Source organism: Arachis hypogaea, chromosome 16 (genome assembly GCF_003086295.3).
Source record: "Arachis hypogaea cultivar Tifrunner chromosome 16, arahy.Tifrunner.gnm2.J5K5, whole genome shotgun sequence".
Taxonomy (NCBI): Eukaryota; Viridiplantae; Streptophyta; class Magnoliopsida; order Fabales; family Fabaceae; genus Arachis; species Arachis hypogaea.
In genome coordinates, this window is record NC_092051.1 from 12397891 (window position 1) to 12458838 (window position 60948).

Below are 60948 nucleotides of genomic sequence, written 5' to 3' on the forward strand. Positions count from 1 at the left end.
AACAGCCTTCGGCATCTTGAACAAGCTCAAATAATATACTGGAAGACTATTTAAGACTGATTTAATGAGCACCAACTTCCCAGCTTTGGTTAGCACCTTAGCTTTCTACAGACTGAGTTTCTCTTCCACTTTGTCTATGATAGGCTTCCAGGTCTTCACCAACCTCGGATTTGCTCCTAGAGAGATTCCAAGGTATTTGACCGAAAGGGTGTCCCCCTTACAACCCAGTAAGTTGCACATACACTGGACCCACTGCTCATCACAATTAATTAGAATCAATCTGGACTTGTCAAAATTAATCCTGAGTCCTGACATCAGCTCAAAACATCGCAGAAGTCGCTTGTAATTCTTAATAGTCTCCTCTACAGGTGGGCATAATAGAATAGTATCATCAGCAAACTGCAGGTGGGACAATTCTATACTATCTCTTCCAACCAACAACGGTGATATACGTCCGTTCCTGATTGCCTCTCCAATCATTCGATGTAGCACATCGACAACCAGGACAAATAAAAAGAGAAAAAGTGGATCGCCTTGTCTCAAACCTCTTTCCATTTTGAATGGCTTAGATGACGAGCAATTTATCAGAATCGACATTGATGCAGTTGTCACACACTCCATAACCCACGCTCTCCATCTATGCCCAAAATCCATCTTTTGTAATACAGTTTCCACAAAACTCCATTTGACTCTATCGTATGCTTTCTGGAAATCTAACTTTATTATTGCTGCCTCCTTTTCTTCAATTTAAGCTAGTTTACTGTTTCATACGCAATAAGTGCCCCATCATGTATTTTCCTTCCCTTGACAAATGCACTCTGGGTCTCCCCTACTAACCCCGGCATCACTGCCCTCATCCTCCTAACTAGCACCTTCGAGATAACCTTGTAGACGCACCCCACCATACTAATAGGTCGTAAATCTTTGATCTCCTTCGCACAAACGAACTTGGGCGCTAGCGCCACCCAAGTGATGTTGGTATCTGTTGGTAATCTGCATGTCTGAAAGAAACCCAACACTGATGCCGTGAATTCAGACCCAATCTCACCCCAGTACCGCTTAATGAAATTCATGTTGTACCCATCACAACCCAGCGCTTTAGATGACTCGCAGTCCCACACCGCCTCTCTGATCTCGTCTGCCGACGACATCTCTTCTAAATTCATAGCATCTTCCTCATCTATCTTGCCTACCAAACCATCTCTGAATCCTATCATAGGAGAAGCTTCTTGATGATACAAATCCTTGTAGAAGTCTCTGATAGCTATCTTGGTTCTTGCTTGATTCCTGACCTGTCTGCCGTTTATTACCAGGACATCAATCCTATTATTCTGCCTTCTTGCTGAACTTATGTTGTAAAAATACCTTGTATTTTTGTCCATATCCTTCGCATGTCGTGACCGAGAGATCTGTTTCCAATGTACTTCCTTCCTCACATACCATCTCTTACAACAAGTAACCAACGCCTTTCTTCTAGCCTCCATCATTTCCTCATATACTCCATTGCTTACCAGATCATCAATCTTCTTGATTTCTTCCTCCAATCTTGTAATTCTGTTATCCATCTCACTAAAATTGGCCTTACGCCATCTTCCTAATGGAATTGTCAGCGCCTTCAGTTTATCTGTGAACTGTAAGTCCCCCAACCCTCTCCACTCCTCCTTAACCATACCAAGAAACTCTTCATGTGTAAACCACGAATCAAGGCTCTGAAATTATATTTTGTTTAAAAACGATATTAAAAAAATCATATATAACCGGTTAAAGATATAACATATCACTTTTTCTTTTTATCAACTTAAATTTTTAGAGAAGTAATTTTATGACATAATATTTATTCATACCTTGATTCAAAATACAAAAGTTAGGCTCATTAAGGATGAAAGACCCATCTAAGAGAGTGGCTTCTACCGCATACCTGACCTCTTTAAAGAGGTCGGACACGATGAAAAGGGACAACTTATACTTATCTAAGTAAGTAACTACTTTTCTGAATTACTCCAACTATCTCTATATTGTCATACGAGGAACTCGGACATGCGGCACCTCAGCACCATCAAATCAGACGCTACCATAAAAAGGGATCTGGACCTCACGTTCAGGCCCAAATCAACGTTTCAGGTAATCCTCAGAACATTGGCACCGTTGCCGGGGACCTGGAATTCACCTTTTGATCATGGCAGACCACCAGTATGAAGACAGCAACATGGCGTTTGAATCTGAAGCTGAGCCCCAACCAGAGGGCAACGTTATTATAATACTACCCTCACCACACCAGACACATGGTCCTCATGGGAAAGGGCCATCAGCAAACCCCCAACCAAGGCAAATTCATTTGGATGTCCGTCACTGATGCGTAAGCATCTTCTCTATCTTTTTCTAGTGAATTTGCAATCAAATTGTTGAGTTTAATCAAGATTTAATTACCTTTAGCCAATATGAATGCTACTTTGAGTTGTTTGCAATTTCTATTTATTTCAGGTAGCATTTGAATAGATTTGACGGAGTTTTGTAGCAGAAAAGGAAGAAAGCGAATGATGCTATCAACCCCGACCTCCTTGCACTCAAATAGAAATAACTTGTGCTATAGAGGTCCAATTGACGTGATTTTAGTGGCATTAGAAAGCTAACTTTTAGATCTTTCTAACGATATATAATAGTATACCCTTCTTTTCCATTTCATATGTACAATCCCACGTTGAACTTGAGGAACTCCAAGTTCAGCGTGGGATCAAAAGCACAAAGGAGGAATCACACATCACTCCACGCTGAACTTGGGATAATCCAAGTTCAGCGTGGACTTAAAGGGAAACAAGCAAAATGCTGCTGCCTCCTCCATGTTGAACTTGGGAATTTCCAAGTTCAGCGTGGATCCGAATGCCCCAAGTGGTCCCCAAGCACTCAGAACGCTGCGCATGAAGCTAAATTAATTTTGATTGAATTTGTATTTTATTTTAAAATAGGAAAATATATTATTTTATTTTAGGAAATATATTTTTTACATTAATTAGGATTAGATATAAAAGGGAAAAGAATAAGCCCTTCGGGGTCATATCTTCTCTTCTCTCGAACTTCATTCCACAATTTACAGTTTTTTAGGATCCTAGTTTTCTCTCTGAACCATGAGCAACTAAACCTCTACTGTTAAGGTTAGGAGCTCTATCTATTGTATGGATTGATACTATTATTTTTCTATTTTAATTTATGTACTGATTTATAATTCAAGAATTATTTTCGTTCTTTATTTTATGAATCTGGGTGGAACGGAAGTATGACCTTGGTTCTAATTGAGTTCTTGTATAACTTGGAAAAGCTCTTTACTTGAACAACAGCTTGAAAACATATTCTCCTAAATTTCTAATTATTTGGACTTAACGGGATACGTGATATATAATCCTCTTACATTTGGATAATTAGGATTTCTGTATCATGTAAACTAGAATTGAACTTAAGTGACCAAGGAATTGGCAGTTGATGAATTTTAGAGGAGACTAAAAAGGTCTAAGGAATTAGGGTTTAGTCACATGTAGTTTGCCATGAATTAAATCTTGCATGATTAAAATAGTTAGTAAGAAAAGTCAATCCAAAAAATAGATAACTCTGAAGCCTTAGCTATTTCTCCATATATTATTTACAACTTATTTACTGCTTGCTTTATGATATTCTGAATTTACTGTTAATTCTTTTGAATCTTCAAACACTCTTTTATATTTGTCTAACTAAGTAAATCACTTAACCATTGTTGCTGAATCGATCAATCCTCGTGGGATCGATCCTCACTCACCTGAGGTATTACTTGGTACGACCCGGTGTACTTGTCGGTTAGTTTGTGGTTGTAAATTCCGCACCAAGTTGTAAATTCCACACAAACGGCCGAGATATTGGGCCTATTTTGCGGCCAGCGAGAACGGTTAGAATAGCTGGAGTATGAGGTCGAGCGATAACATGAAGCGGAACGAGAGCTGTGTAGAGAGGTAAGATGACGAAGGGAGTTAGAAGAAAAGCTCCTAAAGTTAGAAGCCGACCTTTGCAATCAAAGTAACCGAGTAGATCGGGAAGACAACCCCCTAAGTGGAGAAAACCCGTTCATGGAAGAGATCATGCGAGCCAAAGTTTTCAAAAACCTCAAAACATCTGACGTGAATCTCTATGACGGGACGACCGACTCAAGGCACCATCTCAGCAACTTCAAAAGCAGGATGTACCTAGCCGACGCCTCTTACGCTACCCAATTCAAAGCCTTCCTAATAACCCTGACCAAAGCGGCAATGAAGTGGTTTGACAACTTGCCCCCTCCCCCAGGTCGGTAATTAGCTTTGACGACCTGGCAAGAAAGTTTCTAACCAGATTCTCCATCCAGAAGGATAAAACAAAGCATGCCCCGAGCCTGCTGGGAATCAAGCAAGTGGTCGGGAAAAACCTCCAAGACTAAATGGAAAGGTTCAACAAGGTATGCTTGGAGATTCAGAATCTCCCTACTAAAGCCGTGATCATGGGATTGGTCCATGGCCTTAGAGAAGGACCATTCTCCCAGTCAATATCTAAGCGGCATCCATCTTCTTTGAATGAAGTCCAAGAAAGGGCAGAGAAGTATATTAACATGGAAGAGAATTTCCGACTAAAGAAACCTTTTCCCCAGCCTGTCATATCCATCTCGGAAAAAAGAAAAAGAACCTAGAAAGAAGGAAGACCAAAACTCATAAAAGCCTCGAAAGTGCCACAACTACACCCCTCTAAGAGTTTTTCTAGTGGATGTTTACAGGGAGATATGTCACACGAAGAAGCTCACACCTTCTCGCCCAATTAAACATAAGACGGCAGGAAGTCGGACTGAATACTGTGAGTACCATAATCTCTATGGACATTCCACCAATGAATGCTATGACTTGAAGAATGTCATAAAAAAGTTGGCCAGAGAAGACCTGCTAGACAGATACTTGGCAAACAAGTCGGAGGACCCGAGGAAGAGAAGGAGGGAGGAAGAGGAGGAACGTCCAGAACGTCCACCTCAGACCCTAAAGCGACACAGACATATGATCAATGGGAGATTCACTGGAGGAGCAATGCGAAAATCATCACAAAAAAGGCACCTCAAAGAGGTATACCAAGTCACAGAGAAGATCAGGTTATCCAACTTGCCTACCATATCGTTCACTAAAGAAGACGTTGAAGGGATAATACTTGGGCATGATGATCCCGTAGTGATAACGATGATTCTCGTGAACGCTAACCTCCCTAAAACCTTGGTAGACCAGGACAGCTCGGCAAACATTCTATTCAAACCCGCTTTCGACAAGTTCGGGTTGGAAGAAAAAGGTTTAAAGGCCTACCCAGACAACCTATTCGGACTAGGGGATGCACCAATCTGATCGCTGGGGTACATCTTCTTATACACCACTTTTGGAAAGGGTGCAAGGTTAAAGATGCTAAGTATTGATTACATAGTGGTTGATGTAAATTCGGCGTACAATGCCTTAACAGGACGGATGATCTTGAACCGACTTGCAGCTGTCGTCTCAACACCTCACCTCTGTATGAAGTTCTCTATAGTGGAAGGGATTTCCACTATTAAGGGAGATCAAAAGCTATCACAAAAATGCTACAATGAAAACCTTAATTTAAAAAGGTAGTTTTGGGAGCAAAGAGGTCAATACGATTGAACTGGCTGGAGTCCGAACTCGAGAAGAACTACGCCTCCAACCTGGGGGTAAGGTAGAGAAAATACAAATTAGATACCACCTTAACAAGACAACAAGTATAAGGGCTAACTCGGAGGAAAACCTAAAAGAGAAGCTCATTGATCTACTCATGAAAAATTTCGACCTTTTCGCTTGGAAAGCTTTCGACATGCCTAGCATAGCTCCTGACCTGATGTCCCATAAACTCGTAATGTATCTGGACTCCCAACCTATTCAGCAAAGCCGTCGGAAACTCGGACCAGAAAGAGCATAGGTCATGGAGGAGCAAGTCCAAGCCTTGCTGGAAGCAGGGGTCATAAAGGAGGTCAAATACCCATTGTGTCTAGCTAACGTCGTTTTAATGAAAAAACAAAACGAAAAATGGAGAATGTGTGTTGATTACACTGACCTCAATAAAGCTTGCTCCAAGGATCCTTATCCTCTTTCCATCATTGATGCTCTGGTCAACTCAGCCTCAGGCTACCAGTATCTGTCTTTCATGGAAGCCTACTCGGGATACAACCGATTCTCGATGTAAAAGCTAGATCAAGAAAAGACGCCGTTCATAACTATCAAGGCAAACTATTATTACATAGTAATGTCCTTTGGGTTAAAGAACACGGGGACTACTTACCAACGCCTAATGAACAAAGTTTTTTCTTTTCACTTAGGAAAACTCATGGAGGTGTATGTAGATGACATGCTCGCAAAATAAAAGAAAACACGACCTTGTTGTCCGATCTCTCCTAGGTGTTCTCTATAATAAGGAAGCATGAAATGAGGCTAAACCCCTCAAAATGCACCTTCACGGTATAAGCTGGAAAGTTTTTGGGTTCATGTTAACCCAAAGAGGCATAGAAGCAAATCCAGACAAGTGTCAGACTATACTGAACATGAAAAGTCCGACTTGTGTTAAAGAGGTTCAGCAATTAAATGGTAGGTTGGCAGCTTTATCCATATTCCTAGCTGGATCACTCTGAAATCACTTCCCTTATATTAAGTCATAAAGAAAGGGAAGCAATTCGAGTGGACCCCAAAATGTGAGCATGTCTTTTAGGACTTCAAAGTATTTTTGGGACAGCCCCCATACTTACCCAACCTATCAAAGGGAAAGAGCTCATGCTATACTTGGCAGTAGAAAGTCGAGCCATAGCTTTAGCCCTAATCCGAGAAGATAAAAAGGGACAGCAACTTATCTATTTCGTCAACAAAGCCCTACAAGGTCAGAGTTGAATTATCAAAAGATAGAAATATTTGCTTAAGCCCTTATCCTCACATCTCGGAGACTCCGACCTTACTTCCAAGCTCATACCATCAAAGTACGCACTAACCAGTCAATGAAACACATTTTACAAAAGACGGACTTGGCAGGAAGGATGTTGCAATGGGCTATGGAGCTGTCCGAATTTGATCTAAGGTACGAAGCTCGACAGCAATTAAGTCACAATACCTGGCTGATTTAGTCGCCGAGTACACCGAAAGCCCAGGAGATCTAGCTACATGGAGCCTATACGTAGATGGGTCGTCATACACAGTTGGGAATGGGTCAGGCGTCATTTTAGAAAGCGACCAAGGAATTCGGATAGAACTCTCCCTAAGGTTCGAGTTCTCTGCTTCCAACAATCAAGCAAAATATGAGGCATTACTCGTTGGCTTGAAGCTGGCTAAAGAAATGGGGGCTGAAAAGTTGGTAGTGCTCAGTGATTCGCAAGTAATAACTTCACAAATCAATGGCACCTATCAAGCCAAAGACCACACTATGAAGAAGTACTTGGATGAAGCCCGGGAACAACTGGCACACTTTCCCAAAGGAGAGGTCTGACATATTGCCCGGGAGTCCAATGCCTGAGCTGATGCCCTCTCCAAGCTAGCCAGCACCAAGTCAGGGGACAATAACAGAAGTCTTATTCAAGAGATTTTGCAAGCACTGTCCATATCAAAAAAGGAGGACGATTTGGAAGCGATGACAATATCCAACCAAAATTGTAAGAATTCGGTTTTTGGTAAACAGACATTTCTAGCTATTTTAAAATTTATTTCGCAAATCCCGAACCATGGATCAATAAAAAATAATAAGGCTGGTCCAATGGTAAAAAAACAAAAATTAAAAGACAAAAAAGAAAAAAAATTAAATAGAAAAGGCCATTAATAAAGTTAAAATTGACTTTATGAGGGTAATTAATCTTTCTAAGTCAAGTTTGACTAGTAAATAATAAATATTAGATTACCATTGATTTATTTTTCTCACTAGAAACTTTTTGAGCCAAAAATTCACTTTTAGTGACGGTTTTGCGTGCACCAAGAAAAACTATTGTAACCAAAAACTTCGAAACCAGTGGTAAAAAAAAAATTTCATCTTGGTAATTGTGTCCCAAGATTAATATTATCCATCCATTCATGATTTATTTCTTTAAGTTTAAATCTTAGCCATTAATTATTATATAACGGTAAAATTTACTCCGAACTGAATTTCTGACTAGTATTCTGCAAACGACTCGTAAAGACCACAAATATTCTTACTTGCCACCCAAATAACTTGTCTCTCTTTCTCAGCCTCTGAGCCAAGACTATCTTAGCCTTTCATCCCTCTCTGTTGTGTTTTTAACCTCGAGTAATTAACTATGGTTAACTGTGGATAAGCACGACAAGCAAGCACTGACCAAGCTTCCTCGTTTTCACGTCCCTTATTCATTGAAGTCCAGCCCTTGAACACAAAAACTTCAGCCACTTTTACCATCATAAATTCAGTAAGACTTTGATTTTTTATTTACGGAAGCATTGGCCACAAAATTCACAAAATACTTTACATATTTTTACACTCTATTGACCGAATTCTTGAGAGAGAAAGAGAGAAAATTCTTGCACCTATTCTCTGCACCTCAGCCCATATTTCAACTCTTCTTCCATTATTCTTCGTGTGTTCTTCAAGGACTCAAACCATACAAGCACAAACTCTTGCCCGTTTTCGCTAATTCTTGCATTTATATCGAAATTTCGGCTAGGTAAACTCTTGTTCTTTCTCCTTTTCTTTTCTTTTCTTTTTTAAAAAAAGTAACCATGATGAATTCTTGCTCTCCTTCATGTATAGAGAACTCCTTTTGAATCACCCATAGAGCACGCCTAAGGAGTTAGAGAGATTCAAGCTCAAAGTGGTTGAATTTCAACGTTTTGCGACGCTTTAAGCCAAAAATGAAACTCACCACCACCAGCTGTGTTTCTGCCCTTATGTGCATATTTTTTAGTATGTGAAAGGTTTAATAACTAAATTACGTAAGAGGTAAGGGTTAGGATTAGTTAGAGTATGGTTGTACTTGTTTTCGATGCTTATATGAGTCACTTTATAGTGAATTTGTACTTGTTTTGAATTTCTAAAAATTTTGTGAGTTACTAATGTTTTGGCTAGCTAAATATGTGTAATATACTGTTATACTATCTCTGGATTTTGTGTGAAAGCAGCCGAAAATATGGAAGCACTTGGGGTTTAAGTTTCGAGCTTTAAACGTCATAAAAAGTGAAGAAAAATATAAAAGTTGTACTTCTGAAATTTTCAGTTACTAAGAGCACGAAAATTATGATGGAAATGAATTAAAAAGTAGTTAGAAAAATATTTTTAATCCTATGGAACAAAGGTGTAAAAGTAAAAAAGGTGTTATGGTCTTTTTTGGACAAAAAGAGAGTTAAAAATGTAATTTAAATGAAAAATAAGTAAAATTCTGAATTTAGTGTCATTAGGGGTAAAATATTAATTATGTAAATTATTTGGGTCGAGATTATAATTACAATAAAATTTCGGGCCTAAATAAAAGGTGTAGTAAAAATTAGAAGTAAAACGGTAAAAAGCGATAACTAGAATAAGTAAGTAAATTAATAAGGGGTAAAATGATCTTTTAGGTCCCCAAGGATAGAATTGGTATTAATTAAAAGTATTATGGATAATTTGGTCATAGAAAAGTATTAGGATTAACCTAGTAATATTTTGACAGTAAATTAGGTTAAATGGTAAAATTAGAGTACTTAGGGGTATATTAGTAATTTTAGGCATAAAATCAAAATTAAAAATCATTAATTAACTTAATAAAGGATAAAAAGGCCTTTTAGAAAAAATATGAGAGTAAAATGGTGAAGTATACTAGTGGTGAAAGCGTCACTGAAAGCCTAAAGAAAACTAGGAAAAAAAATGAAATTTTGTACAAAAAGGTAAAATTGGAAATGTACAAAATACCAAGGACAAAATGGTAAAATATGTAACAAGGATGAGATATTTTAAGAAAGGACCGGACACAAATTTTCAAAAAAAAAGGGCATAGAAGTTCCTCAGAGATAAATTTTATTGAGATGTGCTGCGGAAAAAGAACTATAAACCCCAAGGTGCTAGAGGTTGTTTGGAGGCGGGTATTACCCACTGACTGCTGAAACTATGTTTTTCCTTATGCGTATATTATGGCGTCAAGCTTTGCGACGATTGCCTACTGTCATGGACTAGTTGTATGCTTAACCACATCGACACGTATGCACGGACGGACGCAATTGGGAAACCATATCTAGGACTAGTTTTTAGGTAACGCCGGGTTGCGGATAGTCAACCGACACATGAGTTCATGGCCTGCATAGGACCAGGCATGCATCATACTTGGTTGTTGCATTCTCTATGTTGTGATTGCTTACTTGTACTTGTGATTGTATTTTGTCTCTACTTCTTGTATTCCGTACTTGATTACTATTCTGCTATATACTTGTGCTTGTACTTGTTTGTGTGACTTACCGACTTAAGTGCGTGAATTTTTAGACTTAGGCTGTGGAACCCTTTAATTTTTCCTGTGTAGTACCTTGCTGGGAACTTTAGGTTCTCACTCCTTACTTCCCCATTCCACAGATGCAAACCAGTGAGATCTTCTTTGAGTTTCCATCCTTGAGACTAGTGAGCGGCAGTAGCATTATCGGAGAGTCAGAGTGACTTCTTTTACTTCCACACCACACTTTCGTGTTTCTTCAACTGCCAGGGATCGATGACCAGCAGTAGTTATAATAATAGCAGTAGTAGTAGTCTTTACCCTCGCTTTGTATAGACTTTTAGAAGGCTAGGTGCTTTTGTAAATACCTATATAAACAAGTTAGAACGGGTCTCAGAATAGAGTGACTCTTGTGATTCGAGGCCTGCTAGTATAGATATGGAGTCTGTAAATATTTTCATGAATAAGCAACAACGTAACCTAATGTGAATTATTGTACTAAACGAGCCTTCGGGCTTATATGTATAATATTATTATGTTTTCTGTATTTTATATGCTTTATGTATATATTATCTATTTATCTATTACCTATTTACACACGATCTCGACTAGCGCTACAGGCTCATATGTATATATTTAATATATGGTCTAGAGTCTCTAAGAAAATCCGTGAAGTAGCGCCTGGTGGCTAGCATCGGTCATGATATGCTAGAAGTTAGGTCGTTACAAAAGTCTAGGGTGGATGACTCTTATAGTCAACTACCTCAAATTCGATGTCCTACTCCTCCCCACGGATGGAAGAGAAGCCAAAAGTCTTATCAAAGAAGTACAAAATTACACATTGGTCCACAATATCTAATACAAAAGAGGTATCTCAACACTCCTCTTGAAATGCATCCCGACCTCCAATACAAAGGAAGATTTAGAGGATGTACATAGTGTCATATGTGGAAATCACTTGGGAGCTCAGTCATTGGCAAAAAAGGTGATCCGAACTGGCTTCTTCTGGCCGATCTTGCAAAAGGAGGCGATCGAGTTCGTCAAGAAGTGTCCACCCTGTCAGAAGCATGCAAACTTCCATATTGCGCCACCTGAGGAGCTCATCATTGTTACATCACTATGACCATTTGTAAAATGGGGCCTCGACCTGCTCAGACCATTTCCACAAGCACCAGGACAAGTCAAATGTCTCATGGTAGGGATTGACTACTTTACTAAATGGATCGAGGTGGAGCCTTTAGCAACTATTACTACTCAAAGAAGTTGAAAATTCCTATATAAAAATATTGTCACAAGGTTTGGAGTTTCTTACTCCATCACCACGGACAATGGGACTCAATTTACCGACTCAACCTTCAGAAATTTGGTGGCCGACCTAAAAATAAAACACCAGTTCACATCGGTAGAACATCCCAGGCCAATGGACAGGCTGAAGCCGCCAACAAAGTCATACTGGCCGGGTTAAAACGCTGACTACATGACACGAAAGGGGCTTGGGCTGACGAGCTCCCTCAAGTCTTGTGGGCGTATCAAACGACCCCACACTCTACAATGTGGGAGTCACCTTTCTGACTTGCTTACGGAATGGAAGGAATGATCCCCATAGAGGTAGCTGAAAAATCACCTAGGGTCATATTCTACAATGAAAGAGTCAACGTCCAAGCACAAAAATAAGAGCTCGATTTTCTCCTTGAAACCCGAGAAAGAGCCCAGATTAAGGAGAAAGCCCTAAAACAAATTATTGCTCTAAGATAAAACCAAAAGGTGATCAAGAGGAACTTTTCCACCAACGACCTCATCCTGATCAAAAATGACATTGGAGTACAGAAATCAGGAGAAGGAAAGCTAGCTGCTAATGGGAAGGAACCTTATAAAATAGTTGAGGTCCTAAGCAAAGGCTACCACAAAGTGTCTGACCTCCAAGGGCAGAAGCTCCTGAGGTCTTGGCACGCTTGTAACCTAAAGAAGTACTACAGTTAAGTAGCAAACCTCGTGTATTGGTATACTTTTTTTCTTGACTATAAGGATTTTTTAACGAGGTACCAGCACGATAACTAGGGGTGCCCAATCCTCTAGTACGTAGAGTTGTAAAGGAATTTCTTTATTATTATTCCTATTTCTTTCTTCAAAAGTTTCCTATCCAAAACACATTAACTTAAACTCGATAAACCGTGAAACTCATTGTCCAACCTCAAATGGTCGGCAAGATGAAGCGACGAGGTACAAGTTAATGTAAGAAGTTATATAAACACATCGTATAAAGCGACCTCAATGAGATCGGATAAAAAACGAACTGTAAAAGTAACTTAATAAAGGCTGACCACTCGAAGTTGGAACTATGAAAGGGAACTCGTAACCTAACAAAAGTTGCTAAGACTCAAAGTCAAGCAAACTATGTCCGAGCAGAAGTCACAAAATGCTCGAGTCCGACCTATGAAAAGATCAGGACTCAAGCAGGAGCACTGTTCATACCCTGGCCCAAAATACAAAAGTCAGTCCCAATAAAGATGAAAGGCCCACCTAAGAGGGTGGCCTCTACCGCTTACTCGACCTCTTTAAAGAGGTTGGACATGATGAAAAGGGACAGCTTATACTTATCTAAGTAAGTAACTGCCTCCACGAATCTCTCCAACTATCTCTATCTTTCCTAAAAGATAGATTCTAACAAACTCACAAGATAAAAGAAACGATTATCCATCAATAAAAATGGAACTACTCCAACAAAGGTGGTTATCTACTCTACTATAAATACACTGACACCCCTCAGGTATATTCACGTTCTAATCTACTAGAAACCTGTCTAAAACCCTTGCTAACTTAAGTATCATAGTCTCTTACAGGTATCACCCCTACCTCCTCGCGAGGAACTCGGACATGCGGCACCTCGGCATCAACAAGTCGGACGCTGCCATACAAAGGGATCTGGACCTCACGCTCAAGCCCAAATTAACGTTTTAGATAACCCTCAGAATAATATCGTCGCTTTATAAATCTTTGATAAACCTAAAAAAAAAATAATGTAGAAATCAAACAAACCAAAAAAAAATTTTACTTAAAAAAAAATATTAGAGATATAATAAAAAAATCACTTTCCAAAAAGTTTCACAAACAAGAGTAAATAGGAATTCATTTTGGAAATGGTTTTCAGAAAAGCACTTCTACAACTCTTTCTCTCACAACATGGATTTGGAGGAAAAATCGGTTAAAATTAAAACAAAATAAAAAAAATGAGAAAAATGTTTATAATTAAAAAGAAAAACAAGATATAATTCGTAAATATTTAGAAACAAATTGTCACCAAAAAAAAAAAAAATTTCAGAAACAAATTGAGTGTGTATCAACTATAGAAGACTTCCTAATCCTCAGCCAAGTTTCATTAAATGCATTCATAATAAATGTAACAGCTTCTTTGCCTCAAATTTATGATGTGGCGCTTGCTGCTCGCATGTGATTCAGTGGTCAACAGTTAGAACTACCTAAACTCATGATTCGTGGATATGAATTTTTATTGGTTCATTTTGGTAACAATTAGGCTTTTCTATTCATTGCAGTTCATAAAGAAGATACCAAACTAATGCTTCGCGCTACCACTGGAACTATTATATTAGCTAATAATTAATAGAATTATAGAATACCTCATAAATTAACATGGTTTTATTATAAAACATTTTTATTAGAGCCTATATTCTACTGATTGATCCGATCGAAGTTGTTTTGGCGAGCTACTAGATGTGGAGAATGAATTTTAGAAGATTAATGATAAGCAACTAATTTTTTTCGTCAATATTAATTTATTTTTTAAAAATTTTATCTATTTTAAATTTTATATTTTAATTATATCTTTATAATTTTTTTTTTTAATAAAACAATGCTCGTAACGATTCCGTCCTTAGCTTGTAGTTGTAGTACCCGTATCGAGTGCGACAAATGTATAAAGCCAGATGAGGCGTGTTATACATAAATTAATAACTATATATCTCAATAGTTAAGTTTATTCTTAAATGAATTGAATATAATATATGTGCTCATAATTTAGAAAATCTTTTAATAAGAATGTAGTCATTATTAGGTTTTATATATTCATTAATTTACAGCTTATGATGTTAAATTTAACATAAAGAATGACAAGTGACAATTTGTTGGTTAAACAATATACATAGCATGTGGAAAATTAAATGACGAAACATGGAGTTTTGCTATTATTTGTATTGCATAGAATATTTATCATCGTTGTCCAAATTTGATGAAATTACATTTGATTGTATCAGTGATATAACTATTTATGTTATATTTTTTTATTAATTTAAGTTTTTGAAAGAAATAATTTTAGAGAGAAAGTATTTTTAAGACAGGATACAATTCAATTTTAATCCGATAGTTAATATTGATATATATGTAGTACTCTATTAGAGAAAATTTTTAAATATACTGGTATATCGATATTTCAGTAATTTTTAGTCGTTGTTATTAATTATATATATTATATATATTTTTTATAATTAAGATCAACGGTTAAAAATTACTAAAACAACAGTACAACGTACATTTGAAAATTTCTCACTTTTAGTGTAAAAGTTAAACAAACCTAACAATCTACATATACACACAGTACATATACTGACACATCTTTTACTAGGTCTATTTCTTGGGTAGGTCAGATGAATAATGTATGAGAACATATATAACTGATGCAGTAAAATAATATATAACAGAGAACAACGTACGTAACAGATATCGACATATAGTATTGATATAATAAGAGTAATATTATGGAAGGAAAAAAAAAAAATTGGCAAAGAGTTGAGAAGAGAATAGCTTCGAAATTATGAACATTGCTTGAGATAGATGGTATTGAAAGCAGGCATTAGATATCCATTTTCTAAAGCCGTTATTGGATTAGAGATGACGTATATATATATAGTTCTGGAAATGACTATGGACAAGTGATTTGAGATGGGAATTTGTGTGGTTCATGTCCCTGCTGCTGCGCCATGACCAAGGACTTGTAGATATGAACAATCATCTTCTCATCATACTCCTTCATGGGCTTAGAATTCACCACTCCGAGGGCCATGGACGTGGTTGCGCTTCTGCCGCCGTATCCGACGGCAGAACCGCTCATGCTCATGACCTTAGAGTTGGCCACCCCAAGCATCATTCTAACGTAAGAATCCCTGAGCCACAGCAAGAATTTCTTGGGCGAAGGGATTCTGGATATCCTGATCTTACGGGACACCTTGATCCTCCATGTCCTACGCCTTGTGTTGGTGGCGCCGGTGTCGGTGGTTCCAAGCTGCTCCACTTGCTTCTTGTGCCTCCTCCGCCACCAATTGGATCCATTTAGTCTATGGTATCCCCCTCTTCTCTTCCAGTACCTCCGCATGCTTTCCATTTCCTCTCTTCTTACAAAATTGAAGGAGAGGAGAAATGGCGTAGGCGTGGGTGGGTGAGAAAGTAAATGGGGTAGGCTCCCTAAAATTTTTTGTTGTATTCATTCATTTGAACACTATTAAATAATATTTTAATCCAGTTATATGAAAAAAGTTATATATAGTATTGGATTATAGGTGGGAGGTGTATTAAATGAATGACGGTGTGTATATGACTTAATTGGTGATTGCCATATATTCTTGTCATAATCTGATGCATGTCACTTTCCAGAAAGAAAGAAAGAGATCGAGTAGGCTGGGGCAGCAGTATCCCGTTGGACTCTAATGCTTTCTTTTATGGGTTTATGGCATCATAAATTCCATCATCCTCTTTATAACTATCCATCCATACATAACCTAAACTTTTTTCGGTTTAATAAATGTATGTCAACCCAAATTTCACTCTCTTACTCTCACTTATGTTATTCACAATTTTAAATTTCTTATACACCTTTCATAAAAAAATACAAGCCAATATTTTTTATAGAGAAAAGTAAAGGGTTAGTTAATATCAATTTAAATAGAAGATAAAAATAAGAAGAATATAATAGTCATCTAATACTTTTTTTTTTTTAAAGAAAATGCTAATAGAATATTACTAGTTAACAGAGAAAGAAAGAGAGATTGATTTGACAATGAGGGAAATTAATGGATTGATCTTTCCAATAAATTAAATGAAGGATTACATAATATTGAAATGAAAGCTATTCCATTATACAAGTGAACGACTTAGTGGTGAAAAAAATTGACAAACACACAAAATCATCCTTTTAACTTTTTTATTAGTACGTATGTATTAGTAATGTACAATTGTACATAGATGATAGTATGCACTGGTAATCTACATAAATGATATTGACTTATGAACAGGTCCTTTTTTTTATGCTCTGGTCCAGAGATATTAAAGTGAAAACCAGTACTATAAGTCCATAATCAGGAATATTACGGAGTAAAATAAGACATCACATCTTCTCTAATAATTAAGTGAAATTAAATTACACGAGTATGTATCGTTATATGTGTTTAATCTCTGTTCATGTGTAAAGTCTATGTCCGATTAAGTTAATTTGACGGTGCTGTTGATGAATTTATAATTTAGAAGCCAAGAATATATAATTGGAAGTGGTGGAGAAATTAATGAAGCAGCAGAGCATAGAGCAAGGTGGGGTAGCTAAGCTTAAAGAAAATGGACTTTTTGGAAAGATAAATATTGGATTAATGAAGTCCGCAGGAAATGCATGGACTCTTTGTTGCATCCTCCATTATTGATCCTTCGGTTGGAAGTTGAGGTGGTGGGATTCTGCCCTTACTTGAAGTCAACTTGTCCTTACACTTTTTAATATGTCCCAATCCATATCTAAACCCCTTTTTTTTAAGAACCTTCAAAGTAATAATTAACCACACTCCATCTACATATATGAGACTTTGAGAGACATTGACACCCCTCCCTTTATTTTATATTATTATTTTCCTTTTTGGTATTAAACGGAAGCATGCTTTTATTTTTGTTTTGGACTGAATGATTAAACTAGTAACGTGGTGCTTTGGGTTCTGTTGATGTGTGCCCGGCCCAAATTTAAGTCGTTGTTGCTGCCTATATGTTTATTCTATCGGCCCATTTACCACTTACTACTACTCAAGTATTTTTCTTCTTGGGCCTTCGTCCCCGTTACTTTACCAAAAAAAAAAAACACTTTTTTCTACTTTACGTTTCTGGTCCCAAATAAAGTAATAATAAAAAGCCAACAATTAAATCTCATTTTCTATATCCGACCAAGGTTGCTTTCTTTTTTTTCTGAAATTCTTGTCTGTCTGCAAACGCCGGCCATATGCGAGGCGGCTTCGTTAGGGGGGCTGCAGCACGTCCTCATAATCCACGAGAGGAAAATAGGCAGCAGGGAGACCTAAATCCCAGAGAAGTCAAAAAAGGAAGGAGGTCGGAAGTAGAGGTTGCCATTGTAGGGACAAGGAAGCTGGTACCAAGAGTAGAAGAATGGATGGAGGACGGCTCAGAGGCTGAACGGCAGCTAGATGGAGATCAACCAGACACATACATGGAAAGAGATCAAGACAAGATTTCTGGAGGATCTACATATCAAAAGACCTTTGCAGAAACTGTTAAAACAGGGACTAGGACTACCATAGTCACTCAAGAGAAGGAAACAAGAGAGGATATAGAAACTGAGAGAGAAGACCGTGATGAAGAAGACGTAGACGACATCATTCTAAAGAGGATGCCTGATGGACTTTACAATCTCGTCATAGGAGAGCGTGTGAAAAGAGAGCTTTGTAACGATTGGTGGGAGACACTCATAGTGAAGCTCCTAGGAAGGAGGATCACTTTGGCGGTCATGGAAAGGAGACTTGAAACAATGTGAGCTAAAAGAGGAAGCTTAGAAGTCATTGACTTGGGAAATGAATATTTTTTGGTGAAATTCTTCAATAGAGAAGATCTGGACTATACACTCACATAGAGGGGCCGTGGAAGATTTTCGATCACTACTTGACGGTAAGGCTTTGGAAGCCGGAGTTTGATTCCATGAAGGCATCCATTGATAATATCGCTGCTTGGGTACAGCTCCCGGGACTTCCCATTGAGTATTACAATCGCACTATCTTGGAGAAGATAGGAAACATCATTGGTTGCACTTTGAAAGTAGACTCAAACACTGCGGAGGTCTCAAGGGAAAAGTTTGCAAGAATTTGTGTGGAAGTAGATCTAGAAAAGCCCCTGACCACCAACTATATGATCAATGGAGTGAAACATGCTGTGGGATATGAAGGAGTGCACTTAGTGTATTTTGCTTGCGGAAGAGTAGGACATGATAAGGGAGTCTGCCCAAAATCACAAATAAAAAAAGATGGGACGGAGAATGGCGGTGGACCAGCAGGTGTTGAGGAAGAAGGTGAGGGCACTTTGGGGAATATAGTAAAAAATAAGGGTAAAAAAGTCATTATGGAGGAAGAAGGACAATATGGTCCGTGGATGCTTGTGCAAAGACAAACACGTGGCCAAAAATCCGTTAAAATTAGAGAGAATGGGAGTAGTGGTAGTGGTGCGCCAGGACAGGGAGTGGGTGCTGGAAGAGCAGGGAACATTTCACGCTTTGCAGTGTTGCAGTATGAGGAAATAGATCCCAAGGACGATGGTAATCAGGAGGGTCCACACAATCACACAGAAATAGACAAAAGCTTAATGGAGGTCACTCACAGGAGAAAGGATAGATTACAAGGCTCCAAGAACAACAATGACCCACATAAGACATTTACCCAGCCACAAAAAAAAAGCCCAACAAGAACCAATCTCTTTACAGCCTTTGATTAAAGCCCAAAACCTGTCAGGAAAAGAGTTGTCAAAATCTTTGAACCAAACATGATCTTACCCTTCAAACTATAATGGGAACCTTATTCCGACCCAGCACACCTCATCCATGACCCTTTTAGAGCCTAATCCAGAGCCAACTAATCCTAACAACCCTATGGAACTCAACTCAAACAGGCAACCTGTTGACCATCACCAAGAAAACTGGGTGAATGTATGCCCCTCATCGCAAAACAATGTTTCGCAAATGATACCAGCCACCATGGCTGGTAAGGAGGAAGAGAAACCCCCTGACCCTGGAAGGTTGGACTTTGGTTCCGGTTACTCCAGTCAGCTAGTGGAGGCAGTGTTGCAATGTGAGGAAGCCATGGACCTGAAAGGAATACAGGCAGAGAATGACACTCCACCTCAGGTGGAGGATATGCAGATTGTATAATTGGCCTCATGGCCTGTAGTAACTGGGACCGAAGCCCAATCTTGTTGAGTTGATTCTTTTTTTTAGTGGTCGAAACCATGATTGTGTTTGCTTGGAATGTGCGTGGAATTGCTAATAGAGCAACTGTTCGAGCTCTTAAGGAATATAGGAGAATGTATAGACCATACTGCTTCTTCCTGTTTGAAACCCGATGTAGTGGAGAAAAGGAAAGGGAGGTTATTCGAGAGTTGGGGTTTCAATTTGCTGTGGTAGAAGGTGCGGCATGGTTTAGCGGAGGTATATGGGTTCTTTTGGAAGATGCCAATCTGAATATAAGATTAAGAAAATTCCATCAACAGTATATCCACCCGAGTGTTGATAAAGCAGAGTGGGGGAGCTGTCTATTAACCGCTGTATATGCAAGTCCTCAAGAGAGGCACAGAGCTACTTTGTGGAAGAAACTTCGGGTAATTGCTGACCCAATTTCTATTCCTTGGTTACTATTAGGGGATTTTAACGATATAGCTGATATTGAGGAAAAGAAGGGAGGAGGAAGAGATAACCCAAGTGCCTGTAGAAGATTTTGATCTTACATTAATAGGTGTAAACTGATTGATCTGGGATGGATTGGAGCCAAATATACCCAGAAAGAAGGGGAGCGTGAGGGGCAGAACAGGGTGTTCAAGAGATTGGATAGGGGTCTTTCTAATATTGAATGGAGAACAACCTTTTTCGATGGCCGCATCGAAGTTTTGCCGAGAGTGAGGTCTGATCACCACCCCTTGTTAGCAAGATTTGTACCATCTAGAGTAGATGTTGGTGAGAAACCTTTTAGATATGAAACTATGTGGAAAACCCACCCAAATTTTAACTATTATGTGAAGGAAGCCTGGCCGAGAGAGTAACAACTACCTGAGGCGCTTAGTACCCTCACCCACCTCTTAAAGGAGTGGAATAAGAGTGTGTTTAGTGATGTTAATAGGAGAAAAAGGAGGATAATGAGAAGACTTGAAGGCATTCAACAAGCTAGGGGGTATGGACGTATTCCATATTTGGATAAATTGGAAAAAGAGTTTACGGAAGAGCTAGAACTAATTCTTGAACAAGAAGAATTGATGTGGCAGCAAAGATCTAGACAAAAGTGGATAACTGATGGGGATAGGAACACACAGTTTTACCATTTGAAGACGGTTCAAAGAAGGAGGAAGAATAGGATATGTAAATTGAAAGGAGAGGATGGAAGATGGTGCGAAGATATGGAGGATCTGAAGCATAAGGCCATCTCGTATTTCAAAATAATTTACAACAAAGATTGGATGGAGGAGCCGATTAAAATCACAGATGAAACTTACCCTCCGATCCATGAGGATAATGTAAGAGGGTTGAGTACAACCCCCTTTCAAATGAAGAAATAAAGGAAGCTCTTTTCAACATTGGATCTTTGAAAGCCCCGGGAGAGGACGGTTATCCAGCATACTTCTTCAAAGAACAGTGGAAAACGATAAAAGAGTCCTTTATAGAATTCATACAAAAGTTGTGGCAGGATCCTAGCTCTATCAAACTCGTTAATCAAATACTAATAGTTCTCATCCCAAAGATTCAGCAACCAAAATATTTGAAACAATTTCGGCCTATAGCACTATGTAATGTGGTGTATAAGTGCTTATCAAAGATAGTAGTCAATCGAATAAAACCAACACTGGTCAATAGAATAGCACCATTTCAGTCCAGTTTCATTCAAGGGAGACTCATTCAGGACAATATAATTATTGCTAAGGAAATGGTTCATGATATGAAGAAGATGAGAGGAAAGAAGTTTATGGTGATAAAGGTGGACTTTGAAAAGGCATACGATCGGCTGAGATGGGACTTCATTTTAGATTGCCTCCACGAATTTGGGATACCTCATCAACTTATAGACATCATTATGTGCAGTGTGACCTCTGTTTCTTTTAAAATTATTTGGAATGGCTGCAAGACGGAATCCTTTGAGCCTTGTCGTGGTTTACGGCAAGGAAATCCAATATCGCCATACTTTTTTGTCATTGCAATGGATAAATTATCCCAAGTGATAGAAGAGAGGGTACAATTGGGGGTCTAGAAACCCATGGTGGCTGGGCGCAATGGACCTTCAATTTCACATTTACTATTTGCAGATGATTTATTGCTCTTTGTGGAAGCTTCTGTTGAACTGATTAGAATGGTAAGACAAGTTCTTGAGTTGTTTAGGAGATCTGCAGGCTTGAGAGTGAGTGAGACGAAATCTTCTATTTATTTTTCAAAGAGTGTAAATCGACAGGAGAGGGAGGCCATCACAGCAGAAGGAGGGATTGAGGAAACACCTTCTCTTGGCAGATACCTTGGCGCTTTGATTACAAATAGCCGAAAAGGGAGGGACAGATTCAAGACCACCTTGGAGCGAGTTGCGGGTAAATTACAGGGATGGAAAGCCTTATGCCTCTCATTTGCCGGGAGGGTAACTTTAGCCAAAGCGGTGATAAGCCCTGCTGTTAATTTTGATATGATGCATTCCTCTATACCAAAAAGAGTTTGTTGGGAAATAGAAAAGATGCAAAGAAGTTTTATTTGGGGTGAGAAAGAAGGACAAAGGAAGATGCATGCAGTGAGCTGGAAGCAACTTTGCAGGGCTAAGAACAGTGGAGGTTTGGGCTTTAGGGATCTTACGATAATGAATGAGGCCTTTTTATCAAAGGTGCTGTGGAGACTCATAACAGATAAAGAGGCTCTATGGGCGAGAGTGTTAATCAGTAAATATGGTAGGCAGCTAGACTTAGTTCATGACATGCAAGCAGTTTCCTCAGATTCGATTTTGTGGAAAGAATTGACAAAAATGGGAGAATTTGTTCGTAAGCATGTCCGCTTTTCAATAGGAGACAGATCTTCGACCCTGTTTTGGAAAGACCGATGGTTGAAAGATGAAATGCCTCTATTGAACCATGTTAGCCAAGTAACCAGAGATATGAGGGTGAATATGTATGTGAGCGAAGCAGTTAGATAAGGCAATTGGAATTACAGTCTGCTCCAAAATTTTCTTGAGGAGGATCGACTGCAAGAAATCAGAGCACTATTTCCCCCTGCTCTAGAATTAGGGAGGGACTCACTCAAATGAGACGTCACTCATGATGGCAATTTTACGGTGGCAAGTGCCTATAAAGCTCTTGTAAGGTGGGAGGATGGAAATGACGATATCTGGAAGCTAATTTGGCAATGGCCAGGGCCAGAGAAGATAAAATGTTTCATATGGCTGGTGGTGCATAGAAGGATCATGACAGCACAAAGGAGGAGGCAAATCTTTGGGACAAGCGATGAATGCCATGCCTGTCCAGGAGCAGTGGAGACATTAGAGCATGTTTTGAGGGACTGCAGCAGAGCATCAGAAGTTTGGTCCAAAACAATTCATCATAGCCACATTCAACCTTTTTTCAGAGCTCCCTTTAATTTGTGGATTAGATGGAACCTTACATCTGATCTTGGAACTAACAAAAATGGGAAGTGGAGAACCCAATTCATGGTCACCTGCTGGTGGTTATGGAGATGGCGTAATAAAAAATTTTTTACAGCACATTTTCATAAACCAACAGAGCCAGTGGAGTTTATACAAAAATACATCCATAATATAAATGAAGCCTTAAGAATGAAAGAAGTAAGGAACGAAAAGAGGGGGTGGATGGAGAAGCAGATCGCATGGATCCACCCTCCTGAGGGTTGGACAAAAGTTAATTCAGATGGAGCAGCAGACCGTGAATCAAAAAAAGCAGGGTGCGGGGGCTTAATTCGTGACCACCTTGGGAGATGGGTGATAGGATTCAAAACTAGCGTTGGAGCCAGTAATCCATTTCAAGCATTCTATGGGGGCATAACTCATGGATTACAGATGGCATGGGAGTTGGGATTAAGAAGAGTTATAATAGAATCAGATTTCCAGGCAGCAATACAAATTATACAAGATGCAGAAAAAGCAAAAAATCACCTGGAGGCACTAATTAGACACGTTTACAATCTTATAAAGAGAGAATGGAGCTTGAAATTTTCTTACACCTATAGAGAAGGAAATCGTGCCGCAGACTCTTTGGCTAAGGAAGGAAGAGATTGGAATGCAGGGTTCACGTTTTTGTACCAGGCTCCAAGTAGGCTTAAGCTTATTTTAGATGAAGATGGTCGTGGGGCATGCTTACCCCGAACAGTAAAATATTAGATAACTTGGGCCTTTGGCCTTTAGTTTACCAAAAAAAAAGAAGTAATAATAAAATTTCCTATACGCGACAGATTAGTTTTTGGTTTGTAGGGTCAAAATATATCATGGGCAACAAAAAAAAATTAATAATAAAATCAACCAACTAATTACCAAAAAAAAATCAACCAACTTTTTGGTGAAACTATTAGATGGAAATAATAGATTAGATAAACATCTAAATTCTCTTTTTTTTAAAAAAAAAAAACTCAACACAATAAGGTGGAGCATCAATGAAAAAGTACTAAACAGATAAAATAAACTAATTCCTAATTATTTTCGGCAAAAGCCATCAACAACCCAAAAGATACTCCTAATCAACCTGTTGACTACTCCCGAAATACCCATTTCTTGATTTTCGAAGATTCTATCATTCCTTTTCAACCAAGTGCTCCAAATGATAACAATAAAACCAAATTCACCAACATTCTAACCATTCGACTGCACGATTGACCCATGAACCACGTAAACTGAAGGTCATTCAGCTCTATAGCCACCAGTTCCATATTGCTGTTAACACACTAGCGCCTTTCCTTTCTTCCAACTGCACAACCTCATTGAAGACACCCATGTAGCAAAGAGGAACTTGACATATTCCTGATAAAAAATTCAACTCTTTTCACACAGCAAGCTTCTCTTTCCTTGTATGCGCACCACACACCAAGCAAACCGCACAAATAAAAATTATTATTTATCAATTCCCCTTCTATACACAACCATCTCTCTCCTTTGTAATAATTATTCAACCTAAACATCATATCATCCCACATTATTAATAAACTCCAGAAACACATTCCGATCTCACAAATTTCAAATGCGCCGCATCATTACCCTAAAATTGTACTACATCAAATTTATTAATTATTTCCTTCTTTATCTCTATCAATCCTAACATAATCACATTATTTTTACGCTTAAATTTTTTTACCATTTTCCACTTTACAATACCCCCTAAACCCCTCATATTCCACGAACTAAAATTATTTCAAAATTTTATTACACACCTTATTCAGGTTTTTGGGTGGCTCCTTCTTGCTTTCTCTTTCTTTTTTGCTTGCCTTTTTTTTTATGTCAATACTTCATTTTGAACTTGGAAAATAGCCATAATGTCCTTGTCCTCGTCATATAAAACAACTCCTGATTCAATCGCCAGATCCCAAGAAGTCCTGTTTTCAGTCATATCTTTATCCCAACTTCTTTCGTGCTCATCTTGATTAGTCTCACCATCTGCATCCTGCTCTAAGTCCCCCTAATCTTCCAAATTCCTTACAGCCCTTTGATCTTCCAACCCAGTTTCCTCCACCATTGTATTCTCATCCTCTAAATCTGAATCCTACACTGCATCACCCCTCATCAGACATATGCTAACATGCTGTTTACCACTCTTGTCCAAACTAGCGTGAATCTCATTAACTACACTTGGTGGAATGTTTCTCTCCGCTGTGTTGTTTCGAACAATTCTCTGCACCTCTGCCAATCTCCTTTCCGGCTTGATTCTACTCGTCGGATGCTTCAGATGCTTCACGCTCCTCCCTACCCTCCATGCCATCAAGCTCAGCGCGGACATTATCACCTCCGCCATCAGCAGCTGACTTCTGTGCTGCTCCCAGATCTGCCTCGTCAATGCTATTCACCACAGCATCAACCCCTTCGCGAACTCCATAACCAGCCACGCCCCTCTCTTCATCGCTACCCGCAGCAGCCAGCAAGAAAGCCCTTTTAAAACGCACAATGACGTACTTTCCGTCGCACCACACAGCCACTTCGCCACACCCCACTAACATATTGGCCTTATATGCTTTAACCTAGCCCCAACTGAACTTTTGTTCAAAACCAAATCAACTCTTTTTTTTTTTTCGTTTATCCCCCTATTCCCAAGTCTCCGTTCTTTCAGAGATTATTTCATTACCGATTGTTTGAGATCTCATAGATTTCGCACTCACCATAACTGATGGATACACCAAAGGTCCATTCACGTTTTTAAAAAATCCTCATGCCACTCATCCAAATTCTCAATAGCAATTACCTTTCTATCCTTGTCATGCTCTACTTTCCGTAGCCCCTGTGGTTTCATTACCACCGCATCCATCCCAACTCTAACGGTTTCCTCTGAGCTTCTAGTTCTTTACTTCCATGGTGTTCCAAGACAATGCAACTCTCCTTTTTTGATTCACCTCAATATCTTTTTCTTTAATTTTTTTCTATTTTCCATCAGGAGACTCCTTGGCATCTTCATCGCGCGTAGTGATTTTTTCCCGGACATCAATCCTCCTCCTATACTTAGCCTTACCCACAAAAATCTATTTACTCGTTAATCGCATTCCATTAATCTCTTTGATGGCCTTTAATGCCCCTCCTTTTGTAGTATACCTGATGAAAGCAAACAGATGAATCCGGTCATACTTCTCCTTACGTGTCAAATAGATGTCATTTATTCTTCCTGTCCACTTAAACATATAAAACAATTCATTCTTTGAAATATTACCTGGTAAATTAACTACAAAAATTGTGAGCAATTCCCTCTCCAATTGGAGATATGCTTTACAGTTCTAAACCCATGGATCTTTATTAACATAGAGCTGTCTAACTTTATTCCGTCTTGTATTAGACATAGATGGATTATGGATTCTAAATTCTCTTATTAGAAAGATAAATAAACTGAAGAAATATAATTGGAGAATTTTTTTATACAGAAAAATAATAGATGTGCCAATTATATTCTAACTAAAAAGAATATTGAGTTAGACTTAGATTTTTTGTTATGAAATTACTCATTTTTAGAGTTAGTAAAAATTTGTGTGGAGGATTAGTTTTTGGTTTGTTGGGCTAAGAGATACGGTAAAAAAAAAAAAACAATAATAATAAAATCACAATAGAAGTAGTTTGATTTTGAAATTACGTAGCACTAACATAATCACTTGCAGACTAAGATATATAAGAAAGTAAAAGGGCTTACATAATTATCTCATCCTTCATGATTCAACAAACGGAGATCCCTTTAAACTTTCGTTACAGCATCATGCCATCATTCAATTCATTTGATTCAACTAACATATACCTACATCTAGTTAGACACTTAAGAACAAGTAGTAAAATTAGATGTATATTTATATATAAAACACCTGCTTTTGGATTGGACTAGGATGTATTTCCTCATCTATTTTGGTTACGGAAATTAAACATGAGAGTCCAGTACAAATATTCAAATAAGGTGAAATAGCTAGAAGAAAGAATTAACTTAAATAACTGAGTTAAGTGAACAAGTAATAAAGAAAGGCCACATAAACTAAGCAGAGAAAGTGACTGGGAAACAGCATGGCAGAAAATGGCACAATTCTTTCTCCATTGTTGTAATAATTAGGAGGTGCATAGCCGCCTGATGAGGATGGCGTTCCTCCCGGAAAATAGTAAGATCCCACTGGATACGGAGGTGGATGTGGCTGCCCTTGCGTCTGTCCACAATTATCAGGACATGTTGGTTGGGGTGGCGGTGGGGGTGGGCATTCAACAACCGCTGGCGGAGGAAGTGACGGTGGTGGTGGCGGTGGCAACGAAGGTGGCGGTGGACACTCTACTACTGCAGGGGGAGGTGGAGGTGAGAGGGGTTGACAGGGATTGTCGCATTCAACGCACATTGTGCATGGAACAAGGTTTTTTGCCACCGTCGTTGTTGAAGTTGCTGAACTGCATAATTCTAGTACAATTATCACATAGGAAACCAAAGCAACCAAATTATTATTAGCCATCACTTTCCGATCCATTATTGTTGCAAAATTGAACCTGATTGCTAAGGTTTGGACGAAATAATATACATACATACAAGAATATAAATATGTAGTAATGTAGGGTTTTTAATTTATAAGGGGATATATATATATAGATCGATTTTTGGTGAGTGCACCATTTTGTCGGTGTTTTATCTTCTACGCCATCGTTTCATCATCAAATCTTGCAATCTCAGCCATATGATGAATCATTAAAAGTAGTAACTATATACATAATTGTTGTTTAATTAATTTAATTCAATTTGGGAGGTTTTGAGATGAATTATAATATAACGTTGGTTTGCAAAGTTGGATCCGGAAGTGAAGCGGCAGATTCTATCTTGGTATGATACATGCCGATATATATATATATATACTGGGTGCATCCATCCATGATCCATGCACATCGCTTTCCCCTGCTCACATGATCGTGAATCACTACTACTAAACAATTCATAGAGCAATATGCAACGTTTCAATTTTGGATACATATACATGTGCTCAGCTCTTAAATGTCATTGCATTCAATACAACTATATATTACTTAGGGGGTGTGTGATCCTAAAAAAAAAAACCGGTAATGTTAGAGGAAAAAAAACTATAACTTATTTTATTTATTATTTATTAATTATTATAATATTTTTTAGTTTTTTTTTTTTACCAAATATTTCGGTAAAAATATATGCTTCTTAATTACAAATTCCACAAATATATTATTGGTCGGAAATGTTTGGTAATGGACTAATTAATGGTGTATGTGTATGTTTTCCGAGCCTTATATCTCAAGTACACGGCTCTATAATACGAGTAGAGTTCTATTTTATTTTTGGTTTTTTCTTTCTTAAAACGTTATTTTAATTTATTACTTTATGCTGTTTCTTTTTCTTTTGAATAATGCGGATCAAAATTTAAAATGTTTAGTCATAGAAATTTTAGTATATATCATAAAATAGCGAACCACTGCTAATTAACAATTATGGATATTAAACGGAGGATAAATTATATATCAATTATGAAAAGGTCTAGGAGCTAACAGTTTTATTGAAATTTGATCAGTACTTAATCAGCAAAAGTAAAGTGAGTAATTTCACACTCTTGAATAAAATCTCATACCATTAAAATCATCAATGATGACTAATTGATGGTTACAAATCACAAAACTTGCTAGTCCTAGCACTCATCAATTATATACAACCTCCAAAAGGAAAGTCGTCCGACCAATTTAAAAGAAAGTTGGCGGAGTAAACGGAATTAGTTTGGTTATTTTTTACTTTTTTAAAGTAAGCAATTTTTAATTTCAAATAAAAATTTATTTTTCTTACTAAAATATCAAGTTCTAGCCAAATCCTTTTATCTTTTTAACAAGTTATTGGTTGAAATTTGTGATATTTCGGTTAGAATTTGAGATTGAATTATCAAAGTTAATTGTTAAAGACTTCTAAAAAAAAAAATTAAATGGACTAAATAGACCAATGTATTAAACGTCTCATATTTATAGATCTATTTTAAATTGAAAAATCTGCCTACATGAAATAGTTAAACGAAATAGTGCAACAGATTCACCCATTTTGACTGGGGCAATATATATCTAAAGGGTAATGCTAGGGAGACAAAAAAAACAGTCGGAATTTGTCTTATCTAGCATTCATTAATTATCGCAACAATTAATGAATGTTAAATAAGGCAAGTTATGGTTGTTTTTTGCTGATTTTCTTTGGTTACCAAACATTTCCGTATCTAAGTTATGAACGCGCTCGAATTTAACACCTGTTTGACATTTTGAATATAAGAATATTATTCCTTTTGTAATTATTTGAGGTTGTATGATGTAGCGTACTAAACGATTTATATAGATTGAGACTTGAGAGGTGTCCTTATGTAAGGAGTATGCATATAGCACACGTTGACCGACTACTGAAAATTTCAGTCGCGTTGGTACCAAGCTAATTCATTTGCATTATGCCACGTCACAGTAGTACATCTATGATGTATCCTCTCTTCTTTTTATATTCTTTGGTCTTTGTTTTCTATCATTAGTGTGAAGATTTGTATTTGATGCAGTAAATGGAATTGAATTGAATCAATAAAGGATGAAATGAGAAGGAGGTGAAATCAGGAAAGATGAGAGAGTATACGTTATCTAAATATATATCATATTATAGAGTGATTGAAGTGTATTCTTGTAATGTAAGTTAGCTGTTATTTATAGAAAGGCTTGTAACAACTCTTTAACTAATTTAATACTCTAGAATAATAGTTATTCTTCTAATAGTTAAGCTAACTATTTTCTAGTGTATTACACCTCTTTGATTTTGATTTTTTATAGTCCCTCTCAAATTAAGAGTGGAATATGAACACATTCAAAGTTTAGTATAAAATTATTAAAAAATGTAACAGAATGACTTTATAAATATATCCGCTACTTGGTCTTGAAAAGGGATATTAGTGACAATTTTTTTTGAGTGACTTGATCATGAACAGAGTAGAGATCTAATTCAAAGTGTTTAGATTTGTTGTGCAAGATAGGATTAGCAGCAAGCAAACAAGCATTTTGGTTGTCACAATACAAGGTTAGTGGAGCTATAAGTGAGACATACAATTTTGTAAACAGATTCTGTGTCCAGATAAGTTCAGATTGAGCTGCTGCTAGTGCTCTAAACTCTGCCTCTGTACTCGATCTACTTACTATATGTTGTTTGTTGCTCTTCCAAGCAATTAAATTTGTGCCAAGGTAAATGCAATAGCCTGTTACTGATTTCCTATCATCAGCATCAGCACCCCAATCTGCATCAGAGAAAGCAATTAAACGCAAATCAGAACAAGGAGAAAATAAGATTCCTCGATCCATAGTCCCTTTAATGTATATGAGAATTCGTTTTAAAGCTCTCCAGTGTTGGACTGTAGGACTGTGCACACATATATTGAAAAATGTTGTTGACAACAAATGTCAAATCTAGCCTTGTGAATGTGAGATATTGCAGTGCACCTGCAATTAATCTGAATAATTTGGGATCTTCAAAATGTGGAGAATCATTAGCACTTAATTTGAAGGAAGAAACCATAGGTGTAGTAGTAGAGTTAGACATAGTCATATTAGTTCTTTCTAATACCTAACATATTTCTTTTGATGTAATAAACTTTGATTAGAGTTGATATAAGTGGCTTCTAAGCCAAGAAAGAAATTGAATTTTCCAAGATCTTTTAAAGAAAAATTTGAATGAAGTTGGTTGATAAGTAATTGAAGTTCATGAGAGTTATTACCAGTCAATAAGATATCATCAACATATGCCCAGAGAAGTATCATAGAATTTGAAGTATTTCTCACAAACAATTATGGATCTGATTTGGTGCTTTTGAATCCAAATCTCTGTAAAGTAGACGATAGAGTTAAAAATCAGGCCCTAAGAGCCTGTTTAAGGCCATAGACAGCTTTCATATAAAATAGGATTAGTAGCACAAAATCCCTGAGGCTGTTTCATATAAACTGTTTCATGCAAATTTCCACTGAAAAATGCATTATCAAAGTCAAATTGTCTTAATTGCCAGCCTCTAGACAAGGCAATTGAGATCACAATTCGAATGGTTTGAGGTTTGAAAACAGGACTAAAAGTTTGTTCAAAATCCATTCCCTCTCTCTGGTGATATTCCTTGACCACAAATCTAGCTTTATATAGAATGACTTAGGCTTGAGGTTTTTTCTTAAGAGCAAATACCCATTTGTTGTCTATAATGACAACATTTGGTGGTGGCACTGTTAATTCCCGTGTATTACATTTGGATAAAGCCTGAAATTCAGATTGCATAGCTTGAATCCAATGTTGATATTTAAGAGCTTGATTAGTAGTTGTTGGTGCATGGGTCAAGAAAGTAGGATCAAGAGGAAGGGAGGTTTTGTTAGCCATTAGACTTAGAGATACCAGTTTTAGATCTGGTTCTCATTGGATGTGAATTTAAAGCTGGTGGTGGAGGAGGTAGAGGTGGAGATGGTATTGTTAATGATGATTGTAACGGAAGTACTATTTCAATACCAAAAATAGGTATTTGTGATGTAGGAATAGTATGACGTTAGGTTGGAGCTGTAATAGAAATATTAGCAGTATCTAATGTATTGTGTTTGGAAGAATGAAGGTCAGGTGTTTGAATATATTGAGTGCTTGGCTGATCATTGGTAGATGTAGATGGTATGTTCATGTGGATGGTAGAGGATTTTGTAATAATTTGAGGCTCTAAAATAGTAGCAAAATGAGAAGCATAAGAAAATTTACATTCATCAAAGACAATATTTCTTAAAAGATACAATTTTTTATTTAGAAATAAGCACTTGTAACCTTTGTGATTTAAGTCATAACCCAAGAATAAGCACATATCAGACTTGTAATCAAATTTGTGCTTGTTATAAGGTCTTAAAAATGGATAACAAATACAACCAAACACTTTAAAAAATTGATAATATGATTTTTGATGAAAAAGTTTTTCAAATGATGAAAATTAAATATGATCTAAAACAGCAGTGGAGAGTCTATTAATCTTATACACATACAGCTGTTTGGAAGGCATCATCCCAGAATTGTAAAGGTAAGGCAGCAGTGGCAAGTAAGAATAGACCTACTTCAGTAATGTGTATATGTTTTCTTTTCACTATACCTTGTTGTTGATGTGTATAGGGAGATGCTAACCTATGAATAATACCTTGTTCTGTTAAAAAAAAATGTTGAAGGAATGAGATAGAAATTCTGAACCATGATCTGTTTGCAATGCTTTCAGTTTATATCCTATTTGCTTTTCAAAGAGAGTTTTATAATTCCTGAATGCTGTCAGTGCCTTAGATTTATTAAGAGTGAAATAGATGTATACCTAGTGTGAGCATCAACAAAACTGATATAGTATCTATATCCATTTCTAGATTTCTGAGGAGCTGGGCTCCATATATTTACATGACAAATTCTAAGGGATAAGCATACATAAATGTAGAATCAGTAAAGGAAAATTGATGTAGTTTTGCCATAGAATAGAATTCACACACTGTAATAGGATTAGAACAAATTGAATATGTAATATAATTTTTGTTAAGATCTTCCAAGACAATTTTAATAGAGGGATCGCCTAAACATTTATGCCACATATCCACAGAATTATTTGAACTAGTAGTAGCAGTCAATGCTGTTTTATTTGTTACACACTTGGAGATAGGAGTAATCTGTGTAGGTACATTTAAATTGGGAAAAACATAAATACCATCTTTAGCTATCCCTTGAAGTAGGTGATTCTTGGTAGCCTGATCACAAACAAAACAATGTTGAGGCCAAAATTTTAAAAAACAGCATTATCAGCAGCAAACTTTGATACACTAAGTAAATTGAGTTATTTGTAGCACAAGTAACAGGTAATTCAATTTGAACGAAAGATCTGATTTAGAATCATAAAGAATAGATGAACCTGAATTAGAAATGTGAATACCTGGATTATTACCTATGTATAACTGGTCTGAACCTGTTTGAAATTCTACAGATTGAAAAGATTACTTGCTTCAGTTGTAATATGGTGGCTAGCTTCTGAGTCAGGGTACCAAGCTGAGTTTTGCATTGATGAAGAGGTTGAAAGTGCAGTTAAGAATACCCTTGGTTGATGGAAGGATGAAGGTGGAGCTGGTGGTTGATATGATTGAGCTGACGATGAAGCATTTGGTGATTCATAATTCTAATCAAACCGATAATAACAATTCCAGGCAGCATGACCAGTTTGATTGCGAATTTGATAGAATAATTGATTGTTTGTATTATTGAATCTATTATCTCTCATAAACCGCCACCTCTTCCTCTTTTTGGTGGATTGTTCTTTGTAGTGGATTGTTCTCATAATTGATTGTTCTTTTTTGGTGGATTGTTCTTTTATTTATTAAACACACATGCTTTTTTTTTTAAAGTGATTATTCAGACTTTGATTTTAAACAGTAAAAATTATAGATTGAAAATAATAGACGCGTTTGCAAGGATCATTGTCATTGTTGTTAACAATTGGCTCTGAATACCATGTGAAAATTTACATATGATGTAGTAAATGAAATTGAATTGAATCAATAATCAATAAAAAATGAAATGAAAAGAAGGTGAAAACAAAAAAGAGAAGAGTATGCCTTCATATTATTGATTGAAGTGTATTTTTACAATGCAAACTAACTGCTATTTATAGGAAGTCTCTAAACAACTCTCTATAACTAACTTAATACTCTAAGATAATACTTACTCTTAACAGTTGAACTAACCGTTTTCTAGTGTATTAGACCTTTCTTGATCTTGATTCTTTAGAATTAGAGAAATTACTTTGATTGATTAGGCATTACATAGAGATTTAAAAATCTTCGCCGCGAAGCTGTCTAAGAATCCTGGAATGAGGGGCATCAGGGTCACCACGCATAGCATTTTGCCGCCATATCTCAGTGGCCCTCCTCAGAGAATCCTCCGCCGTGTCCAGCTGCTCCGGCAGCCACACTATTACACCGCCACTCCCCACTTCCCTTGTTGAATCCGCCGTCCTATCTGATGCACGACTCAAAGGGTTCCTCGTGTCCGCGATCTCCAACTCCGACAAGGGCGACGCCTTGTGGTCTTTGAAGTAACCTCTGTCATCCTCTTCCTGTTCCTTCCGGCTCTTCTCTTCCGGAAACGGAGCTTCGTCTATACCAGCGGTGCAACTCGCTTCTTCCAACACGGGAGCTTTCGAACTCTGCTGCCGCTTCTGTTGAAGGCTAGGCTCCAATGGCTGGTTCACCCCAGTGCTCTTCAGTTTGGAAGATGGTTCAGTTGGAGATTTTGGAGTCGCAAGAGGATCGTCCTTTTTGCTCGATGCATGATCCGTTTCCACAAACTTGGTGCTGCTTGTATTATCACTCTCTGTACCCTGCATTATTCATATGAATAGTGTTAACTACTTAATTTTGATAAAGTAATTTGAATTTGGTGTTATTATAGCTTACTTTGGGTGGTGATTGGTGAACCTTAGGTCCGGCTTCTAATTCTCCCGAATGAACTTCAGGGTCTGCTGTTCTGCTACGTGTGGCGGAGCATAAGCCTCGTTGCGATGATTTCCAACACCATCTTCTTGCTGCTGTGTATCCTAATGCTACCCTTGATTGCATCTTCTTCTTGTCTCACTTGGGTTTGGTAACTGACAGTGCAATGTTTCTGTATTCGGTTGTGGGTGCTATCACTTTAAGGAATGATTGGGGATGAATACAACACTCCTCGGACTTTCTGGAATTTCCTCCAGGACACGTGTTCCAAGCTGTTTACGTGGCATGCTTTCTATGATGCCACGCAGACTATAATTAAGTGATGTCTTTTCTAGAATACTCTCTGCCTCTGGAATGTGGAATTTACATAATTTAAATTTCGTCATGATTAGTGGATAAACTCAAATCATGTTGATTGTCATCTAGCGGCAGGTACGCATAATAGAAACTTATAGACCTTATTAGAATTTTTTTTAACGTCTAATCAATAAATTAAGCCAGTCTTCCCTGTTCCACAAATTTTCTATCTCTTTAAGATAAACAACCACTAATATGTCTGCAAAACTGAATGGATGTTGTTTCAAAAATCTATCCGGTGCTGATGATTAATAATTAATAATCGTTAATACAGTTTGATTTGACAAGCATAAGTTTTGAAGCAAAGAATTTTTTACAATTAAACCCTGTGGCAGAGGCAAGATTTACTAGTATCTAGTCCATACGATACATGAATTTGGGATCGTTGGCAGCTCGGTGCCGAGAACAAAGTGATTGATATTATTTTGTCTGCAATGAAAATTGATAACAGTGTATGCAAAAGAAATGAACACAAATGAAGAAACATTTGGCATTTTGTGCTTTACAACCATTGATATGATTAATTGTGTGAAGTTGTTCTAATAAGCACAAGAAAGGGCCATCAACAATATAGCAGCCTCTTCTTCTTCTTTTAACTTGAATTGACTTCTTCCATGTAATGTATAAGGCTCCATATTGCAACCAAAATCCACTTCATCATCATGCTCACTTGTTGCTCTATTATTCCTCTTCCTGCTTTTCTTTGCTCCCCCTTTATCCAGGGCTTTCCTCCTCTTCCTGTACCTTAGCCCACATGCATTGCAAAGAGACTGAATAAAAAGTAAAAACAATGAAAATCAATATCACAAGAATGATATCATTAAATATCAATAGTCCAGAAATACTGAAAAATCTTGGTTTGTTTGCATACCCTAGGGCCATCTGGACCAGCCCTCCATAGAGGTGTGGTGGTTGTGTGGCAATCGTTACAGCTTCTGTTTGATACTGCTCCAACTTGAACTTCCATTATCCTGTGTCATGATGCTAATTATTAGTTACTTTGCTATTGTTGTTGTTGATGTGATACTAACAACTAAGGAGGAGGAATAAATGAATGAGTTCCAAGAGAAGCAAAACAAGATAGAGCATCAGATTACTCACTTGATCGCGGTTCAACAATAAAGTTGAATCCAGAAAGAGGCAAAGAAGCCTTATAAGAGTCAATCAGCACCACCAAAAGCTTCTTTCTGATTGAATGTTAATACTTCAGGGCTTTTGGCTATTGACCACTGATTCTCCTGTTGCTACTACTTAGAAAATTTGCACGTTTAAGCCGAGTGAAAGTTTGGAAAAAAAAGGAGAAACTAGAGCAAGGTCCAGAATACTATAACAATAAGGATAAGACCTCTTGTAATATGTTATATATACTTTCCAGATCGACGGCAAACAGGACCTAATATACAATTAAACTGTTATTTCTGAAACAGTTAAATTAAAATATAAGTACATCTGTACATGTGTGCGGAAATTTTGGTGATCTGTACAAAATTTTAGGGATGTTCCAGTAAAAAGACAAAAAGAAACAGGACCTTTTCTTTTTCTTTAATGTAAAATAGAACTACAGTTAAATAACAATTATAATAAAAATAATAAAAAGTTCCTCTATATACCAAGCATAAATATACACAAACATAAACAATTGTAGACAATCATTATTTGTTAATAATTTGTGCATTTCCAACAAACCCTTGTCTTTGAATGAACAAAGAATCCTAAAATTTATATTCCTTTGGCCACTAAACTTTTTTGAAAAATAATGAAAGAGAATAAAGAAATAAAAGGTAGTTGCTAAAATTGGAATCAGTAACTTAATGGTTCATACTGGTTTGTCTTAATTGGTTGAGCTTTGACAATTCTTTTTGTGTTTGTGTTGAAGCATTGACTCCAATAGTTTTTACAAGCTAATTTTATATTATCATGTTAGCTAGAAAGAATGTGTGATAATATACGGTTTTAATACAGTATCTACAGTCAGATACCACACGGCGACGATGATGCTAGTCTGGCTTCAAATGAAAGGCTCCAAAAGAGACAGCTATGCATAAAAGATGCAATAACAGACAATGTCCGACCCATATATTTGGTACCAAACGTCACCAACAACTTATAAGCATTGATTTTTATATTATAACATTCTTCAATAATGTTTACTTTTTGCCTTTTAATCCCACTGAGCCAACCCCAATAATTAGAATCGTCACAAATGGAAATGACAAAACAGTCGGTCATAAATTGCGAGCTCATATTGTAAACACCAGCAGCAAACAAATTTAACATATTGTTGTCTGCACTATAGTGGCTATATTTAGTTGTTTTGCACCGAGAATATATATCAAGAAAACACAAAATATGGAGCCGGTACTCTTGTATTTATAACATGGAAGCTTTACTCCTGTGATTAAAAACAGGCAGAAACGACTTGAGTCTTGAGTTGATCAGATATTATTTAATATTTATTGTTATTTGATAAGATACATCAAATTCATACCAGACATACATTGTATTATATTGTCATACACTTTGACCCTTCACATGAAACAAATAGGAAGAATACAGTTACCAACATAGTTCTGTATTCCCCTGGTTCTTCTAGCTATGAATTTCAGAAGTTTTCTTTCTTAAAGGGTGGAAAAATGGTTATATGAAATAAATAAATAGTAAAGTAGAAACAAACATATAATGAAATTCTAATGTTTCTTGCAACTTAAGCAATGTTAGGGAAGTCGAACTGAATAGAATATGGTGTTGTGGTCTATCCCATTATTTGGAGTGGCATTCTGTGACAAAGCCACAAGCGCCGCAACAAGACCCGAATTCCCTGCAAGAGATGGTTCAGTGTAGTTATAGTTGGAACGCAAGTCATTGAAACCATCAAGCTTATCAGGACCACCAACCATGGCTCCTACAATCACATTCGGATTCGGTTTCCTTCTGTCCCTCCACTTCCATCCACCACCACAACCATACTTCTTCCCCTTCTCACTCATAATAGATGCACCCATGTGGTGAACTTCTTCAGGGTATCTCTCTCCAAACCCAACCACATAGCTCATCTTCTCTGGATTCTTCCCAAGTATGTAATCCACCTGAGTCCTAGCAAAATCCTCCAATGCTTCTGAACGGTAGAATTTACCTCCGCACATTATTCCAGGTACGTATAAGGCACCTACCTTGCACACAACAATGTGAGTACTATGATACTATCACATAGTTAAAAAGTTCAAACTATAGTATAGTATAGTTAGCACTACTTACCCATGTAATCACTATATAGCTTAGCCAAGAATGCTGCGTTCACAACGTACTGAAGAGGGCGTGGATTTCCATGGTTTAACATGATCAACCCTCCTTTTGTTCTGTTAAATTTCCTGGAATTTGGGAGATAAGAGCACACTATGTCATCGATTTTGTTTTGATAATTTTTCAATACTTGTTCGTAAGGATAGCCGTAATCCAAGAACATTCTCAAGCGAGCAAGAAGCAACGCAGCACCGGGAAGCTTGTTGTCCCAAGAAAGCACACTCTGCCGCATGGAACCAACTTTCTCATCCAATTCAGGACTAGTAATGAGATTGAGGTAGGAAGAATTTCCGGTAGCCAAGTACATCCATGTTCCGCCCCACAAGAACTCATCCCAGAAGCCGCTCGAGTTATAGACAAGCGAAGGCGGATCGGCCCCGCCAGAGTACTTGTCTCCTAATCCTTGCGTGGCGAATCGGAAGATCACGTCTGCTCCATGGATCAGTTTCTTGGAATAGGCCTCGTTATCATGGAAGACGATGGATGCAGCTGCTAGAGCGGCTGCGGTTTCCGCAGCGAGAGCAGGGCAAGTGGTGCAATGCGATGCAGGGCGAGGGGATTGGATTTCCTCGGGGCGGATCCAACACTTGTTGTTGTGTTTGGTCGTCGGTGAAGGTAGTTGGGAAGCAACAGTGGTCGTCGAGTTTGCATAAGCGGTGAAGGTTTTGAGAAGGTAATCGGTTCCCCATTTTATGGTGTATTTGACATGATGAAGCTCAAGAGCTGATTCGTATTTCTGGTTGTATTCCAGTACGCTCCAACTTAGCATCGTCATGGCGAATGCCGCCGGGAAATTATACTTGGTGGAGTCACCGCCGTCGTAGTAGCCACCAACCTGCTCGTCTTTCAAACACGAGTCACCCCTCCATGAAACATTGTTGTTCAGAGGCAGTTTTCCAGCTGCATCAAATCAAATCATAACAAAACAAAACAAAAATTCCCTCTACTAGTATCAAATAAATAATGAATATAAAATACATATTAAAAATAAATAAAATAACACGTATATAATTAGGTGAATAGATAGTGACTGATTTTTGTCATGCATGTAATATTTTTGTTAGAGGAATATAGAATGATACATTGCTGGGCGTTGAAGAAGAGGAGGGCCTTGGGGAGAGCAAGGGTATAGTTATCAAGAGTGGGGGAAGATGGAGGATGATAATGTGGCTTGAGCTTCATTATGAGGGCGATAATGGCGGAAATGGTTACAAGGCAAACAAGTGTGGAAATGGAACTCTTATTACAATAGGAAGATGATGACTTGGACTTTTCAAGGATGTCCGGTCTCCGCAGCCACCTTTGCTTCACTTCATCAGATGGTGCTTCATACGGCGCCCTATCCAACCCCCTCCTTCGCCGCCGGAACTCTTCCTCCTCCTCCTCCTCTTCTTCTTCTTCATGCCACAGACCATGCTCCTCAACGTTTATTTCCAGTGGACCACCCCATATGTTGTGTTTTCCCGACATTCTCAATCCAAATTCACTGATCATAACATACGCCCCCACAATCTTTCGCTTTCATTTGTATACAGTAGCGTATATCAGGATCATTCTTATCTTTTCACCATCAATCTTCATTATTCTGTCTAATTAAATAAGGAAATATAGCCCTGCAGATTTCATTCTACTTTGCTTCTTATCTTTTCTGATTCTCTTTTTTAATTTTGGTACATACTTGGTGTTTCTTCCTCATTTCGAATGCACTCAACCGTTTCTCCTTGATTAAATTCCCTTTATGGGATCAAAGATCCACAAATATTTGAAAAATAATAAAAACTAGTTAAAATCAGTTTAAAGTTATTTTATTTTATATTAATTATTTTTAAAATAAATATATAATAAATAAAGTATATACTTAAATAAATCTCTAAAAAATTTTGTGTTGGATATTATTATTTTCGAAAAAATATTATATTGGAATTTTTGAATTATACAAAATACATATATAGTGATGATTGATGAACCAAAAGGTCCACAATTAAAGTGTATTTTCTCAATTTTTTAATTATTTAATAAAATATAATTTTTTATTATTTAATATTTTTTATATGTTTTTTTATTTTATTTAAAAAATATAAAATAAAAAATTATATTTTATTAAATAATTAAAAAAATTGAAAAGATTCATTTTCGTATATAATGGAAAAGAATATTTGGATGCTGATTATGTATAAATGAAAAACATCATAATCTCATACTTGAGTTGAACCGCGCGAATTTGATACCCTGATGATAAGAGTGCAAAGAGGAATTGAAAAATCTCACATTTAGCACGTAACGCGCTCAACAATAACACTGCCAAGTGCCAACCACATATTGCTTCCTTCTTCGACCTATGCATGCTTATGCCGTGCTGTTACTACTTACTTCTCCTCCTAATAATGTCACACAGTGACCCTAACATAGCTGATGACCATCTCAAATTTTCGTTGCTGTTTCTACATGTACCTTGATCGTTTAAAACAGTACAAAACGTGCCCCCTTTTTCTTTGTTTTCTTTATCTAGCGTATAAACTCGCTTTTAAATCAGTAGTATTGACTATTGAGTACTGCTTTGAGAATGAGGAGTAGCAGGACAAGTTGTAAACTTGTACTGGTAAAGAAACCCAAAAGTTTTCATAATAAACTTACAGATATAAAAAAAGGACAATAAGTCTTATAATATTTTTAAAATGTTTTAAAATTATGTCTAAACTCAATGTTTAATTTGATTCAATTTTTTGTTATCTCTAAATCAATAACAATCAAGTGCCCCGGCCCTAATTCGAACCTTGCATTTCACTACTCTATGTAACTGGTTGCATGCATAGCAATGAATTCAATTTATCATGTGCTGTGATCTTGAACCAAGGGGGAAAGAGAAAAGGAAACTCATATATATATATAATTTGTAGATAGCATATATAATTGTATCAAATTTGGAAGATAGAGCCTTAGACACTCTACAATGTTTATTTTTTATGGAGCATTCTGTGTGTGTTTGGTTAACATGCTTGTGGTATATGATATTTGAAATGAGGAATGCTAGGGGACAGTAATTTTGGTGTTTTGTAAATCATTAATAGTGTTTTTAATGGTGTGAGATTACATCTAATGGTGAGAAATTACTCACTTTTATTTTGATAGTTAAATGCTGGCCAAAAAACACAAAAGTTGCTGGTCCCTAGACTTTTCCATTTGAAATTATTTTGTCCAAAATAAGGGGTGCATGGTGGGGTGTCAAGAAAGAAAAAGGGATTGAGAAATTGGGAAATGGAAATAGAGAAATTGATTTCAGTGTTTGTTTATAGAGATGAAGAAGGGAGGGGTTGTTTATAGGTTAGCGGTGTGTGAGGGGTGAATGGCTAAGGAAGGTAGTTTAGTTGTCCATGGTGAGGTGAAACGGGTGGAATGGTGGCTGGTGATTAGGGGTGGAAATGAAAAGCATTGGCTTTAATGAGAATCAATGTTATAAATAGAGTGAATTATAGGGTACAGAGCAAAAGTCATACAGATTTAAAGATTTGCTTACTAAATTACACTTTTCAAAGCCACACTTTTTACTTAAAATCGTAGCTCTTCACAAAGAAAAGCGTCACCTAATAGAAAAAAGTAAATTAGAAGATTTAAGAGAAGAAATAATTAAGCTATCAAAATTAATAGATCAAAAATTAATGATTTTAACTAATGTTAACTGTAATGACACCGAATTCTTAAAATCAATACAAAATGATTTTTCTCAAAATCTTTATTTTACTATAAGTTTTATTGAAGGACTTCAAAAACCTGAAAAACTTATTTTTCACACGGAATTTCTAAAAAATGTTACCATGGAAATGATTCCCCACATCTTTATCATACTTTTAACCCACAATTAAATTCTATAGTAGATATGCTTGAAGAAATATTAGTATTCATAAAATTTCAAAGAAATAAGGAAAAAGAGAATCCCAAAGAAGAAAAATTTCAAAATATAATCAACATAACAGATTTAAAAGTAAAACCACCACTAAAATTATGAATATTGAAGAAAAATTAGAAGAAGTTACAATACTTTTTAAACAATTAAAAATGGCTCAAGAAAATAATATTATGGAACAGGGTTTTCAAATAGAAGAAGAATTAGTAAATTCTGAAAATATAGAAAATGAAGAACACATCCTAGATTATTCAAGTGACGAAGAACCAGCAATTCCAATACAAGTAAAAAATGAAGCTGGAACATCTAAGGATAATCAATCTCAATTTAAATGGGAAACAGGTTTTGATAATTATGCTTTTTAAAAAAGGATTTATAAATAAAGATTCAAAATATACAAAAATACCATCAAAATACGTTCCTAAAATCCAGGAAATGGAAGGAGAAAGAATGCTCGATTTAGACTGTAAAAAGAATGAAAAAGAAATTTTCGAAAACTGGTTGAATTCCTTTTTATTAGAAGCCTTTACTAATCCAAAACTTAGTGAATTGTCTGGAAGAGACATTTGGAATTACATAGGGTTTCATACTAAAGGAACTATAAGAGATTATATGACATCAATAGAAAACCAAATAATAGAAGAATTAGCAACAAAAACAACAGCTTATGATAAGATATTATATATAATGATGATTCTATATAAAGAATTTTTTGGAAAAAATATTATAGATCATAGACAAGAAGTCTATAATAAAGAATATCAAGAAGCAAAAAACCATTTAGCTAATATTCAGATATATGATTTATGTAATGTGGAGTCTTATATATGTGAATATAGAATACATTATTACAAATTAAAAGAAGAAGATAAAAATCATTATCTTAGTATGTATATAACAAAACTTCCATATCCTGCTAATGAATTTATAATGGGAAGATTTATAAGAGAAATAAATAGAGGGACAATTGAAAATAATTTTGGTGGAGCAACCTCTGCAATAAGAGTGGAAATAAAAGAACGTTGTATGCAAGAAGCAACTCAAAAAAGATTTGCAAATATAATTAGAATTTGCTGTCAGGATAATGAAGAGATACCTCAAAAATATGGTCTTAATAAAAATTTTCAAAGAAAAAGAAAATGTCAATTTAGAAAAAGAAAATACTATCCAAACTGGAGAAAAAAGAGGTATTTTAGGAAGAGAAATAACAATAAAAACAAAAGACAAAAAATGACTATTGCCCAAATAAAAAAGAAAATTGTAAGTGTTGGTATTGCCAAGAAGAAGGACACTATGCAAATGAATGTCCAAAAAAGAAGGATAAAAAGGATCTTACTAAACAAATAGAAATTGCTAAGTCTTGTTTCATGGAACCATTAGAAGAATCTGATGATAACTTAGACTATATTTTTGAATATGTCTCAGAAACAGACTCAGAGACTGAGTAATAATGCCACATTTATTACTATAAAAATAACAGAAAAGTTTATAAATGCTTTCATAGATACTGGAGCAACACAATGCTTTGCTAGTACAAATATAAAACTTGATTGGAAAAAATTAAAGAAACCTTTAAGAGTTAGAATAGCTGACAAATCAATACATAAAATTGACCAAAAAACAAAGATGGCTGAAATTTTTATTCAAAATTATAGGTTCATTGTTCCATCTATATATATGTTAGATTCTGGAATGGATTTTATCATAGGAAATAACTTTTTAAAGCTATATCATCCATTCATTCAAGAATTAACATATATAGTTTTAAAAGCTCCACACGATTCTTCAATAAATCAAAAATCAAGACGTATAAAAATACCAACTACTACTATAGATAAGATCTTAAAATTTAAAATATTTTCTATATTAGAAACATGTTATTTAAATTTATACTTTCAGATAAATATTCCAAAAAATAATCTTGAAATAAAGATAGAAGAACTTTTGGATGAAATTTGTGCTGAAAATCCTTTAGATATTAAAAATACAAATAATGAATTAGTAAGCATTAAATTAAAAGATCCTACAAAAGAGATAAATGTTCCAAATAAAATTCCTTATTCCGCAAGAGATAGAGAAGAGTTCTCATTAGAATGTAGAGATCTTTTGGAAAAAGGAATTATAAGATTAAGTAGAAGTCCTCATGCGGCTCCAGCCTTTTATGTCGAAAACAATAATGAAATTAAAAGGGAAAAACGAAGAATGGTTATTAACTATAAGAAGATGAATGAAGCAACTATTGGTGATGCTCATAAACTTCCAAGAAAAGATTCTATTTTAGAAAAAATCAAAGGAGCAACTTGGTTTTCATCTCTTGATGCAAAATCAGGATATTGGCAACTTCGTTTAGACGAAGAAATAAAGAAATTAACTGCTTTTACTTGCCCAACAAAAGAATCAACAAGTGTGTTGCTCTATGAATGGAATGTATTACCATTCGGATTAAAACAAGCCCCAGGTATTTATCAAAGATTTATGGAAGAAAATCTAAAAGAGTTAAATAAATTTGTTTTAGTGTACATTGATGATATACTAATTTTTACAAAACAGGATAAAGAAGATCATCTTCAAAAATTATTAATAGTTTTAGAAAGATGTAAAGAAAAAGGATTAGTTCTTAGCAAAAAGAAAGCAAGAATAGCAAAACAAGAAATAGAGTTTCTTGGATTAATTCTATCCACTCAAGGAAAGCTAAAACTTCAACCTAATGTTCTAGAAAAGGTAAATTTATTTCCTAATAAAATAGAAGATAGAAAACAATTACAAAGATTTTTAGGGTGTATAAATTATATTTCTGATCAAGGATTTTTAAAGAATGTTACAGAATATACTAAAAGCTTATTTCCAAAAATAAGTACTAAAAAAGAATGGAAATGGGATGAAAAAGATAGTATGCAAATTCAAAGAGTTAAAGAATTATGTGAAAAACTTCCAGAACTTTATATTTTAGAAGAAAACGACTACTTAATAGTAGAAACAGATGCTTCAGACATAACCTGGTCAGGATGTCTAAAAGCTAAGAAAGCTATAAAAAGTTTGGAACAAGAAAAAGAATCACTAGATTCTAAATATTTCCCAAAGGAATTACTTTGCAGGTATATTTCAGGGACTTTTACTCCAACAGAACAGAGATATACCACTCATGAAAAGGAAACTCTAGCAGCAATTAAATCTCTTAAGAAATGGAAAATTGATTTACTACCCAGAGAATTTACATTAAGGACAGATTCAAGTTACCTAACAGGTTTCATACGATATAATTTAAAAGTTGATTATAATCATGGACGATTGGTAAGATGGCAATTATTTTTGTTACAATATCCAATAAAAATTGAATATATTAAGGGTGACAAAAATATAAGCAAGAACTCGAAAAATGCAAGCATTGTCAGCAAATAAGGACACAGATCCAATCTCTCAAGAAGGCCATTGAAGCAATGAAATCAACACAACGAGCAGAACCATCAGAGTTCAGCCAGCTAAGCATGGTGGACAAATCAGGTGAAGAAAAAATTTCAGAAAATAAAACAATTGCTGAAATTATTAAAAAATCCACCCAAGATAAAAAATATTATGTAATTTATAATGGCCCCATGAAAGGAGTATACGATGCCTGGGAAAAAGCAGCACCATTCACACATCAATCAAGGATAATTCATAAAGGAGGGTTTTTAACACTGGAAGAGGCAAAGGAATCCTTTAGGGAATATGAAGTTCTTCATCCAGAGCAAACTCTAAAAAGAGCGGATAAAGCTCTAATTCAAACCCAGAGAACAGGGATAATAAGAAACATTCCTACAAGGGCTGAAATCAAGGAAAAGAAAAGGGTCTGTAGATCAAATCTCAGAGAAACCCTTAACATAGTCCTGAATTGGACTGAAGAAAAAAGGGCAATTTTGGGATATTATCCTATTGCCAAGGAACAGCTAATAAAACTGGTTATATTTCCAGATGCTTCCCCATCTGACACCTATCAGTTTTTCCAGTATGGATTAATTGATACAATTTTAATTTTTAATGATCTAAAAATTATTAGTGAGTTTCCTGCAGGATTCGTTGATGCAGTGAAGAGATTTAAAAATATGATTGACAATGTAAATCCAAGGGATATATCCCTAAAATTTACAAACAGTCAACCTATTTTTAATGAAGAAGAAGAATGCTTGGTTCCAGCACACCAAGTAATATTCATTTCCGTCTTCCCAGGAAATTTTCAACCAATTGATCAGATTCAAGATTTAACAATTTACAGTCATGAAGGAAGGCTAGCCAGCACATTAGCAAGGGTCTTTGAAAGAACTCAAAAAATAACGAAGGAATCTCACACAAGGATTAATTATAAAAGTAGAAATACTCTGCTTGTGTCCAGTAAAAGAAATGAAATTGAAGAAAGAGAGATGAGACTCTTGGTGGAATTTGAATCAGCATTCTACAACTTATCTGGACTTTTAGAAAAGCTCCCTGAAGGGATAAAGAGGAATCTCTGCTATTTAATAAAAGGCAGAGAAGACCACAAGTACCAGCTATGTGCCTCAGAGATATCTGAAGAAAGCAATAATGAAACGGAATCAACTCACATGATGAAGGAAGAAGACAATGCATCTGAGGGTCACATGATAAAAGAGGAAGACAGTGTATCTGAAGCATCTCTCAACATTATTGCATAGTGACGTAAGCACTTAGGTCATAGAGCACCAACAATGTAGCTGGTGCAAGAGAACAAACAATGACGTAAGCAATGATGTCATAAGAAGGGTAGGATGGGAATTGTCCATCAAACCCAACTATTACAAATAGGTTGCTTAGGCAATTGTAGAAGGCATCAGACAATAGGAAGCAGGAGGCTAAGAGTACTCATATGCTAGGAGAGCAAGGAGGAAGCTGCCGAGGCGATTCTATAGTCTGAGGAAGAATTCCCTTAAGGAAAAATAGTTCTAAACTCCCCTCTGGAGTTAGTATCTACAATCTCCCCTCTGGAGATAAAAACCCCTTATGTAAAATATACTAAATAAAGGAAGTTATTCTCCAGAAAGGTACATCTTCATTCTAGTCTTTCAATTATGAATTATTTAGAAAGTTTAGAATTAACAGAAGAATCTGATTATTATAGATTAACTGCTTTATTAGATAATGAAAAGCAGGCTGTTCTAAAAACAGAATTAAATCTCAAATCAAATGAAAATTTTAATAAACAAAATCTTTTAAAAGAAGTTTTTAATAGAAAAAATATAATATACTATGGAAAAATTCAACTTGAAGCTCCTATAAAGATAAAATCTGCCAATGGAGAACTTGAAATAGCTTTGATAAATAATGAAGAATTAAGTAAACAGATTGAGAAAATTAAGGATCAACAAAAAAGATCTAAAATTGGATGGATTCATATTAGTACTATACAAGTCTTAATCAAATCTACATATATGAAAAGAATTAATTCACCAATAAGTTTAGCAATCTGTGACAAAAGAATTACTGATGATCCAATAGATCAAATAATTGGAATTGTTCATGGAAATTTGGCAAACGTAAATGTTAAATTTAATGCCCATCTTGGATATGCTATACCTTTATCAACTGAAAACCTTGGAAGATCTATAAGTTTGGCTTATAAATTTCATAGAAAGAATCTAATGGAACAAGATGATGAACCATTTTCAATTACATATGCAATAAGTTATGCTTTAACAAATAGCCATCATAGTATAATATTTAAAAACAGAGAAAGAATTTATGTCGATGAATTATTTCAGAAAATTGTAAAAACAGAAATACCAAAATATAAAGCTATTGAAAACTCAGTTCTATTATTAAAAGAACCATCAGGAAAATTGGTTTCATCAAATTTTCAAATAAGAGAATCTAAAATTAATAGCCCTTTAAGTTTATCTAAGTTAAAGATTAAAGAAGAAAATTCTGAAATAAAAAAATTAACAAAAAAGGTCGAAAAATTAAATGAAACCCTAAATACTAAATTATGACAATAAATAAAGAAGAAATATATGTAACTTATCAAGATAAGAAACAAGAGCTCTTTGAAAGAGAAAATCGCTTAAATTATTTGCAGTTTTCTGAAATAAATCAAAGAGCATTTGAAGCTCTAAAAATAATCTATGACAAGTTAAAAAGAGAAGTTGAAGAGCTAGAAAAATTAATAGAATTTCTAGAAAATAGTGATGAAGCGATGATAGAATTTGCAGAAATTCTAAAATAAATAATGAAGCATACAAAGATTGAAAGACCAGAAAATAAAATAAAAAGAAAAAGAGCGAAAAAATTAAAAAGTAAAATAAAGGAGTATAAAAGGGAATTAAATAATCTTCAGATCGAAATTAATGACCTTATAATAAAAAGAATAGAAATAAGAATAAATATAAACAAGTTGGAGTTAAACTTAAAAAATTTATAAATGCCTGGAAAACCATATTATGACTTAAAAGAATTAAAGCTGTTGAAAGAAAAAATGGAGAATGAGGTTGAAAAATTAAAAAGATATTTAGAAACAACAGAAAGTGTAGAAATAAAAGAAGTTTTTGAAGATTTGAGAAATTATATTAAAAAAAAAGACAAACAGATAAAAGATTTTATATACAATAATCCATGCAAAAAAGAATATTATAAACTAAAACAAGATTAAAAAACTATAAAAATGAAATCAGTAATAGTAGAAATGGTCAACATTTTTTATGAATTTGCAAATTATTTCAAATCTATACAAATTATAAACTTATTCGAAGTAAAATATGAAGAGTAAAATTGGTATCAGAGCCAAGTTAACGATTAAGGGTAACACTTTCTTTTTAAGCAACACTTTTAGTGATACGCTTTTAAATCAATAAACAACCAAATAAAAACAAAAATCTGTAAATCTGTACACTAGATGGACCCTATAAATAGATAGGATAAGTTTAGATCGATTATTTTTTATATATAAGGTTTTGTTCAGTAAAATAATTTGTTTAAGTCGTGGTATTTTTACTAGAAATAATATTACGTGATATCTTTTAATATTAACTACTTAATACGAATCTTTATATCGCTGACTCATTTTTAATTTAAAAAAAAATTAATAAATTTTATTTTTATTTTGATTTTAAATTATTCGTCAAAAATTTTCATTTCGATCTGTTCCCAATTATCAAGCAAAATTATAAACTAACAAGTTTATATTCACATAATTATTAGTAATATATTATAATTATTCAAATAAACAATAAATTAAAGTGTATCTTTCTGAAAGAAAATAAAAACTTTAAATAAAAAGAACGAAGAAAAAATAAATTCTAATAATAGTAACTTAGCATTCCACGCAATTATAGCTTTCTAATTCTAGCTTCTTTTTATTTCTAATATTCCCAATCTGTCGTCATTAGCTCCCTAACATTTTTAAATTGTTTTCAACAATCTATTAGCATCCACATATAGGTAATTAAGTTGGTTAAACTTAATACCACAAATTATATAAAGGTAAGTCAATAGCATTAATTATAAAACAATTATGTGCATAAAGCTCTACTTCTTGCTTCTTTGACAAGACCTAATACATGTCAGGCATACAGAGTATGAAATAAAGCATAGTCAGTCTACTCCTCAAATTCTATAAAAAGGACTATTCTAATACCATAATATAATATCTTTACTATCAGAATATCATGCTTAAGTTATAATATTGCTAATGGTAAAAGTACTATATGTATTCCATATATTACCTATTTGCATATTATAGGAATCTTTAAAATAAACAAAGCTGAAAACTAAAGACATTATTACTTATTTATATATCAATTTACTAATTAGTTTTTAACTAAATGTTAGAATTTTCTTAGAATTCTTTAATCCAAAGATCATCCATGTTAAATAATTAAAAAAGCTAAAAAATACTTGAATATAAAAGCGTACATGAATTCACAAGTATGATTGAAGGAATTTAGTTATTTGATCTTCTTCAACCAAGCTTTCTGTATTCCTAATAAAGGTGAATCACAACTTTTATGATGGGAAAAAGGCTAAGGAGACAGCTTTGATGTATTAGAAACCAAAACCCTAAATATCTATTTATATTTGAGTGTGGTACCTATTAAACTTAAAGTCTAAATAAAATAGTATCTTTGGTTTTATTCTTATTTAATTCCAAATCAAAAGTAATAATGACTTATTCAATTTAGCATTTATGACAATAAACGAGATCACCGTAATATAAGTCATTTAATGTGAAATAACTTAATTTGTAATTATAATTGATATATATATTGTCCATAATTAGATTAAAAAATTAAATAGTTTTCTAACAATTTTCCAGTTGTGCTATCCATATATATTTTCTTAACATAATCATATTTTATAAATTTTATGCGCACATTTGAATTTTATTTCCTTTATTACTTTAACAATCTAGTCTGTCTTATATATTAGTTATGGAATTACCGCAACTTTTATCACATTACTGTCGCGACGAAACTACGGTAATAACTATACTAATATACTCAACGATATAGATCAAATTTGGATGAGAAAATTTAGAAATTACATGTTAAAATGATCTTATGCATGCCTATTTTTAACTGGTCCAACTTTAATAAACTTTTAATTTTATAAGATCATGATGAGTCAAAGTGAAAACAAAGCTAAATATTTTATTTCTGTAGAAATATCTATATTCATAAATTTGTCTAAACCATATGAGCATCCAAATACACACTTCCACTGAAACAATATATCATAAAATGATATCACACCCATATGAATAGTATCACATGAAAGACCTTAAGTGTTTGTTTCTTACTAACCAAATATGCATGCATTGCTAACTTGCTCACAAGACATTTAAATATTCTGAATTCTTGTTTAACAAAAATTTAAAATATTAGACTACTAACACATTGTCACAAAATAACTCTACAATACATCGGATATGAATTATCCAAGCGAGGATTGTACAAGTTTTAGTTTTTACTAATGTAAATTTTTGCTCACCCATGAGAAAATTTCGGTTCACCATGATTATAGCAAGTTTAATTTCTAAATGTTGATAGTCTTTAATGAATAGTCACTTTTTTGTGAAATTCTATATTGATATATGCAGTTTTTCGATTCGTCTAGTGTATTAATTTCTAAGTTGAATAATTAGAATTTGTTTTTTGGTTCATGGTTGAGAGTTTAGGGTTTAGGGTTTTAGGGTTTAGGGGTTCAGGGTTCAGTGTACAGGGGTTCAGTGTGTTTCAAACTTTCGGTTCTCCCCGTGTATTAATTTCGGTTCACCGTGTTCATGGTTGAGGGTTTAGGGTGCAGGGGTCTAGATTTTAGGGTTCAGGGTTCAGGGTTTTAGGGGTTTAGGATTTACGGTAGGGTTCAGGGTTTAGCATTTAGGGTTCAGTGTTTAAGGTTTGGGTTCAGAGTTCAGGGTTCGGGTTCAAGGTTTAGGGTTTAGGGTTTAGGTTTTAGGGTATAAGGTTTAGGCTTTAGGTTTTAGGGTTTTAGGAATTTATGGTTTATGGGTTCAGGGTTCAGTGTTCAGGGTTCTGGTTTTAAGGTTCAGGGTTCTGATAGTAACATTCTTTTAAAATTAGATCTATGTTATGTTCAGATATGCACTTTTTCGGTTCACCAGGTGTATTAAATTCGGTTCATTGTGTTTTTGCGGTTCTTAATTTTTTGGTAAACACCTTGATTTCATTCACTGTGAACCTGCAACAAAACAGCAGCAGGCAATTCCAATAGTTATATAACAAGACAAGGAATAATCCATCTTGAATCATTACATACATTAACATTAGATCTATACATTAATATTAACATTTACATTAATGTTGACATATATACATTCAAAAGAAGCAGTGTCTGCTTTTTTAAACAAGTTAAACAAAATATTGTTAATTAGAACTAGTCAAACTGCACTGGTTTTGAGATTCACTTGATGTTTCTGAATCCTTCGGAACAATTTTTCTTTTTTCAAGAGCCTCTTTTGTCTTGTTCTTTTTGCCAGCATTATATTGTCAAATTCGGATTCTGATTTTGATTCCGAAAAAGATTCCTCTTTCGAAGAATAAAAACATATATTTTTGTGCGTTTTGAAGAAGAAGGAATGTTTTTTTACAATGAAGCGCGTGGAAGTCACATTTATTTTAGTGACGTTGGAGGCGGGTAAATTTATTTGGGCTTGGGTCAACTTGGAATTTAGGGTTTATGGGTTTAGGGTTCATTTTTCAGGGGTTTAGTATGTTTCAAACTTTCGGTTTACCCCATGTATTAATTTCGGTTCACCGTGTTCATGGTTGACGGTTTAGGGTTTAGGATTTAGGGTTCAAGATTTAGGGGTCTAGCCGTCTAGGGTTTAGGGTTTACTGTAGGGTTCAGGGTTTACGGTTTAGGGTTTAGGGTTTAGCATTTAGGCTTCAAAGTTCAGTGTTCAGGGTTCATGTTCAGAGTTCAGGGTTCAGGTTTAGGGTTTAGGTTTTAGGGTTTTAGGGATTTAGGATTTATGGGTTCAAGGTTCAGTGTTCAGGGCTCTGGTTTTAGTGTTTAGGGTTTATGGTTTAGGGTTCAGGGTTTAGGGGTTCAGTGTGTTTCTACCTTTCGGTTCGCCCAATGTATTAATTTCGGTTCATTGTGTTCTTTTGGAGTTCATAATGTATTGGTAAATACAGTGATTGCAATCATTGAGAAGCTGGAATAAAACAGCAGCCAGACAATTCTAACAGATATATAAATATTAACATTTGATACATACATTTATATTAAGAATAGATATATTCATTAACGTTGACATATATACATTTGAAAGAAGCATTGTTTGCTATTTTAACTAGTTAAACAAAATATATACAACTACTATATGCATTGTTTGATACATACATTGACATATATACATTTGAAGTATGCATTTTTTGCTCTTTAAACAAGTTAAACAAAATATTACTAATTACAACTAGTATATGCTATTTGCTAACTAAATCCCCAGATGTGTATTTACAATAAGGGCTGGAGAGGAAAGCAGATGGCTTGGTGAGTCTTATTGCTTCAGATTCTAAAATCACTTGGTCTCTGATTTTGTTCATTTCATGCAACAGAAAATATGGACCATATTGGTATCTGAAGTCATCAATGTCTTTCTGCATTTCAATTGAAATAAATTAGTTATATAAGAAATGAACCCAAATGAAATAAGAACAATATCATTCAAAGCCCTAATCATACTGTAAAAAATGCAATCACAATAACCCTACTCCCTGAACACATTAAATATCAAGTAAATCAAAATCACATTAAATAACAACAAATTTCATTCAAAGCCCTAGTTATACTGTAAAAATGCAATCACAGTAACCTTAAACCCTGAACAAATTAAAAGGAAGCCACCAAACCGAAAAACATTCACTTGGTGAATCAAAATTATAAGAGCCATCAAACCGAAAATTGTTTATGTGGTGAATAAATGGTGATCAAATTTCAATCAACAATAATAGTATTTCTCCATGGAAAAGAACTATTGAACAGAGTAACAACCAACTTCAAAGCTCTAGTTACAATATCAACTTAACTAAATGAAATAAGAAAAGAAAGAAGTTTATTAATTTAGAAAGTACTTACTTGTGTCCAAGCTTTATATTTATATCTCTTCCCACTTTTTATTTTTTGCGGATCTATTATTTCGAGCCATTTCATCACGAATATTCCACAATCATAGCTAAGCAAGAATTGAGTATAATAGGATCAATAGTATATAAAATAAAACACATTAAAAATAGCACTATAGAAAAGAAAGATTCTTACTTTGTACGTTAACCATTTAATTGGATATACTCTGCTTCCTCCTCTCCTAGTGTATCCTCCATTAAGAGGTTCCCCCTAGCGTACACCCTCATCTGGAAAATTATTAAACCCCGAAATAGACAAAAAAAAGTAAATAAACAAAACCAACAACAGTCAACCAAACTCCTCTCATGTACAGAATAATTTGAATAATTTACAAGAAAATAACTTACAACAAATTTGTTCAGTTTCTTTCTCGAATCAGGTATTTCTTCTGGCTTCTTGTTGATAAGGTCAAGGACATAGAATTTCTTTTTGTTTACATCAGTAATCCACAATCACCAATGCCCTCCATTGCAAATTGGGACAAATATCTAAAGTTTCGGAAAATTATAGGATATTTCAGTCGAAACAATAGCAAACAAGAGAATTATCAAAGAATTTTTATATATTATAACTTACAAATGGATGTGATGCAACTTTCCTTTTATCAAGAAACTGGCAGTGGTGGGCATATTGCTGAATATCAAACCTGTGGAGTCACAAAAAAAATTTTCAAACCTGTGGGCTTTGTTTGTCCTCTTATCAATGTAATTCACGCCATATGTTCCTAATATGAAATTCTGTAAAATGAATATCAGTTAAATCACATTTCACCGAACCGAACACAAATCATATGTTGAATAAAATGTGAAAAACATTCAATCATCAAGAGAAAAGTTTTCTTAATGCAAAAGAACTCAATAGAAGACATAAGAATCAGGTGAACCAATATTAACATTCTCACTGAACCGAAAAGTAATTAGCAGTGAATAAGAAATTTACTTACCACAATATCCATCGGCACAATGTATATTTGTTCTTTATACTGCTTAGTTTTTATTTCGTTGAGAATCAAGCTATGTATACTAACCACCTACAGGATGAAAATTTATGAGACATACTATATAAGAGTGTTTAAAAAAGTCATTAATGTTAACGCAACTGGCAAAGGATTTTACCACGGCATGCACCTGTTCTCCGGGCATTAGAGACATGAAATATTCTCTTAATCCCTCGTAGAGTCCCTCATGTTTCAAGATAAATATTAGTTCATATTCATTGGTACCATCTTTTGTCTATTTCACATGTGTCATCCAATGATAACACTTTTCAATCAGCTCGTTCGTGATTTTTGTCTTTTTCTGCGGGGTTTTGTAAACTTGAGCCGCTGGTAAGGTTGGTTTTGAAGATGTTCCTTCAGCAAATTTTAATGTTGTTGTCACTCCAGCATCTACCACCGCCTCTGCCAGGATTTCAGGCTGTGAATCACTCTCTTGAGAGGGCTGAGTTGGTTGAGATGCTGGTGGACTTATCCCAAGGCTAAAGGAAGGCCTTTCATCTTCCCTTTCCCTAGGCTGAGCAGCAATGCAGGATGATAGATATTTAACAATGATATTAAACAAAAATGATATTTAATCAATATAATGAACCGAAATCCAAACAAATAGTGAACCCAAATCCAAACTAACAGTGAACCGAAATGATATTAAACAAAAATGATATTAAAGAAAAGCAAGAAACATACTTGTCAAATGATGACAAGATTAGAGTTTCTTTTTCTGATTGCCGTGCCACTGGAGGTTCTTGGAATTGTTCTTCATCAGAAACTTGATAGACATCGGCATCCTTGAAAAACTCTTCAATAACGTAACAGAGCTTGTAAGAGACCCTGTAACACCCTACTTTTTGGCTTCTAGAGGGCAGCTATAAGAAACAGAAGAGAGTACAAAGACAACAACACAATGAATTCATTTCTGGTTTCAACGGAACCATAATTAAACCATGTATAAGCAGTAAAGATTATCGATATTTATATAAGCAGTAAAACTTACACATCAACAAATGCTTCTTGTTTGGATTGTTGCACTATTGGTTCTACGCAGCGCTGTTGTTGCTGTTCCAGAGGTTTGCTGCATTAAACAGTAAACATTTCTATAATTATTGCAAACTATTATCATATTTAACAATGACATTTAACAGAAATGACATTAATCATTATAGTGAACCGAAATCCAAACCCATAGTGAACCTAAACCCAAACTTACAGTGAACCGAAATTATACTAAACAAAAGTGATATTAAAGAATTTTATGCTTACACATTAACAGGTGCTTCTTGTTCTGATTGCTGTTGCACCGGTGGTTCTTGGGCTTGTTGCTGTTGTTCTTTGGCAGGGCTGTTGCATTAAATAGAAAACAGTTCAATAACAACCATTAAAATTAATAAAAAGAATTTTTATGTGAAACTTACTCTTCAATAGAAACTTCATACACATAGTCATCTTTGAATAAGTCTTCATTACACAACTTGTAAGAGATACTGTAACACCATGCTTTTCAGCTTCTTGAGGACAGCTGTAATAAACAGAATAGAGTCCAAAGACAAGAACACATTGAATTCATTTCTGGTTTCAACTGAACCATAATTAAACCATCTATAAGCAGTAAACATTGAACAAGATTCATGTGGTGAATAAATATTTATTAACTTACTCATTATTAGAAGTTTATTGTGTTTCCTTTTGTGGAGGGACATACATGAAGTCATCCTTCATCAACTCTTCCTGAACTGAACTTGGAAAAGACAATGCAAGAGGAGTTCTAAGGAATGTAAACAAGGATAAAGTTAATGTTGAATAATTAGAATTTATTTTGAAAAATAGGAATTTGCACATTGAAAAGCTCACACTTCCAAAGCTTGAGAACGAGTTTGTTCTTGAAACTTACCAATTTGTTGGTCAACATCAGGTGTAGCTCTAGTGACATTTAAACACAATTTTTTTGTGATTAATTAAACAAAAATTATTAACTAAATCTAAAAGAGTAACATAAATATTTTTAACTTACACTTGTGGAGTTTTAAGAGTCTTTCTTGGGAAGATTTTCTTTTTTCTAAAATATTTGACCGTGCTTTTTGGGGTATTTTTCCTAAAAAAAGATAAAAAATTAAAATTAGAAACCAAGATTAAAAGCAGAGGTTTAGAAATATATTAAATTCGTTTTTGGGCAACCACCGAACCAAAAATACAATATGCAGTGAACCAATTTACCTTGTATTGCTCGCAGCATTTACAGAAGGAGTAGAGCTTCCTTGAGTCTGTAAGACTTGCTCACTATCCATATTTACAGTCGGCACTCTACACAAGATAAATAAATATTAGTAATTGAATCTAGAGGAATTAGAAAAGGTTGTAGCAAAAGTAAGCAAAGTAAGAAAAACAATTTGGGAATAATAAACTGAATCTTACGTCTGAGAGAATTCATTTTGTGCCTGTGGAGAGTCAAACTGATCCGGAGCAACGTTTGCTGACTGAGCTCCATCATTTCTTTTCTTTGACCTTTTTTCTCTTATCATTTCCAATGCTCGCTTTCTTCTTTCCGCAGCATTGTCTTTTTCTTGTTCAGTTCTGAAAGTTCACAAAATAAGTATCAAAGAATCTAGAACATAAGTATCAATAAAAGAAAGTATGATTCGAGAAACTTACTCCTTGTGAGGTTGGGCTGGTGTTTTTGCCACCCTTTCCGGTTGTTTTCTTTTTATTACCGGTGTTTTCTCTATTTTATTTTCTCTGTAAAACAGATAAACACATTGAATTTATACCGGAGACAAGACACTAACAATGAAGTCAACCAAACTCAGAGACACCACTGAACCAAAATAAATTAAAGTGATGAACCAAAAATTAGAATCCCACCAAACCGAAAATAAATAATTTGCTGAACAAAATGTGATATATATGCAATCAACAAAACGTCTCACAGAAATTATGCAATACTTACTCATTTTCAGATTCGCTTGTGCTCTCTAAATCAATCGGCATAGGCTTTGTTTTTTTGGTTTGTTTTTTAACCACCTTCGGTGGTTGTTTTCTTTTTTTTTTGTTCCAATTTTTTTTTATTTCTTCTTCTCTGCAATACATAAGATCAAGTGCATAAGAACATATTTAAGCAAATACAAGTTAAATGAAATCAATATGAAAATTAAACTTATTAGCTTTCGGATTCAGATTCGGAAAGTCTTTCCTCTTCCAAAGAAGAACCCGCCTCAACAATTTTCTTTTTTATTTTTTTTGTTTTTTCTTTCTTTTTTCCCCTTATGTATAGAATTCCCTAAAACAGAAACAATGTATCAATTATTAATCATCAAGAAAACACATTAACAATCCGGTGAACCAAATGAAACAATCCCATCGAACCGAAATATGTTTATATGATGAATATTACATGACAACTATTTAATCATCAATAAAAATGTTTCTTAATGCAAAAACTTTCAAATCAACAAACTAACAATTGCAAGTAAGAAAAATAAATTAATTATAACCTAAAACAGAAGTTTATTTAGTTAGTAGAGTATTTTAAAAGCATTTTAAAGCAAATTTTTCGGAAAATTTTAGTTGAGTATTTACCAATGGTTGTGTTGCTTCAGATGAAATCCGACCAATGATCATTTTCCTTGTCCAATGGGCCACCCATGGTGCAGGGGGAGCATCAGGTGCAAACGGGTAGGGGAACTTTGTTTCGTGGAAGTATATCAACATTAATACAAAAACACAGCCATCAACAGACTGTTTCTTCCCGTTTCTCTTGTTTTCAACTCCTTTCATTAAGAAGTTGAGAACATGCTTTGTCCAATCCCACTCCTGAATGTTGTCCACATGAAAGATTGGTGGCTTGTGTATTGGGGAGGCCACACTTACCATTGTGGGGAGCAAGAAGCACTTTTGTATGAAGACAACAAAAGTCCTCTTGAATTTTTTCTGCTTCTCCTCCCCTTCTACATTCATATCCAGCACATTCCTTGTCTGCTGGACTCAGTTTGTTGTAATCAACCTTTTCAGGAAAAAGATTCCCTACAATATTTTAATAGCAAAAATCAGAAAAAAATGGTTAGTTTAATTTTCCGGACACCAATGAACTGAAAATAAGTAGTAAGTGGAAAATGTATTACCTCCGTTGGTTATGCCGAAGGCAGCTGCTACTTTTCGAGGAGTTATGTATATTCTCCCCTGGAGAGTTTTTAGGCATCCTTTTTCATCATCAAACTGATCAAGCAATTCTTTCAACAGTGTATTAGAGACGTTCATTTCTGGGACGTTTGCCAGGGCACCAAATCCCATTTCTTCCACAATATCTTTCTTTTCTTGACTCATTTCTTTGTACACTGTTGCCATTGCCTTTGTTTGGCATCTGCAATAGTGAGTTTTCTGCAAGTTTTGAAACAGAATGTGAGGATATATTTATAATACAAAATAGATATTATTCGAATGAAAGCGCATAAATATATTTAATCTACTTACGTTATAATGTGCCTTCTCCTTCATTGTTGCCATTTTCTTGTTGTGTTTTGCTGTAATGAAAAATTTTGGTCAATATTTCATTCAATATATCAACAAGAACAAGCATGTATATGTTAATCAAGTCAATTAAAATGCAACAACCTACCGAACCGAAAATCGTTCACTCACAGAACCAAAATTACAAAGGCTACCGAACTGAAAAATGTTCATGTGGTTAATAAATGATGATCAACTTTCAATCAACAAGAATACTATTACTCCATGCAAAAGAAGTACTGAAGATAGTAATAATCATTTTCAAATCTCTAGTTAAACTATTCACACAAATAAGAACAACCACATATATCTTAATCAAATATAATGAGACAATTTTACAGTAGTATGACTTATCAAAGTGAAAGAGTTGTCTCTAATGTCAATTGTCCTAAACAAAACTCATTCAATAAATCAACAACCACAAGCATGTATATATTAATAAAGTTAACTAAAATGCCACAACCCACCGAACCGAAAATCCTTCATGCACAGATCTAAAATCATTCACAATAGTTCAATCTACTATCCACACCAATAAGAACAAGCACGTATATCTTAAAGCCCTAGCTATACTATAAAAATCATTCATAATAGTACAATCTACTAAACGAAGCAAATCAAACTAGTAAAACTAAAATGAAACTAGGCGAAACCCGACATTGCAAGATTTTAAATGAACAGTAGTTTTCTCATACCTTTTGTATTCTTTGTTGCTGTTTTCATTTGTTTCTGATTGTTGCTTGCGAAATCTTCTTCCGATTCTTTTGCAGTAGTGGTTTCCTCAAAGAATATGATTGAAGTTTGAGTGATGTTCAGAGAAATTCGAAGAGAATGAGTGTTTTGGTGTATTAGTTTCGTGTTGAAAATGTAACATTCTTTCATAATGAAGCGCGAATGGAAAAGGAGTGGTTTTTTTGTGTCTAGCACGTGTTTTTCACTCTCCATTTAATGCGCTTGAATATATTTGGGTTTGGACCAACTTGGTTATATTTGGGCTTGGCCCAACTTGGTTATATCACTCAAAGCAACTTGGTTAACATTCTTTTAAAATTAGCTCTATGTTATGTTGAAATATGCACTTTTTCAGTTCACCAGGTGTATTAAATTCGATTCATTGTGTTCTTGGGGTTTATAATTTTTTGGTAAAAAACACCCTCATTTCATTCACTGTGAACATGCAACAAAACAGCAGCCAGGCAGTTCCAACAGGTATATAATAAGACAAGGAGTAATCCATCTTGAATCAGTATATACATTTACATTAATGTTGACATAATTACATTCAAAAGAAGCAGTGTCTGCTTTTTTAAACAAGTTAAACAAAATATTGTTAATTAGAACCAGTCAAACTGCACTGGTTTTGAGATTCACTTGATGTTTCTGAATCCGTCGGAACAATTTTTTCTTTTTTCTGGAGCCTCTTTTGTCTTGTTCTTTCTACCAGCGTTATATTGTCGAATTCGGATTCTGATTTGGATTCCGAAAAAGATTCCTCTTCTGAAGAAGAATCCATAACAACAACTTTCTTTTCTTCTTTCTCCCTTTTTCTTTTCTCTTTCCCCTTCAGAAAAGTTGTTTTGTTTTGCACCTTCTTTCTTTTTGTTTTTTTGTCCTTTATTTGCTTTCTATACAGAAGTCCCTGAAATACAAACTTATTTAGTTAGCAGAG

At 35.1% G+C, this 60948-nt stretch overlaps 4 protein-coding genes and 1 non-coding gene across 5 annotated transcripts; 1 reads left to right on the forward strand and 4 right to left on the reverse strand.

Annotated features, from left to right (window-relative positions):
• Window positions 1–15341: 15341 nt before the first annotated feature.
• LOC112756657 (uncharacterized) lies at window positions 15342–15791 on the reverse strand. The gene has a single exon (XM_025805282.1). It carries the CDS (start codon window positions 15789–15791, stop codon window positions 15342–15344), a length of 450 nt encoding a protein of 149 aa, XP_025661067.1.
• A 3881-nt stretch (window positions 15792–19672) lies between these two features.
• LOC140179982 (uncharacterized) lies at window positions 19673–21675 on the forward strand. The gene is made up of 4 exons (XM_072220357.1): window positions 19673–20070; window positions 20176–20475; window positions 20557–20947; window positions 21247–21675. The coding sequence occupies exons 1-4, from the start codon at window positions 19673–19675 to the stop codon at window positions 21673–21675; spliced, it is 1518 nt and encodes a 505-aa protein (XP_072076458.1).
• A 12022-nt stretch (window positions 21676–33697) lies between these two features.
• LOC112756527 (uncharacterized) lies at window positions 33698–34887 on the reverse strand. Its single transcript, XM_025805149.3, has 2 exons — window positions 34564–34887; window positions 33698–34487 (listed from the first exon to the last, which is right to left on the reverse strand). The coding sequence occupies exons 1-2, from the start codon at window positions 34723–34725 to the stop codon at window positions 33939–33941; spliced, it is 711 nt and encodes a 236-aa protein (XP_025660934.1). The 5' UTR covers window positions 34726–34887; the 3' UTR covers window positions 33698–33938.
• Window positions 34888–35331: 444 nt separating this feature from the next.
• On the reverse strand, window positions 35332–36870 carry LOC112756528 (uncharacterized). Its single transcript, XR_011873889.1, has 3 exons — window positions 36058–36870; window positions 35828–35927; window positions 35332–35726 (listed from the first exon to the last, which is right to left on the reverse strand). It is a non-coding gene; the product is annotated as an uncharacterized protein (transcript).
• Window positions 36871–37387: 517 nt separating this feature from the next.
• On the reverse strand, window positions 37388–39738 carry LOC112756526 (endoglucanase 25-like). The gene is made up of 3 exons (XM_025805148.3): window positions 39339–39738; window positions 38212–39156; window positions 37388–38122 (listed from the first exon to the last, which is right to left on the reverse strand). Exons 1-3 carry the CDS (start codon window positions 39724–39726, stop codon window positions 37671–37673), a joined length of 1785 nt encoding a protein of 594 aa, XP_025660933.2. The 5' UTR covers window positions 39727–39738; the 3' UTR covers window positions 37388–37670.
• Window positions 39739–60948: the final 21210 nt, after the last annotated feature.

Excerpts from the sequence above, each read along its gene's own strand:
- LOC112756657 (XM_025805282.1), bottom strand. The coding sequence starts at position 15,791 with ATGCGGAGGTACTGGAAGAGAAGAGGGGGATACCATAGACTAAATGGA.
- LOC112756527 (XM_025805149.3), bottom strand. The coding sequence starts at position 34,725 with ATGCAATCAAGGGTAGCATTAGGATACACAGCAGCAAGAAGATGGTGT. Across the intron at positions 34,488-34,563 it reads TTCACCAATCACCACCCAAA|GGTACAGAGAGTGATAATAC; the intron begins GTAAGCTATAAT and ends TGAATAATGCAG.
- LOC140179982 (XM_072220357.1), top strand. The coding sequence starts at position 19,673 with ATGATTGTGTTTGCTTGGAATGTGCGTGGAATTGCTAATAGAGCAACT. Across the intron at positions 20,071-20,175 it reads GACCCAATTTCTATTCCTTG|GTGTAAACTGATTGATCTGG; the intron begins GTTACTATTAGG and ends TTACATTAATAG. Across the intron at positions 20,948-21,246 it reads CTCCGATCCATGAGGATAAT|ATAGTAGTCAATCGAATAAA; the intron begins GTAAGAGGGTTG and ends TGCTTATCAAAG.
- LOC112756526 (XM_025805148.3), bottom strand. The coding sequence starts at position 39,726 with ATGTCGGGAAAACACAACATATGGGGTGGTCCACTGGAAATAAACGTT. Across the intron at positions 39,157-39,338 it reads CTTCTTCAACGCCCAGCAAT|CTGGAAAACTGCCTCTGAAC; the intron begins GTATCATTCTAT and ends GATTTGATGCAG. Across the intron at positions 38,123-38,211 it reads GCTATATAGTGATTACATGG|GTGCCTTATACGTACCTGGA; the intron begins GTAAGTAGTGCT and ends TGTGCAAGGTAG.